This window comes from Macrobrachium nipponense, chromosome 12 (assembly GCF_015104395.2).
Source record: "Macrobrachium nipponense isolate FS-2020 chromosome 12, ASM1510439v2, whole genome shotgun sequence".
NCBI lineage: Eukaryota > Metazoa > Arthropoda > Malacostraca > Decapoda > Palaemonidae > Macrobrachium > Macrobrachium nipponense.
In genome coordinates, this window is record NC_087205.1 from 3,157,761 (window position 1) to 3,218,360 (window position 60,600).

A 60,600-nucleotide genomic window follows, 5' to 3' on the forward strand; every position below is an offset into this window, starting at 1 on the left:
TCAATTAATTTCAAGAAGGGCAAAGCAGATAACACGAGTACAAATAGTTAAAACAGCGATGAACTATGTGAATGATTAACATCTTCCTAATGTTACCAGTTCTGTATATTAATTCAAATATATGACCACACGAGAAACGAAACCTTCATATAGAAACATTTTAAAAAGATAGCTTAAATTTTTTGTATTTGCCTATGTAACAACAAGACTAAAGTGCTGTAACAGTCTCTGTAGTCTGTAATGGTCTACCACCATAATTTACTGAAGAGCTGTAATATCTAACAAATAGAAAACCATCCTAATAAAGAATAAATTTCCAAGTCACAGGATCATACCCATCACTACTGAGATCCTGTGACCAGCTAATAAAATGAGAAGTAAACAGTTATGCGTTTTGATTATCACGACATAGAAAAGAAGCACAATATCAAAGACCCCCTACAGCAATTTACCACCGAATAGGTACAAATTTGTGGAGCTAAGATGGTGTTAAATTGACTTTTCAGCAAATGACACCTACTTTATATTTTATCCTCTTTTTAAAATAAACATATATTTTACGGGTTTATCATAAGAACTGAAAATATTAATTCATAAACCATTTCGATTGTTAGCAAGCAGCTCAAATTATACAAGTATTTAACAGGTCTGTTTTTCTACTATCTGATTGACGTAGCGCTACCTCTTAGCTTTTGTCGATGACTGATGTTTTCCTCGACGTTTACCATGCTAAGAACTCGCAAGAAACATCTAGAATTTTCAGTTAAAATATGCAAGAATAGTGTCAAACACCCTTCAATTTCTGAATAAAATCCTAAAATGAAGCCGAGTACAAGCACACGAGAATTCTAACGACACGGAATTTTCCTCCAGCTTGGCACGTTTAAGAACGAGTCGGCTGTTAGTGACGTCAAAAGAACGCTTCCATATTTTCCAAAAATAATAAACGTTTTTGCAGTAAATCAATGCAATTTTTCTGAGTACTAAATTGTTTGTTTAATTATATTTTTAAGATAAAAATCTAGTACCTAATCCAAAATGCAATGAACGTGGATGATTTTAGAATGAGATATTTTCCACCTCGTCGTTAGCATTTATCCAGTTGAGTTGGTTCTTCTTACACGCGCTAGCAAGTAAACATGGACAAGCCAGTGAAATTAGCCCGTGTAAGTCAAATTTGTCGACAATTACCTCTTATTTTGCGCATATCATGGTGGAAAGTGTTGTTGTGGTTTACCTAGGGTGGTATAATGCATAAGTACTGCGCTGAAAGCCTTTTATTTATTTATTGTCGTGGACATAAAGTAGGTTTGTCAGTGATGGTGCCGAAACGTGTTCTTAACCTATTGTCTATCCTGAGCACCAATAGCTAGGTTTTTTTAACTTAAATTATTATTGTGAATTCTAATCATGTTTTTGTGTGTGTGAGTTTTTATCATAATGAATTTAAAGCCTGTTGAAAATCTGTAAGTTAAATGGCGTTAATGGAATAGCTTGGGTAGGTCTGTCTCGTAGCAATGGCCTGTGTTGAGGGACAGGTAGCATCCTAAACGAGTCAGAACCCTAATGTGTGGCGGTAGAATTTTACATTAAATCATTATACTTTATTGTGGACTTGAAAATGTTACCATTGTGACTATTGATAAATTACTTATGTTTCATTGTGTTTTGAACACGAGGAACCTGGTCCTTACCCTGTTGCATGACTTTTTTGAAAATTCTTTAAACTTGCCTAAATCCGACAGAACTAGTATTAGATAGGTATGAATGGGATTAGCTAGTGTCTTTGTAGTTTACTCATTTTGTGTCCCCCCCATGCAAAAAACCCACTTTCCCACAGTACCTAGGTAGTTTCCGGAATTGTAGGCTAGGCTACAAGGGTGGGGTTCACTATCTTTGAAGCTACTCAGGAGAGAGAGTAGAATGTCGGGAACAGGTTACTTACATGTAAACAAACCTAGGGTAAACGACCGAGTGGACTAGCTGCGGCCACCTTAACTGTGTTCGGACACACCTTCAGAAAAAGTACTTTTAACCAGTCGCGAGTCTCGTGTCTCGAGGTGTTGCTCCCATGTCCTATGGCTTGTGACTGGTGCCGATCTCTGGTGTCAGGGCGTGTTAAAGTACTTTGTCTGAAGGTGGGTCTGAACATGGTTAAGGTGGTACAGCTACTCCACTTGATTGTTTACCCTAATCTTCCTGGGTCCTGACATAACCACACCTTTCCTTCGAAACCTCACTGTGAGTGCCATAGCTGACCGAGAGGGAGAGAATCGCCATCCTTGGAACCCCCCCCAACCCCCCCCCCCCCCACAGTAACACTAAACATCGGAGACAATGGACTAGGCTTGCATTCAGAGATACTCCATCATTTTGCAATCTAACCACTTATTTGCTAACAAAACAAATATCGGAAACATTCAAAACATGTTAATTGTGAAAATTTTATCTCAAATAACAAAATGGTGAAGAATAGGCTACCCTGGTGGGACTGAAAAAAATGGTGAAAAACTGAAAAGCTGTGCTCTTTCCTTTCATGTTTCTTGTCCTGCTTAAAAGCATGTGAGAGAGATACCTATACTCTGTTTTTTTCCATCTGTCCATCCGCCTGTGGTTTTTTGTATGGTAACACTTCGTCTCGGGCTTTAGATAGTTACATTCAGCTCACATTCATAATTATAATATCATCCTATTTCGAATATTAACGGTGTAATTCGCATACAGTAAATTATTAAAACACTTTTCAGTTGCAAATAGTACACCCAGATATCCTTTTATTTACCTAAAACTTACACATTGCGTAACTAACTAAAGCCCGGGACGCAGTGTTACCATACAAAAACACCAAAGGCAGATGGACAGATGAAAAAAAACGGAGTATAGTATCTCACGAGGATGCATCTCATTAATCTAATCTGAAGTACCACCTAGGGCCAGTTCAGGGTATGGTTCTCTAGACATAGATAGTTTAGGTTAATGATAGTAGGATTAGTTTATGGTGGATCCTTGTGGAAATACCTGTTATTTATTTATTTTTTTATGCATTTATGTTCATTGCCAAGGGCTGGTACTAATATGGCACCCACTTTGCCTGTAAATTGGTAGGTATTGAACCCGGGGGGCATGGTGGTTCTCTGCATTTTCAGCAGCATTTTAACTTCCACCTGACCTAATGTATAAGAACATTGATTTTTCACTGGTGTTAATTCTCCCTTTATCAGTTTGCATTGTACTATAACTAGTTTATTCCCGATTTTTCACTGGTGTAATTTTTTCCCCTTCATCTGTTTATTCTCCACCCATTAATGCTGTAACCCTTTTCAACCTATCAGATGCTTTTGGAGTTTGGCATTCTAAGTAACAAATAGTTTATGTACAGTACCTGGCATGCATTAATCAAGAACTCCCACAACATATTGTCTATAATTTATAGTCTAAACAAGAATATTTTACTTTTATGTATTCAGTTTTGAGCAATTAACTGCAAAGTTCATGGTGGTTAAAAGGTAACCAAGTAAAAAATCAGCAAATGTTGTTGCAAATAAGTGATAAGAGAAGAGGTTGCCATACAACAAATAATTCAGATTAATTTAGCAAAAATATGGCACTAATTACAATTTCTTATCATGGCTCCTTGCAAAATTATGGAAAAAATGATGTACTCATTCAAACTTGGCATCATTAAAAGATTGAGCTGGACTTGGGATTTTAATAGTCACGTTATTGATTAATTTACAGACGTGCATCCCAGCATTTTTGGTTTATTGATATCACATTTTATGCCATTGTTTTTCTGTTGTCAATTTGATTGGTGAAGCATGATTTACTTGAAATGAAAAGTTTGTCTTATTTGCTGTTGCAGCTCAGTGTTAGATATGCCTATTAGTATATAGGTATTTTTTTTTATAGTTAGGTTTCTGTTGTCAGATTGTGGAAAAACATACTTTCAAGAAGGTTTCTGTTGTCAGATTGTGGAAAAACATACTTTCAAGAAGAATTAACATACTAATGCTTTAGATAAAGCCTCATTCATCACAAACATATAAGGGGACTTGAATTATTTTACTCTTACTCTAAATATCAAGATAGGTTATGTATTAAAGATAATTTCCTTGGAAGGGTGTTTTTCAAAGACCCAAACTGGTTTTTACTATTTCAGGTTTCTAAAGTAACAGATGTACTGTGTCCCACAGACTGTGAATGCCAGTGGTGTAGTATGTGCCGAATTTTTGGACTAGGAGTTTTTTCCAGGCCTAAATTATATATTTAAAATTTCAGGTCACCAAAGTACTTGGACGTACTGGTTCCCAGGGACAGTGTACCCAAGTACGCGTTGAGTTTTTGGACGAGTCTCAGCGTTCTATTATTCGTAATGTCAAGGGGCCTGTTCGTGAAGGAGACATCTTAACGCTCCTTGAATCTGAGAGAGAAGCCAGAAGATTAAGATGAATCATCACGCATGATCACTACATCCGTTATTTACAATTATCCATTGGTAATTATCCATCCATAAAGTACCTATTTTATTTTGTGAATGAAATATACTGTACTGTTTTTCTGCCTGAATCAATTTAGCACATGTGTAATAGTTTTATATAAGTTGTCTTCTATCCCTGATGTTTATTTCTTTAATTTAATTTTTGTATCAAAATATGATTATTTTTCTATCAAATTATGACTTGAGTTGATTGAGAGAGGATTGTTCTTGATTTTTATTTAATCCACTTATAATTGTGTATGGATTGGTCAATGTGAAGAAAAGTTTAACTTGCAGGATTGAGTTTTTGCCAATTTCAAACCTATTTAAAATGGTATTTGATGTGAACATTATATATGTTCATTATACAAATTTTTTTTTTTTCTCTTTCAGACATCTCAGCTGATCATGTTCCTGAATCTTTAATAAAAATGATTTAGGAAGTATGTTTCATTGTTGCCCCCTGTGCACTTTATTTTTGTAGCTAAGTTCATATGCTCAACTGTTGCATTAATATCCTCAGTTATTTTACACTAAAGAAATTTTGAATGATGTAGAATTGGGTTGCGTAGGTGTATTCCTACACAAAATATCTTTGGAGCCTTGAAAGCTTTTTTTTTTAAATTGTGTTTCTTCAATAGTAAGCTGTTGATTAGGTTACAGCATCATGGAAAAACATTGTTCATATAATTGAATGTGTATCTGGGCAATATTGTGGGCAAGTTGCACAAGGTTGTAATGATCATTGCACACTTAAATTTCAAATGTTAGGTCAGAAGTACAGTAATGGCTATGTATCCCTAGTCTTGTTATAAAGATAATGTGCAAAGTAGCAACCCGAATATAAACAAAGTTTTTTATGCGCATGATTATTGAACTTTATGCAAGATTCGAACACACTAATGGACAGTGTTAAATCAAAAGGAACCTGCACTATCAAGTATGTCTAATTGCCAAGCAAAACTAAAGGATGTTTGTTTTATGTGAAAATTATTTTGCCTGGGATTACAAAATATGCATGGAGCATAAACTCAACATCTGAAATGTAACATGGTATGAGAGCAAATGGAGAAGGACGGAAGTGAAGTGAAGCATCAGATCAGTTTTTCCGTTACCCTGGTTGGCACATTTGACTTAAGAAGTTCAGAGGCCAGTAAGTAAAAGAATTGCTCCAGGATTGAAGAAATACACTTACACTGTTGGTAAATACAAAGTAAACAAAGTCTAACCATACATTAAAAATGTCTCCTAAGTAGATGAGCAAAAGACTGGTACATAAGACATGTGCTGCCATATGCAACATACAAGGGCACTGACAAATGTTGAAGTTATGTAAATATAAAGATTCATCTCTAGAGTGACTAGAGGATTGTATTACAAATGAAGAAATAGTGAGATCTGTGCAGTTTAGGTTTAGACCACAGATCAATTGGGTAGAAAAGCATTTGAAGACATTATAAGAGGTGTAACCATAGAATGGTATGATCCATGGCCCAAGTACAGAGGGGAGGTTATACTACAGAGGAAAACAAAAGAATGGTCTCCCAAGAGTATGATTGTTCAGATATGAGGAACTACTGGTTAGGAAATCACTACATATGAATGTACCTGGTTGATGATCTGATTTGGAGTTCAAGCAGAAGAGCACCTGATGTAAGATTGGAGGGAGCTTCTTGAACTTTTCTTCTAAAGAGGGAAAAGCTTATATAACGTTATGATAATGGAAGGAGGATCAAGGGGAGAGGATAGAAAGTCAAATTAATAAAATGATGCAATTTTGGCACAATTTACATATAATTCAGGTAATAAAATATTTTAAATGTTGTTAATTGGCAAAACATCAGTATAGCGCCTCAGTGGCGTGGTTGGTATAGTATCAGCGTCCCATCTCGGTGGTTGCGGGTTCGATTCTCGTCCATTCCATTGAGGAGTCAGAGATGTGTATTTCTGGTGATAGAAGTTCACTCTCGACGTGGTTCGGAAGTCACGTAAAGCCGTTGGTCCCGTTGCTGAATAACCACTGGTTCCATGCAACGTAAAAGCACCATACAAACAAAACACCTTAATGTTTGGGACTTTTTTTTTTTTTTTTTTTTTTTAGATAAGTGAGCCATAAAAAAAAATAAATAAATAACACTCGTGCCTGGTATCACTTGAACACAGGAAAACCTTTGGTGGGGGATTTTAAAAAGATGCTAATTCAGCTTCTAGTAATTGAGCAAATCAAAATTATGCTATAGTCAAAAATAAAATTAATTATCAGTGATTTTGCATGCAATTATTACAATGGTATAAATTGTGACTGGAATATTGTTGTTTACTTGATATTCTTTCCTAGCTCAAAATTATTACAAACTTTTTTTTCTGTGGCTTTTTTTTGTTTGACTTTAATATGAATTATTTACCTGGATTTGTGCGGATAATCAGGACGAGCCGTAGGAATGATTGCAATACTGTACTATGTACCAGATGTTACAGCTGTGTCTGGTCAGATGTTCAAGACCATGATGTAAATGATACATGCATAAGGTTTACAATATTATGTTCAGAAGGAAAAGGGGAGAAATTCTGAAAGTGTATTGAGAATTATGACAAGTGTGAACACACAACAATTACTTTAATCTGCCTACCTGGTGAAAAATTTTGACTCAGAACTTGGCCAAAATGGGTTTTTTAATATTAAAACAATTTTAAAAATTGACATTTTGGAGAGCTAAAAAATGAAGGTGATCAAGCAAAATTTTCTTTGAGGCACTTCCAAAACTTGACATTCACTGTTAGTTGAAGTTTAGACATTCAGAAGTGTTTTTAACTGTTACTGCTGACCAAATTTTTTTGCATACACACTGGGTCATGTGTTGAAAAATAAGACTGATCTCACAGACTGAAATGGTTTGAACATGTGATGGGAAGAGATAAGGAACACTATTCAGGAAAGCAGTAATGTGTATATGGAAGTAGCAGAGCAAAGACTTGTAGGAAAGGATAGGAAATCATTGTACTTGGGACATGCAAGGATCTGGAGCTCAGGGTGGTCTGGGCAGAAAGTGTAAAAGAAAAAGTAGTGTGGAGAGACCTCATTTCACATCCAACCCATTACAGTGAATGCTAAAGAACACTATTCCATATAATTTGTCTTTCTCAGGCAATCTAGAACACCTATTTATTAATTCTGCAATGTTGAAGGCCATCCTCCTTACAATTGCCTGTAATGCATCTTTATTCAACCATTCCGAGATGTCATACTAAAGTTTTACTGCTGTATTCTGCAAACCTATTTTTGGTTCTATTGACCACTTTTTCGTGCCAGTATATTTGCTGGCACTTGGTTCTAATACTATACTACTACTCCCTTTTTACTTATTTTTCATTTGCATGCATTTTTACTGTCTCACTATCTTTCATTATCAAATCAGCTCCCAGAAGTCTATGGTGTGTTGATCATGTTTGCTTGGCTCATTAGTATGAATAATACATTCCACAATATCATCTGTGCTTGTCATACTGTGTTTCACCTTCTCCCCTTGCGTATGTCGTCACTTTCTGGCCTACTTGAACGCTGTGTTAACAACTTTCGTTTTAACTCTAGATTAATTCCAAGTGCTGCATCTCCATCTTGGTTTCTCCCTCCAAAATTACATTTTAGAAACCAGCACTTGACAATTTCTACAAGGCCATTTAGGTCCTCTGTCAACCTTCCTTCCGATTAAGACAATTCAGTCATTGTAGTATCTGCTAACTTTTCCCTTAATTCTTGCTTTCCTTCTGTCCTTCCCGATTGTGGCAAGTAATACAGAACCTATGAACATTTCCATCTCCATTTTTCTTCAATTTTTTATTCCAGCATCTCTGATTGCTGATCACAAAGTAGGGAAAATCTCTATTGTCATTAAAAAATTGTATTAAATCTTTCTGTAGTGTTGTGAGTACGGTAAGTGTACCTGTAGTTTAAAGAGCACCTCTTGAAATTGCTGCTCTTCCACCAAACTCATATATTTTTATCAAATTTCTGAGCTACCTCCTTTACATCTTACCACCTGTTCACAACAAAATTGCCAGTTTCTTCTAACTGGCATTCCCATTTCCCTACTTCTCCTCCAACATTTATTGTGCCCATTTGAACTAGAATTGCTTTATTTTTTATTTTCCCACATACAGTGGGCCATTTTGTCTTCACAAACATGTTAAATTGGTGGCTGTTATCTATTTTACAAGTTTTGTAAGCTCTTTATAACAAATTTAACCTACCATAATCGTTTAGGCTTGGAATAGGCTCTTAATTTGTTATATGTAATTAATTCATAGACCGATCCAGCCATTTGGTGTATGAGTGGAAAATGCAATATTTAGAGAAGGAAGACCAACACTAGTTGTCAGGCTAATCATAAACAGGTTCAAGTGGTTGTATCTCATCAGGTGGTTGATGCTTTGTCTTACCTATTACTTATGACAGGTTAACATCAAACATTTTTTTTATGTAATGCTGTACGTCCTAAAAGAAAAAAAAGATACACTGGTGCAAATTCCTTGGCATCTGCAATGAAATATACCACTTAATTTTCCAGCTATTTACTATAGTTACCTTAGGTTCACTACTGGTGGTTGACAGATTGACCTGACCTGTACAATGAATGGAGACGGTGATTCACAAACTTAGCAAAATGTTGAAAGACAAAGTGTACCCAACTCATTAAATATAGAATAAGTGACATTTATTGTTGAGTTTTCAAGAGCCACATAACAGAAAGAACATTTCTTTATTCTTTCATGTGGCCAATCAGTAATAAAACCTATTTATGCCAGTGTAAAATAAAGGTTTGTATTTTTTAAATATGAGGTTAAAATTTCATCAAATTTTGTTGTTTTGATATTTTGTCTTGAGTCACCTGTTAATGAAGTATGAAGTTCTAAAATCTTAGTAAACTTTAATAAATCTTTGTAAAATACATTATCCAAAAACAGTACAAAAATACAGAATCTTTAAGGAAGACTATACGCTATTAAAAGTGACATTTCAGTCGTGCATTTTCTGTCTGCAATCGCTCATTTTCTGTAAGAAGACCATGAGTGAGACTATGTAGATTGTGGAGCTGCTCCATCATTCCCTGAAAAACCATAAACATAACTTCATATTTTGTAGTCTTATTAACTATTATCAATATATTTTTAGTATAGCCAGAGCTCTTCTATATTGTTAATGCTGTACAGCATGCAATTACCAAACTGATCTAATTTTATTTAGATTGAAGTTTTACAAAGTGAGAATGTTCTTTAAATCGAAGTTTTACAAAGTGAGAATGGTCTAACTTCAACCAACAGCAAAAATATATCTTGGATAGGGATGCATTTTATTGTAATTTATACTGTAAGTTACACAAGCCTGCATAAACACATTCACATTGAAACCATATGTTTTGACTAATGTGGACCATTGGTACATGACATATGTCTGTCATATACAGGTGTAGCACTATGAAGTTTGTGGTATGTCAATGGCAGTTGTTCTGTAATAAAAAAAAAAAAAATCTTCAGTTCTGATTTTCAGTGCCCTGTAGAACACTGGAAATCAGATTTCACCCATGACTTTAATCTTTAAACCTATTCTCTTGCAAGTGCTCCAACAGATACACCCACCAAACTCGACACAGGTGGGAGCTATTGAGGACCAAAACCCAAAACACATGGGAGATCCCCCTTTCCATTAACATCCAACTGCTATCTACATACCTTAGTGCTGTCAGTGGACCTCATGTGGTGCACTTTAGGCACTACTTCAAGTTTTTTGCAGCATGCCTTCGGCCCATAACTGCAACCCCTTTTGTTCCTTTTACTGTACCTCCTTTAATATTCTCTTTCTTTCACCTTACTTTCCACCATATCCTAACAATTGATTCATAGTGCAACTGTGAGATTTTTCTCCTCTTATACCTTTCAAACTGTTACTGTCCATTTCTGTTTCAGCACTGAATGACCTCACTGGTCCCAGTGTTTGGCCTTTGGCCTAAAATCTATACATATTAAATTCAGTTCAATTCATACCGCCAGCATCATATTGCTATATCTGTATATGCCATACAAATACTGTAGACTTGTCTCTTACCAAAGATACACATTCATCAGTGATCGGGGCTGCAGAAGTTTTGTTAACCAAAATATATATGGTTTTGTCTTTAAATAGTGTTTTTATGGGCCTTTTTAACTTGCTATGTATATCTTTGACACAGATCATTGAGAAACTTCCAGTGTGTCAAATTTTCAAGAGAATGTGATTTTTTCAAAATGTAGTGACAACTTAGTGGACAACCCAATGGCTTTGTTTAGTACTATGTATAGGGTAAAAAGGGGGGAAAAATGGTTTGGGTGAGTAACAGTGGGGCTTATCATCACTAAGATAAGTGATGGAATTTTGCAAAGTTAGTCAGAATCCTAAATGTGTGCACTGTAAGCAGGAAATGCTTTGAACAAAGCATATTATTTTTTTTTTTTATAAATAACTTAAAAGATATATGTTACATACAGCATCTTTGATTGCTGATCAAAAAGTAGGGAAAATCTCTATTGTCATTAAAAAAATGTATTAAAATCTTTCTGATAATGTTGTGAGCATGGTAAGTGTACCTGTAGTTCGAAGTGCACCTCTGAAATTATACTACAATATGTTTTACACACTTCAAAATTCATATGCATAAAATATACATCTACAATGTACCTAATGTTCAAATTGAGAATGTATGGAAAGTTCCCAAAAATTGTCCTACATACTTGTATAAAACAAGATACGTACTAATAAGCAAAACAAACATTAATTGGACGCCAATATTTACCTTCAACTGTAAGTACTGTTTTGTAACCACAAACTGAAGGTGCATCATTCGCTGATTCATGTCATCCTCGAAGTCATCCAAAACCTCTGCCATACAACTACGGATCAGTTCTACTTGCATGTGAGACGCTGTGCTTCCTACTTTGGTACCTGAGCAGAGTATAATTGTGTATTTTAGAAATACAATGCACAAAACAATTTAAATTACTTAAATTCTTCAACTGAGGAGATACCTGTACTATATGCATATTTTTTGAATAGCTACATGGGAAGGATCATTACTTTAACAGCAACGAGGAAAAACTATGGACCCAAAACCCAATGATTGCTATGAAACTACTATACTATAGGGCTACTTTTATTGAACTTTGTTTAAAGCTTGTGAAAAACTATTTTTCCAGTATAATTTTTTTCATACAACTCCATTACTTATGACTTTGTTAAATGGTGGAAAGACCAAAAGGAAATAAAAAGAAAAATTGCAAGTATAAAGCAAAACAGCTGGAAGCCAGTTTTCATTAATACGTAATCTTTAAAATAATTCCTCATCTTGGGACCTTCATAGGGAATTGTTTGCAGGATTTGTTATTGAATGGCAACTGAAAATTGGACAAGGTAACCCTAAAGAAATTTGAACAACAAGAAGGAAAGAGATCACTGGGAATGGATGAACATTACCAGTTAGAAAATAATGCAACAAAGGGGCAAAAGGAGGCTGCAAATACCTTTTAGTATCATCTTTACTGTGTTCCAGTAACAATGGAATATGAGCAAGCGTATAGATGTTTAAGGAGCAAGATGAGGAAGTTAAGTTAGGTGAGACCAATGGCTTACCCGATGTGATAGAAAAAATGCTTAACATTCACTAATACATAAAAGGTGAATAATGTGTTTAAGGTTGACTGACTAAATACCCAAGAATCTCTTTTGATAAAAATTAAAACCTGATTACTACCTTCATAAATTTTTTGTGAAGCATCTGACAATTTGGTAACTTTGTCATCTAGGGATCCAGTTAGTTTAGAGTCCTCCAATTTGTTAGAAACAATTGAGTTAGTTTGATTCTTAGAATATTCTGCAGGGCTAGAATCAGACCGACGGCCAGGAGATTGTTCTGAAACTTCACTGACATATTTCATGAAGGATTTTCTTGCAGGTGAATTAATCTCCCATTTCTGATCATTAACTGGCTGCAATGGACAAAGGACTTTTTCTGAGGGTGTATCAGGATGGGCTGAACTTGAATTCCTTGTTTCTTTACTGGGAGTAACAACCACAACTGGCAGTTTATTTGGGTTCACATTTTCTTTGTGTTGACTGCTCTTTGGGGATGGAACCTCCTGATGGAACTCATCACAAAACTTGACAGATTTATTTGATAATCTTCTGTCTGAGGAATCTAAGTTAAGCTGTAATTCATCTTGAGACTGTTGGCAAGATAGCTCTGAAATGAAAATACAATAATGAACCAATTTCATTTGCTACATTGAGAAATCTGGTTGGTGAAAAACCAAAAACTATAAGTTATTGGTTTATAACAAATTCATTTTAATTCGTTCTCATAAAAAATTATAGGTATCAACAAAACTACAAGCCCTGCACCCAAACTAGTTATTTAAACACACCTGTTATTATTTGGGGAATGTCACTACCCTGTGTGGTGTTTCTTATTGGAGAAAACACATCTGAAAGAGAATGCTGTTTGTTAACACCATAAAAATGACACTATGAAAGAAGAAAATATCATAAGCATTAAAAATTTTTTTTTTTTTTTATGTAATTAGATCAATTGACAGTATGCCTGATTTCAAGTTTAAGATGATGACTTGGGTCCTGCCCAACATAATGACAATGGGTTCATGATACCTCCAGCTTAAGGCACTAAAGTCAGTGACTCAGATGACTCACTTGTCATAAATGTCAGCCCAAAAATACAAGTCAATTAAGTCAATTACAATTGAGTTCAAAAAGCTCAATTCTCTCAAAAGGGTATCAATACAGGAACCTTGAGGAATGGTTGTGTATTAGGTTCTTTTTCATTATAGATGGCATATAAAATAAAGAAATTGAGTAAATAAGATAAAATTGTACCATGTTATTTGTCTAAACCTGATAAAATTTCAAGAAGTCAACAAAGTACAGGCAGTCCCCGGGTTACGACGGTCTTGGCTTACGACGTTCCAAGGTTAAGGCGCTTTTCAATTATATTCATCAGAAATTATTTCCAGGGTTATGACGCCTACAACACTGATCTGGCAGATGAAATATGACACCAAAAATGCAAAATAATCAATATTTGAAGGTTTTTTGGATGAAAAATGCAATATGAATGCAGTTTACATAGTTTTCAATGCACCCAAAGCATTAAAAGTAAGGTTTTCTTAGGATTTTTGACGATGTTCTGGCTTACGACGATTTTTGGGCTACGACGCGTCTCAAGAATGGAACCCCCGTCGTAACCCGGGGACTGCCAACTTAAAATATGGTAACAGGACATACCATGGAAGTTAGAGCTGGCATCATCACTAGGAGCTGTCCTTACAGGGGAGAATATGTCTAGAAGGAAGGAAATTTTTTAGTTACATTAAATCTGAATACTGAAAAGAAAAATTAACTCTAAAATACAATGTACAAACCCCAGGTTTACATTATATCTTGTATTTTTACTGAAACTCGTTAAACAACATGTTGCCACTTTGTAGTGCTATCATTTATAATCTGGCAGCAATACCAGTGAGATATAGCAGTTAGCCCGCCAAATTCCAATAATTTTATTTCCACTCCAATTAATAACAAAGAAGAAGAGGACTTTTTTGAACAATAACTGCTAGTGAACAGTTACTTTATTTCCTTTAATATCTTCACTGCAAGAAACATCTTGACTTCCCCTAATCTTTATATTTCTCCTTTAGCATTATTTCCCATTTCTAACTCATGACCATGACAACTTACTGCTGGCCAATTCAACTATTGTACACAAAGAGTAAAGAAAGATATGGGTATTCTTACCTTCAATCAATGCAGCCTTGTCTTTAGAGGCAGAAGAAGGAGCATCTGACAAGTAACCTGGAGAAGATCTTACTGGAGAAAATGCCTGACTCATCACCGAATCAAATTTAGGCAACTCTTCACCTCGCCCATGGTTAGCCTGCTTATGAATATTTAGAATAAAACATCCATTGTAGAGTAACTTTACCAGGAATGAAATAAAATTTTTTTAAACAAACTTATCACAAAATCAGCAGCACTACACTAAAATTCATAGACAGCACCCAAGCATGGGGTTGAGGATATTTAATTTTATTGAGAAGTATATGTAGTAAAACTGTCTAACTTTCCTTGAATCTACTGTACTCCCTTCTTCCCACCAGTCATAAAAATAATTTTAACTTACTTTTCTTTTAAATTCCTTCCATAACACTGAGTAGTAAGAAAAAAAAACAACAAATCTAAAATTAAAACTGAAAATAATTGACAGTGCTGAAGGACATGGTAGTTCTGCAGCAATACTATACTCTCTGTGTGGTAACTTTACTAGTGTAAATGACAATTCTTCAGTACTTTCTCTCATATATTTTTTCATGTATTGGATTGGAACTTCAATATAGAATTTAGGCTAAAGGCCTGGCGCTTGGACCTATGAGGTCATTCAGCGCTGAAAGGGAAACTGCAAGTAAAGAAAGTTTTAAAGGTGTAACAATAGGAAAACCAAAACCTTGCAGTTTCACTATGAAACAACTGATAAAAAAAAGTAAAAGAAATGAAAGGGGATTCAGCTAGGGGCTGAGGGGGCACTGCAGAAAACCCTGAGTAGTAATGCCTACAATGCACCATGTGAGGTGTACTGACAGCACTAAACCCCCTTCAGGGTTTTATTAGTGTAACTAACAGTTCTGTAGTGTGTACCTGTACTTTATTTCTCTAAGTAATCCTAATATGGGATGTTTGTTTATCTCACTCTCTCTCCATAAGTTATGTATAGTTATTTCATATTAAATTTAATTGAAGTTAACAGCATACATCAAGTTTCATTAATAATTTAGTTTAAATAAGTAAATAATACACAGAAAACGTTCTCATTCCATTGTACATTACAAGTTTAAGTAAACTTCAGCAAGCAATTGTATGCATGTCTTGCAAGCAACTGTATGCATGTCTGTCAACCTTTTTCTTGGTTCTTCCTTGTGTTCTTTATCATTATGGTCTTTAAAACAATTATGGTCTTTAAAACATAGTTAATATCCCTTCATGAATTTCCATTAATACTATATTGTGCACCAGTAAATAGCCTCAAGGAATTGTTCTCAATTCATCTGTAGTACATCTGGGTTAGAATATTGAAGCAACCACATTGAATGTTTGAGTCTGTTTCTGCGCTCTCTCTCCCTCTCTCTTTCTCTTGTGTTATGCACTGTTATTTGCTTCTTATTGTACTATACTTCTAAGTCACTGAAAATTACAAATATCGGTGGTGGCATACCTTGAATCATTGTAACAGATGATCCTATTGCTAAGAGTTCTGCTGTGAAAACATAAGCACTGTTAAATAAGAAAAATTGGTGTGCTTCATTGGTTGATATGGCTGCAACTCCAAAACATAATGAAATTTTGTACTGATCTCTGTGTTTCATAGTACTGTATGAACATTTACATATGTTCTATAGCATGGTTTTAATGATGGTTCTAGGGTATATGTAAAGTTTTTAGTTAAATATAAAATGTTAAGTGTTTGCACCTCATAAATAACCCAAGGAGGAAATTCTATAAATTCTATATTTATATTTGCTGAGACATCAGCCTGCTGGCTCTAATTGGAAGATAATTTTTTATATGGTGAGTATTTATGAATGGTTTTTGGTAAAAGTTTTTGATAGGCCTAAAAGGTCTGGGATAATTTTACAGTGCAAAAGCAGGCTTTGTGGTGAACCAAATTACAGTATCTACTCATGAAATCTTAAACAACAAGAAAAATAGCAAAATTACCGTAAGCTTGAGACCAACTAGTTCTGCACTTATTCTAAGAATGAACAACAAATCACAATGCAAAAAATCTTACAGGTGACAATTGTTCTGCTGGCCTCACAGGTGAAAATATAGCTGACATAACTTCTTGAGATGGATTAGCCATTGGAAGAGGTGATACTTCTGGTTTTTCTTCTGATGAGACTTCAGCTGGTGGATTTGTTTCTTCAGGGCTAACCCTGTGGATTGTATAGGAAAAAGGCTCATTTTACCCAAAGGACCAAAAATGTAAAAGAAATCTCTTCAATTAAATATTTCCTTCAATGTCAAAGTAAAATTTTATATTTTTATGCTTCTAACACAAATAATTTAAGAGTAATAACTAGCAACATAAGTAAAACATTCTGAAATGACCCACCCCAACATCCAACTCTTCTTCAGTATTTATATAGTGTGAATAGTGCTTCTTACATGTAATAGATGATTTATAGAATAAGTTTGTTTCCACCTTGTAAAAGAATTTCCATTACAGAAAATTTCTCTATTGTTAAGGTACTTCAGATGGCCTGACAAAACTGAGCAATACCTCAAAAGAACAACTTTGTACCATATATTTTGGCGTATAAGTCGACCCCCCAATTTTGAGTAAATTTTTATGATTTTAACTAATATCGGGTATATTAGTCAACCTATAAAATGTGAGGCCATCCATACGCTCAAAATAAGCAGCAAGGTAAAACGTATCATATAAAATAACCTGAATGTTATTACGGTACATAAGTGAGGCCAACCATACGCTCAATATACTTACCATATGAAATACAGGTAATATTCTTGGTATATTAACAAATCTGTGTAATATATAAAAGATGAATACCAGCAAATATGATTAGAAATGACGAAACGAAAGATACGTTACTCGAGTGTAATGTAAACAAACAAAGCGCTAACTAATGCTGCATAACAGCCTATGTATGTATGTATGTACAAACTGCCACTCAAGTTAATGTTTTGATTGGGTTGTTAAAACAACGATGTGCCGGTATTTTATTATTATGTTGGAATATTCCTTGACCATTGGTCCTTCTATGGCATAAACAGGCTCATTTGAGGGAAAACACAAGCAGAAGAAAGAGCTATTTTCATACTTAACAAACCCATGGAGCCTCCGACAAAATGAAGAAAATTCGAATACAGTTTTAAACAGAAAGTAATTGAACTTGCCAAAGAAACAAACAATTGTGCCGCAGCAAGAACTTATGATTTGGCGGAGAAATTAGTTAGAGACTGGAGAAAAAATGAAGATAAGTTAAGAACAATATCAAAAGATAAATGTGCAATGAGAAGAGGAACCGTTCGTTGGCCTGAGTTAGAAGATCATGTTTCACAGTGGATAGTAGCACTAAGGCAGGATGGCTATACTATAGTCACACGAAATGCGATAAGATCTTATGCAATAAAATAGGCAAAATCCAACCAAGACAAAAGTAAGGATTTTAAACCAACGGTTGGTTGGTGTAGTCGTTTCATGAATAGACATAACCTTGTGATACGCCAAAAAACGAAAATTGCTCAAAAGCTGCCGAAAGACCTTACAGATGAGATTACCAATTTTCATAGATATATTATTGAAAAGAGGAAAAAATATCAATTTCCTCTATTATGTATCAGTAATATGGATGAAACTCCTTTAAATTTTGATATGATTGGTAGCAGAAAAAAGAGAGTGTAATAAAGTCATTCAAAAAATGCGGAATATCTAATGCAATGGATGGCACAGAGGAAGATCTCCTGTTTGAAAGTGACGACAATCCTGCAGTTGATTCACCAGATTCAAACTGGGATCCTTATGATGAAACCGTGAATGATAATTTGTTTAATGAATTGTTTAATTCAAGCGACGATGACTCAAGTCACTTTGAAGGATTTTAAATACATATTTACCATTAAAAGGGATTTTGACGAAGGAAAAATCTATTTCTGGGCAACGACCTGTGTCGCCCTGTGAAATGGTTCCTTTGATACTATTTCTGAAGAATAAATATTGCTATTCATCCTAGAGAAAAAAGAAACAATATAATGCCAAGATAAATGGCTCGCTCACTTCTTATAGAAGTGTCGGTATAGTAAGGAGCGAGTGGAATCACTCCCACCCAATCCGTTGGTCCCTTGCCATTTAGCTTCTTCCTTCGACAAAACCCCGAACTACGGAGGAGCCGTGCTACAGCTCCCGGTCTACTACTACCGTGAGCGCCTCCGACGCCTGAGACGTCATTCCTAAAGATAGCCTCCAAGCTTGGGGTAAGCTGGGTGAGGGATAAACTACCTTACAGGGTGGGGTTTCACAGGGCGACACAGGTCGTTGCCCAGAAATAGATTTTCCTTCGTCAAAATCCTTTTTCTGGGCTTGACCTGTGTCGGCCTGTGAAATAGTACCAGAGAATGCTAAACACCAAGCTTGAGGAACAGTACAGATAAATTAAGAAGGTAAAGTTAAACACTTGTAAGGTTAATAGTATAATAATCAACTAAAATTACAGTCTTACCCTGAGGGAAGTATAAGCCCTAAAACACGGGTTATAACTTAAAATTAGTTAGCCTAACAACAAACAATAACAATACAGGTTAGGCAAAGACAGGATATAAGTTGATATATACAAAAGAATGGAACTGATTCCAATTAGAATGATGAACAAAAGCAAACTCAAGTAACCCAATACATGGAGGCGACTAAACTAAGTAAGGGTGCAATGGGGCAGGTAGAAGGGAAGGCTACAGAAGTTATAGTAAAAATTAAGAATCAGGAGAAACTGTGTTTCCAGCTGCCACTGCTGGAATTTGAGGGGCTTCGAAGGGTAGGTAGTGCCGTTTGAAAACTATCGGAGATTTCCAGCTGTATACTTCTTAAGATCGTCAAAATTCATGTGTTTTGGAAATAATTAATAGATGTGGCCACCGCCCTAACATCGTCGTGGCCCGAGGAAAGGACTCTGGATTGGCCTGTTTAATGAAGTATAAAATTTGTTTGCCTGATCCCTTTTAGGGATAATGTACCACCTTCCTTCCTAATGAACAATGGGCCTGAAGATTTCAGAGTTGTTCTGCTTAGGTAGGCTCTTAATGAGTTGACAGGACAAAGGGAAATGTCTTGAGGTAGTGGTAGGATTTTTCCACAAGGACCATCTGTCCTGTGGGTCTTCATTTTTGGCTAGAAATGGCGATCTGGGGATAAGAGGACTTCCCCTGATGGGAGGAACTCAATGTGGCCTGGTTCCCTTGATAAAGCTGACAGTTCTGATATTCTAGCTCCGGAGGCTAAACTTAATAAGAATAGGGTTTTTCCTCAGGAGGGATATATAATTGCAAGAAGGTCATTGTTAATGTCCGCGAGGGCCACGTTTGAGGACATCATTTTAAAGAACCAAAGAGGGACTGAGTTTAGGTCTCGCTGATGCTCTTAATCTAGCACAAGCTTTTGGTATGGACATAAAGTACGAATCCGTAAGGTCTATGCTAAAAACCAAATTGGAAGATCTTTTTAAGAGCTGATTTGGTCGTAGTGATAGTGCTTGCTGCTAAGCCTTTCTCAAACAATGATCTGAAGAAAGTTATGGCTAGGTTCGTTGTCATGACTTGAGAATTTGACAACTTGAGAACTCTGCTAGTTTCTTGACAGATGAATCATATTGCCGGAGAGTAGATTCTCTTTTACTGATTCCAAGAATGAGATATTCTGGGGATCAATTTCTGCATCCTCATGGCTGCGAATTTCAGAAAATCCATAAAGTTAGGGTTTTCTGAATTCTGAGGAAGCGGACACAGTCTGAGTTTGCACTAACTGGGTTAGTTTGGGGTTGGGAATCCGTAGTGGTCGGAGTCTCAACTCTAGGAGTAGAGGGAACCAATTGCTCTTGGGCCAGTTGGGAGCTACTAGAGCTACTTGGCCTTTGAATGTCCTGAGTTTGTCTAAAACTTTCATGAGAAGGTTCACCGGAGGGAAGAGGTAAAATTCTTCCATTCGTTCCAATCGAGGATCATTGCATCCGTAGCGTATGCTAGAGGATCGAGGTTGGGTGCCACGTAACAAGGGAGTTTGTGGTTTGACTCCGTGGCGAAGAGGTCTACTTGGAGTCCGGGGGACTTGTAGACTGATCCAATTGAATGAAACTCCTGTCCAGTGTCCACTCCGATTCCAACGGAGCAGAGCGCGATAGAGCGTCTGCTACTACGTTCTTGACTCCTGCCAGGTGAGTGGCTGACAGGTGCCATTTGTTTTTGCTTGCCAGAGAAAAGATGGCTATCATGACATGGTTCAAGTGGCTTGACTTGGATCCGCCCCTGTTGATGCAGTGTACTACTACTGCACTGTCCAGAACTAATTTGAAATGTGAGTTCTTGGGCGGACGGAGCCGTTTCAGTGTGAGGAATACTGCCATGGCCTCCAGTACATTGATATGTAGCTGGCGGAATGTTAACGACCAAGTTCCTTGAACTTTTCGTACTGGGAGTATCCTGCCCCACCCTGTTAGTGAGGCGTCTGTGTGGATCACTAATGATGGAGGGGGAAACTGTAGAGGAATTGCTTTTGAAAGGTTCTTTCTCTCCGTCCAGGGACGGAGACGTTTCCGTAGATCGCTGGATAGAGGCTAGTTTGTCCCGTGATCTGCAATTCGCTCTTGAGCGCCATACTCTGTTTATATCTTTGAGTTTGGCTCTGAGCAGAACGTCTGTGACTGATGCAAACTGGAGTGAGCCCAGGATCCTCTCCTGGCACCTCCTGGATGTTTGTTGTCGTTTGAGAAATTGTTTTGTAGGCTCTTGCAATTTCTTTCCTTTTCAACGACGGAATTGATAGTGTGCGCGATTGTAAGTCCCACTGAAGGCCTAACCACTGGAATCGAGATCCGGTGTTAGTCTGACTTGGTTTTGTTTATTTGAAAACCTAAATGTTCCAGGAATTTGATCACTCTGACCGTTGCTTCTTTGCATTCTTTGGGGTTCTTTGCCCAAATAAGCCAATCGTCCAGATAAGCCACTAACATTATTCCCTGTTTCCTTAGCTCTTGCACTACTGCTTCCACCAATTTGGTGAAGCATCCTGGGGCTGCTGGGCTTGAATTGTGGCCCGAATGGCATTACCTGAAGGGAGTAGGATCTGTTGCCTAGTTTGAAGCCTAGGAATGGACGGAAGAGTCTGGCTATGGGAACATGATAGTAGGCATCTGTAAGATCTATAGAGGTTGTGACGGCCCCCCCACGGGGAAGTAAGGTCCGTACCTGCGAAAACGGTCAGCATCCTGAACTTGTCGCAATGATGAATAAGTTCAGATGGGACAAGTCTAAGATGATTCTTCGGTTTACCGAGTCTTTCTTTTGGCACGCTGAACAAGCGTCCTTGAAATTTTAAATTGTTGACTCTGAGACTACTCCTTTGAGAAGGAGGTCTTCGGTATACTCTACCAATTCTGTTGTTGGTGCTTGAATAGAATCTGTTGGTTGGAGGAGGGCCCTCTAGCCAACTCCAACCTAGTCCCTTTGTTACTATACTTTGAGCCCAAGGGCTGAACCCCACCACTGGCGGAAGAGGTACAGCCTCCCTCCTACCTTGGGACTCTCACTGCTGGTTTGCCGAGGGGCGGCCACCTCTTGCTCCTCGGAAACCTCTTCCTCTGTTAGCAGCCCTGCCGGATCCTCTGAATCGAGAGGCACCTCTTGCTCTGCTGCCTCTCGCAAACCTATTGAAAGCCTGAAAGTTCTGGCTTTCATAGTTGGAATTGTAGGCTGGCGAGACAGCAAAGGAAGTAGAGGGTTGAGATTGCTGGGACTGAGGGGTCAGAACAAGGTATTGTTGTTGACCCTTCGACGATGGTTGCCCTTGTGATGCTGGGACTGCCTGAACCAACGTTTGTTGAGAAGGCTGGAAGGGAGAGAACTTCCTTGGTTTCTTCTTGTTCCTTGGGTTAGGACCAGAAGATTCCTGCCTCCGCTTTGCTACCAGTCCCCACCTGACTTTGAGGCACTGGTTAACCTTAGAAGCCTCATGAAGGACTTCTGCTACTACTGGTGCTGGAAAGAGGTCCGTCCCCAAATTGAGGAAGCAATCAGTTTATTCGGTTCATGGCGGATAGTAGCTTCCGCCAGAATGTGCTTCCTACAATTTTCTCCTGGCTATGAGGAAGTCGTAAAGGTCACACTGCATGGTGTGCAGCAGACCTTTAGCCAAAAACTTTAAATAACGGCTCTTGTTGGTATACAAGAGCCGTCATCTCCGCCATAGTCATGGAGGAAAGGGATCTCGCGAGCCTAGTCCGGGCGTCGTACTCCATTCTGGATGAGAGAGTCCGACAACCTGGGGAGTCTCTCACTAAAGAGAGAGGTGGCACAGTCCGCCTTTAGTTTTCCTACTGAGAAGTAGGAAACTGCCCCCTCGAAGTACGTCTCGGAGCCTGGGACTAAGAGAGAGGTGGGTTCCGTCTCTCGTAGTTGAGGCAGGGGCTTGTCTTTCAGGGCGGCCTGAAAGGTTGCTTCCACTACCTTAAGGGTCAGTGGTAGCGGAGTCCCTTCCACCGGAGTAAAAATGGTGAAAGGACTCCTAAAGGCTGTGATGCGGGTGTTTTCACATCCCCATTCTTCCAGACTTCTCATTAGAGTCTGCTGTGCCTGTTCCCTCGGAAGGATCACTGTTTCCTTGGGAACCTTGTCCTTCTCTCATCATCGCTGCTTCCGTTAGTCGGACGTAGCCAATGAATGGTGGTTGAAGGTCTCTGGGGTGGAACTCGAAGTCCTCACGCCTTCGAGTTCCTATGCCTTCGAGTTCCTATGCCTTCGATTGTCAACATTCCGTTGACAAAGCGGGGCATAACCCTAAGCGATCCTCCAAGGGTGGCCGCCTTGAATTCCGGCAGTTGGCTGGAATCTGGCATTGGAAGAGGAGAAGGTGGCACAGATAGAGGGGAACCTGCCGCGATCGAGGTTTGGATCCCGGCGATGGCATTCTCCTGAGCGGCCAGCCGTTCCACCAGCGATTGGATCGACTGGCCGGGAAGACGTAACAGAATGGAGAGCTGGGAGAGCACCGAGCCGACCTTGTTGTCAACCAAGGCCCCCTACGATCACTCCCACCTGCTCCAGAATGTTAGCCGAAAAGGATTCGGGATCAAAAAGAGGACTTGAGCCCGATCCTTACGTGATCTATGTTTGGGGGACCTCGACGCAGAGGAAGAGGCCTCCCTTGACCTAACTGATCCAGGGTGGTGAGCCGGAGTTACAGTGTCTGTCAGGATGACCGATTTCTTGGGGAGAGACTTTTTAAGTTTCTCCTCGTCATCTTAGCCTTGGGGATCACTGAAGTAGCCTTAGGACGGACAGACCGCTGCTCTTCAGTGAAGCCCCGGAAAGAAGTGGAAGTAGAAGGATCAGTAGAAGGTGATGGAGAAAGGGAATTCAGGAAAGGGCCCTGAGAACCCACAGAAGCTGCCCCTACTACACCCTTATTACCTGTACCCATGGAGTCAATAGCCATGGGTTCGACGTCGAGGTTCATTGCCGCAACGTCTTCTGCAACGTCCTCTGGGAAATCCCCCTCCTGTAGGGAGATCATGACTTGAAGGTCGGCGAGCAAAGGGGCGGCCGCTATTGGGTCCACCACTGATCCTTTCTTGGCTCCTGGGAATACTAGGTCCGCCATATTCCTGGGTAAGAATGTAGGGCGGCCCTTCGAATTCCAGCCAAAACCCCCTACCCAAGCTTTGAGAGTCGACAAAGCTTTCTTCTTTCTTCTTCATCAGAACCCTGTAAAAAAGGGTCTAGAGTTAGGGAAAGGATAGGGGAGGAATGTTCTTGTTGTTGAGATTATATAATATGTGTCTCATATGTGAAAGGTATAATATAACAACAAGTATTCCAGGTGATGAATGAATGAAGCAAGTGCTAGAAACTTAACTACTAGTGAGGCATCTCCTACTAGCAAGTAGCAGGTTTGGCAAGCTTCATGATGCCAAACGATAAAATCCTCCACTTTCACTGCACATCCTGCATGAGAACGGCATACTATATGGCCGCACGGTCTTGGAGGATGGCATTGCACCCAATCTCCTGGCACAACTCTGTAAGTCAAAGGATACATGAGTACCAATGATCAAACCTTCCGGTGGTATTAATATGCAAACTATCCGTGGGTGCCCCGCCGGGTAGGACCGACGGATAGAGATCTACGTTATGAATATTACATAGAAAAGTTACGAGGGGGGAAGAAAGTCTCTGCCTCCGCCTAAGCTCACTTGTCATATGACTAAAAATAGACTCTGTAGGGCCCGCCAGAGTTCTCCGTATGGCCCGGAGTTAATTAATATTGAGTGAGCAATGTCAAACTTCTAACGAAGCAAGGGATAGTACGAGAGGCGGAAATAACCAGTGGTTCCCTCCCCCCCTCTCTATGTTCGGTAGCGGCGGATAGACACCTGCCGGACTGAACTGAGGGGGAAAGGGGGGTAGGGAGAACGTGGGGTAGGGGAGCCCTCCCCCTGAGTGGCCAGTTAAGGACGGAGAAGAAGGGGGGAGGAGGTCCCGAGCCCCCGAGGCACGTGACGCGTGAGAATACCAGTAGGGGAGGGGAGATCCCCACCAGTCCCGTGAGTCACCCTCTCTCATGCAGACTCGGACGCTAGCTGTGAGAAACGAGTCATCACCCATCGACGTGGATGGCAATGTATGGAGGGGGGGAATGGGGGGACGGGAGGGGGACCCCGTAACCGGGTGCTCACCGCGATCAACCGGTGGTCTTCCCAGCCAGGTGAAAGACACGAGGTGGGGAAGAAACCGTCGGAACAACATCAATATCACTGATATAAATAGGATTACTTATAATAATCAAACAAATAAAATTAAAGCGATATCTTAAAGCTAGACTAACACGGGGAACACGAAGCTAAGCAAACAGAAAATTAGGCTAATAGCCGTTCCGAAAAAAGGGGTATGTTAGCCTAATTTAACCTCTAGTTCAAGAAAACGGGGGGCAGGCTAATCACCAATCGACAATTGGGGTATGAAAGCCTAACTTAACGGTAAAATAAATGATAACAGGGAAGCTAATCGCCATACCGAAGCATGGTGTATGTTAGCCACCTAGTACCTATAATATTATAATGGTAATCAGGAACTAGAGAAAAGGCAAGAGAGAACATCAGAATAATTAAGATGATATGACTCTCAAATCGTGACTGATAAAACTCCTAACAATGTAAGGCGTAGCTAGACTAAGGTCCGAAACGTGCGGTCGGAGCGTGCCCCGTGGAGGCCTAACTAAAAAACTAACTGCATAAAGATATAGAGACTATGTATAAGTAACCATATCTAAAGTACTGAGAAAAAGGGAAATCCCTAACGGTATGGAAGACCGAAAGAGATAACCCGTACCGCCAAGCGGTCGAGGGGCATACCGGCCGATAAGGCTCCGAATATGTATAAAACACGAAGATCATCATAAAATGAGATCAGTAACCCCAAACAGTACTTAACTTAGAAGCAGAAGCTGAAGACATCTTGAAAATAAAAGATAATCCAAAAGATAATCCAAAATAGAGCGAAACACAGCACCGAAAAAATTAACGTCTGGTGTAACGCGTGGCTATCGAAAGGAATGACGTCTCAGGCGTCGGAGGCGCTCACGGTAGTAGTAGACCGGGAGCTGTAGCACGGCTCCTCCGTAGTTCGGGGTTTTGTCGAAGGAAGAAGCTAAATGGCAAGGGACCTCTGGTAGTGATTCCACTCGCTCCTTACTATACTGACACTTCTATAAGAAGTGAGCGAGCCATTTATCTTGGCATTATATTGTTTCTTTTTTCTCTAGGATGAATAGCAATATTTATTCTTCAGAAATAGTATCAAAGGAACCATTTCACAGGCCGACACAGGTCAAGCCCAGAAATACAATTTTTTATTTTTTATTTTATGTGATAAATAAAGATTTCATACCATAAATGTTTTTGAACAATACTCCGGTAAATACAAAACTGTCAGAGTGAACGCATCCTTCTCAATTACGGTACTACAAATGGCTACGCAATGTTTACACTTGCTGTGCGATTAGGGTTTCTTCACGTTACTTTGATTTTTTCATTTTATTTAAGGTAATGGATGTTCTAATGTATTATTATTGTCGTATTACAGTGTGAAATGTTTTTAATACTGGTATTTACATACATAGTTACCTCAACAAGGCTGTCATTATTATTAGCCAACAGTAAAGCCTGGATTCCTGTACCGATATGCCAAAATAGTAAAGATTCACTTTTTGTTACTGTTAGATAAGTCGACCCCTTATTTTGGCATGATTTTTTGGGGCTAAAGGGTCAGCTTATGCGCTGAAATATACAGTAAGTGATTTTGCGATACCACATCAAGTGGCAACAAATAAGTGAGGGTAGAGCTACCTAAATATCTGAAATTAATGGCCACCAAAAAAGATGTACTGTAGTTTGCAATAAAAGGATTACTAGTTTTAAATAATGGTTTGTACTATCATAGACTAATAAATTTTTAATGAAAGTAAAATTAGAAAACCACAACTGGTCCATGCCCACACTCATGGCCTCTGAATGCTCCTAGAAAACGTACTCTTTTGTCTGAAAAACAAGGATCAGTGGCAGCTTGGCACAGATTCTACTTGAAGAAGCCTCAGGTGCCTAAAAATCACCTGGATATTAGGATGAGATATCTGAGGTACTGGGAGGAGGAAGCTCACTGTGTGTTTGAAAAAACTAACTTAGATAAAATATCCAGCTTATTTCATAACAAATCCATCACTCATCTAGGCGGGAGGACTGAAATGGTGAATGGCCTGGAGCTGTGAATCAAATATGAATAATCCAGGAAACTCTGGCAACTCCAGGGGTCGTCATAAGAATAGAGGAGCCCCTTTAGGCTGTGAAATAAAGTTCTATTATTTTCATAATGAGTCAGTCTCTTCAGAAAACAAGGACACTTAGCTAGTGAACACATAAGACTAAGTCTTCGTGGTGCCATATATCAATGGCTGGGAGATGAGAGAATTGGGATGATGATTCCTGTAGCCTACTACAAAGGTAAAACATGGCCATCTGCTACTATTGGCACTAATGAATATTAATCCAGATTTTAAGCATTGTATCCTGAGTGTAAGGTGGTCAGAGGCAAAACAAAACAAAGCCCCATCCCCATGGGTTTTGGTTTTTTACTTATATCACTGTTTTAACCCTTCCTCCAACTGATTCAACCTTGTTTCACTTCAAAACATTGACAGCGAGTAAAAAAAAATCCCAACAGATAAATACCTCACATGGAAAAGACTGACCTATATGTGTGTATAAATCTAGGAAGCAGAATCAAGTAAAATAACACCTCCCTTAGTTTGGGTGGTGGTGGTGAAAGTTCTGGGAAGGTATTATGGAGCTATCCAATAGCTCATCAATACTTCTGTGATTGAAGAAACAAATCCACAGTTATGCTTGGGTACAAATATAGTATCTAAAAATAAATTTATATGGAGAGCTTTGGGGAATCTGTTCAATTCCCTTTTCAATCTGAAAGGGGGGGGAATCGAACCAAATCCTGCAAGGTCCCTCTATAGATTATTTTTAAATATATTTGTACCAATAGTCCATAACTATGGATTTGTTTCTCCATTTCAAGACTCCTACTACTATGAGTAATTTTGAATACCTGTGACAGTTGCCAGTGAGTGCGCATCATCTTTAGACCATGCTTAAACTCTCACCTTCCTTTGTCCTTTCCCCTGTTATCCCTCTACCTTCTAGAAAATGTGCTAAAATGACAATATTTACAGTTTTGACGTATCTTATGAATAAATCCTTTATCTAGTAATGTAAGGAATGAGGAGTATTCTCTGATGTACATTTTTCTAAGGTCTTGGCTTTTACGGCTGAAAAAAAGATGGATGTAAATGCTGACTACCAAAAAGCCTTTAGTTATAACCAAGATTAATACAAATAAACATTGATTAACTGTTGAATATCAGTGTACGAAGGTAACTTACACTCACCAATTTTCTCCTTAAAATCATTCACACAAAAATTATTTCCCTTTCAGTGTGAATAATAACATACAACACTCTTTACTGCTTAGTGTCAACCTTAATATCTCAAAACTTCTACTGATTGTTCTTTATGATGTTCTGGGGTACATGTACAACTAAGAGATAAATATTTGTACATATCTTATGCACAGTGCAAGGAAGAGGTGGTTCTAATTTTGGGAGAAATTATACATTTGTTGGCTCAAGCAGTATACGTATTGACTTAACTGGAAAAGGCAGTGAGTAATCATGATATTGTTATGATACAATAAAGTTTTATGCATACTTACCTGGCAGGTATATATAATTAAATTCCCACCCTCCTCCCCTCAGGAGACAGGGTTCAGAGAAAATCTGAGGAAAACGGGAATGGTTCCGAGCACCAGCGCCACAGGAACGGGGTGGCCATTACCTGAACTACCAGTGTACTAGCGGTTGCCGCGAGTTTTGAAATTCTGCCAGTGCGACAAGAGGATAAGCTATATATATACCTGCCAGGTAAGTATGCATAAAACTTTATTGTATCATAACAATATCATTTTTATGCATGACACTTACCTGGCAGGTATATATATAGCTGATGGACACATTTGGAGGTGGGTCATAGACAGCAACATCGTCATAATTTAAAAATTAACTAATTTTTAAAATTAATATTAGGTTCCTTACCTGCTAAGGTAGCTGACTTCGTAGGTCCTGCCTCTTAGCCTGCTAAACCTTAGTAGCTCTCAACTAGGATGTGACCTGTTTGTTGAGAAAGCTAATAACAAGGGTCTGACAACTGGACATGACCAATTTGCTGACAGAGAACCCTAGCCCTCATTTACCACGGGCATTCATGCTAGGAAAGTTAATCACCTGAACCACACACAAACACTATAACAAAACACTACACCAAAAAAAAAAAAAATTAGCAGGTAATAACCTTCTCAGACAACCATAAAAACACTATAACCTAATTAAAATAATAGCCTAGCATGTTAGTAGGTTATGGGGTGGAAACTCCTTTGCCCAGTACTGTACCTGAGGATACGTACGGGCCTAACGTTTGACAATTATCAAAAGTTGTCTTCACGTCTCTTAGGTAATGCGAGGCAAATACCGAATTTGTCCTCCAAAACGTAGAATCTATAATGTCCTTGAGGGCTAAATTTTTTCTGAATGCCAAGGACGTAGCTACCGCTCTCACCTCATGAGCTTTAACTTTAAGCAATCCGAAGCATTCTTCCTGGCAAAGCAAATGCGCTTCCTTAATGACTTCTCTTAAGAAAAAAGCCATAGCATTCTTAGACATAGGTCTAGTAGGATCTTTGACAGAACACCAGAGAGAACCTGAAGTCCCTCTAATGCTTCTTGTTCTTTCTACGTAATAACGTTAAAGCTCTTACTGGGCAAAGAACCCTTTCCTGTTCTTGACCTACTAGATCAGCCAGTCCTGCAATCTCAAATGACCTTGGCCACGGATGCGAAGGATTCTCATGCTTGGCTAAGAATTCCTCTTGAAACGAACAAACTGCTTTGTTGTGCTTCCATCCTACTTGTTTGTTAATAGCTTGCAGCTCGCTAATCCTTTTAGCTGTAGCTAAGGCTACCAAGAAAATAGTTTTCTTCGTTAGCTCTCCCAAAGAAGCACTGTCCATAGGTTCAAACCTATCCGTTTCTAAGAATTTGAGAACGACATCCAAATTCCAAGAAGGAGCTCTGCAAAGTCGTTCCTTCTTCGTATTAAAAGATCTGAGAAGATCTCTAAGATCTGCGTCATTGGACAGATCTAAACCTCTGTGCCTAAACACTGCAGACAACATACATTTATAACCTTTAATGGTTTGATTTGCCAAACCCACTTCCTTCTTCAGATACAGAAGGAAATCTGCAATTTGGGTCACAGAGGTACTGGATGAAGAAATCTTCCGATTCTTACACCATTTGCGGAAGTTCTCCCACTTCGACTGGTACACTTTGATAGTTGAAGGTCTTTGTGCTCTCGCAACTGCCTTCGCTGCTTCTCTAGAAAACCCCCTCGCTCTGACAAGTCTTTCGATAGTCTGAACGCAGTCAGACCCAGAGCGAGGGTGTTCTTGTGAACCTGTCGAAGTGGGGTTGTTTGAGAAGATCTACTCTCGTGGGTAGACTTCTCGGAGAATCCACTGTCCATTCCAGTACCTCTGTGAACCACGTTTGGGCCGGCCAGTATGGAGCTATTAGAGTCAGCCTTGTTCCTTGACTTTCTCTGAATTTCTTCATTACCCTTCCTAAAATCTTGAACGGGGAAATGCGTACGCGTCTAGCCCCGTTCCAATCTAGTAGGAAGGCATCTACTGCGACTGCAAGAGGGTCCGGGACTGGAGAACAGTAGTTCGGTAACCTCTTCGTCGTTGCGGTAGCGAAAAGATCCACCACTGGCCTGCCCCAAAGCTTCCACAGCCTCTGGCATACTTGATGATGCAATATCCACTCCGTGGAAAGCACTTGTCCCTCCCTGCTCAACAGGTCCGCTCTGACGTTCTTCTCCCCTTGAATGAACCTGGTGAGCAGAGTGACGTTTTCTCTCTCTGACCACAGAAGAATCTCCTTCGCTAAGTTGCAAAGAGAAAACGAATGGGTCCCTCCTTGTTTTCGTATGTATGCCAGAGCTGTGGTATTGTCCGCGTTGATCTGCACCACTTTGCCGCTGATCCACGGTCTGAACGCTTTCAGAGCCAAGAAGATCGCCATCAGTTCCTTCCTGTTTATGTGCCAAGCTTTCTCTTCTTTGTTCCAAAGGCCTGACTCCTCTCGAGGGCCCAGTGTCGCTCCCCAACCTGCGTCTGACGCGTCGGAAAATAATATCAGGTCTGGGTTCCTCTGCTGGAGTGACGTACCCTCTGCTAACCTTCCCGGGGCTAGCCACCACTTTAGTTCCTCCTTTATCTTCAAAGGAATTGGAAACAGGAAGGAATCTGGTTGCGATCTTCTTGGCCAGACTTTGTTCAGAAAGAACTGTAAGGGCCTCATGTGAAGTCTCCCTAGGGAAATGAACCGTTCTAACGAAGAGAGTGTCCCCAGCAGGCTCATCCACTCTCTCGCCGAGCATTGGTCTTTCGATAGGAATTCTTGCACTTTCCGAAGGCACATGGTCTGCCTTTCGGGTGACGGAAAAGCCCAAAAAGTCACTGAGGATATCAGAATCCCCAAATAAACTAGCTCCTGTGTGGGGCTCAGATGTGACTTTTTCAGGTTCACCATCAGACCTAGCTGCTTTGTTAAATCCAATGTGAGGTCCGTGTCCTCCAGACATTGCTGCTTTGATTGTGCTCTTATGAGCCAATCGTCCAAGTAGAGAGAGACTCTGACTCCTAACAAATGAAGCCACTTCGCCACGTTCGTCATCATCCTTGTAAAGATTTGAGGGGCCGTGCAAAGCCCGAAGCAAAGGGCTCTGAATTGATATATCTTGTCCTGGATCACGAATCTCAAATATTTCCTGGACCTTGGATGAATAGGAATATGGAAATATGCATCCTGAAGGTCCAGTACTGAATCGTTCGTCTCCATTGTAAACTTGGTCTTTTCTACGAACAAGTTTAGCTGACTTACGTCCAGTACTGGCCTCCAACCTCCTGATGACTTCGGTACCAGAAAAAGACGGTTGTAAAAACCTGGGGATTCGTGATCCAGAACAGGTTCTATGGCTCCCTTCTCTAACATACTGACAACTTGATGCCAAATAGCCTCTCTCTTCTCTAAATCGATGTAATGAGCCCCTAGGGCTCTCGGAGCTGTAGCGAGAGGTGGTTTCTTTAGGAAGGGGATCTTGTAGCCTTCCTTCGCTACCCTTACAGACCAAGGATCCGCTCCTTTGTTTTGCCAGACTTCCCAGAAGTCTAAAAGTCTGGCCCCTACACACGTCTGGAGGACTTCTAAATCATTGTTTGGTTGAGGTTTTGTTTTGCGAACCTCTTTTGGCTGGAACTCTCCCTCTAAAGGCTGGTCGGGAAAAAAAAAGTCCTACCCCCGAAAGGGCTGCTGTGCTGTCCTTGTTTCCTTCGGTGTTTTCTTCACTACCTTAGCGGGTAAATACTTCCTTACTGAAGACGTCAGCAGATCCTGCGTAGCCTTCTGAGTAAGGGAAAGTGCGATATCCTTAATGATATCCTGTGGAAAAAGTTGTCCTGACAGTGGGGAGAACATCAACTCCGACTTTTGCGCGTTCGAGACTCCTTTCGCAGCGAACGAGCACAAAAGATACCTCTTCTTTAGAATGCCTGCTGTAAACAGTGAAGCAAGTTCATTAGCTCCATCCCTTAAGGCTTTATCCATACAGGACATGATACTTCTAGGCAAATCCGAGTCTGAAGAATCTCCCATCTCTGCAGTCCGAGCCAATGCACCCAACGACCAATCAAGAAAATTAAAAACTTCAAAAGTCCGATATATACCCTTGAGTAAATGGTCGAACTCTGAAGAAGTCCACCACACTTTGGCTGCGTGTAAGGCATGCCTACGGGAGCTGTCCACTATATTAGAAAAGTCTCCCTGGGAGGAGGCAGGAACTCCCAGGCCAAGACTTTCCCCCGTAGCGTACCAAACACCAGACTTCGAAGCCAATTTGGCCGGTGGGAAAGCAAAAGAAGTCTTCCCCGACTCTCTCTTCTCCTTCAACCACTCATTAACACGTTGAAGGGCTTTCTTCGCTGAAATCGACAAGGTCATTTTCAAAAAAGAAGATTTTTTGGGTGCTTTCGTCTTCGAAAATTGAGATAGAGGAGATGGCGGGGCTGAAGGTTGAAAATCTCCTTCAAACAATAAAAGGAGGCACTCGGTTAGCTTCTTGTAGTCCGAGGAAGGAGCTTCCACATTCTTGTCCTCTTCCGAAAACTCAACGAAGTCTTCCTCCTGAGAAGAAATATCTTGAAACCCAAGATCCTGATGACTCTCCATAGCGGGATCCTTATCCACAGTTTGCCTGGAGAGCGAATGTGGAACTGCCTCCTTGTAAAACCCCTCTCTTCCTTGTCGAAAGATGTTACCACATGCTGCCGCTGCGTCCTGCTTCCCCCCCTCCGTAACGTTTGCGTCCACCATGCGTCCATCACTCTTCCTCTTGCGTCCTGCGTCCTGCAGTGTCGGAGATACGTCCTTCCTATAGGATGCACTGCGTCCTGGGTTACGAGAAGATCCCGCCTGAGAACGAGGAGGCAACTGTACGTCCTGCGTCCTCTTGGAAGACTTAACCGGGAGAGACGAGTCCTTACGTCTAGCCGAAGGTTGTTCGGGCTTTTCCCATGATTTAACAATCACTGCTAATTTCTCCTGCATGTCTCGCAGAACTTCCTTAGTCTCCGCTTCCTTACGAGACTCCTGAGGCGGAGGAGAACGAGGACGCACTGGGCTAAAACGGAGAGGCGAGCGATCCTGACGTCTACGTAGCGGAGTTTCTCTAATAGGGGAAACACCGCTCACCGCACGGTTAGTCACCTTTAAAGGACGCGAAATCCTCTTCCTCTTGATAGGGATTGCTTCTTCATCCTCCGATGAAAAAATCTCAGGGCTACTCCAACCTTCTTGTTCAAAAACCCTTTCATCCTGTGATGAGGTCGGCACGTATGACCTCTTGAGAGGACGCGATACTTCCACAAAACGCCTACTCCTTCCTGAAGTCGAACTATCTGACGAATAAACGCACTTCCCAGTATTGCCTTTCCTATGGCGTACTGCTGCAGCCTGGGACGCCACATGACTGCCTGAAGGGACACCTGATCGAGAGTAAACCCCTCTCGCCTCCCTTCGACTGTCGACATGCCTTCTCCCTTGGGTCTGGGAGCTTGACAGAGGTCTAGGTCTAGGAGCACGAGAGGGACGATCAGACGCCCCCTCCACAACACTGTCATTAAACACTTCCACTTTGTCCGTTAACCGTTTAATCTGATCTCCCATGGACGCAAGGGCAGCGAACACTTTCACAATTTGTGGATCAGTAGTATCCTCAGATACAGCAACGGGCACAGGAGAAACCTGAGGGGAAGGTGCTACATCTACATGGGAATGAGCTGGAGAAGACACAGGCAAAGATTCATTCATAGGTTTACTCGAAGAACCAGATCTCTCACTTCTAGAAACTGACCTTCTCACCCGATCTTTTTCTAGTCTCTCTTCATACTTAACAAGAGCCTTCCACTCTTTCTCATTCAGGCACTCACATTCATTGCACCTATTATCCCACGTACATACAAACTCTCGACACTTCTTACATACAGTATGGGGATCTACCGATGATTTCGGCAGTCTCACTTTACACCCTTCTTTCACACAAACTCTAAACATACTCCCTGAATCAGACATACTAATGCAAGATCAATTGCGATTGCCAAGCTAACTTCGTGAATACGATACCAATATCCAAAAAGTCAGTCAACGAGCAGGAAATTCTATCAGAGAACCAACAACGATGTTGCCGGTTCGGCTGGCAGAGAAAATCTGAGGAAAACGGGAATGGTTCCGAGCACCAGCGCCACGGGAACGGGGTGGCCATTACCTGAACTACCAGTGTACTAGCGGTTGCCGCGAGTTTTGAAATTCTGCCAGTGCGACAAGAGGATAAGCTATATATATACCTGCCAGGTAAGTGTCATGCATAAAAATTTATATTTATATCTTTCATTCAAAAGTTTTTCTGTTGGTGAATTACTTGTATTTTTACTGCACTAGCATTGTAATATTAAGTCATGATGAGGAGTCTGAGGTGGTTCACCACTTTCACATTGTAGATAAGTTTGATAAACATGATATTGTTAAGATACAATAAAGTTTTATACATACTTACCTGGCAGATATATACTTAGCTATAGACTCCGTCGTCCCGACAGAATTCAAAACTCGCGGCACACGCTACCGGTAGGTCAGGTGATCTACCATTCCCGCCGCTGGGTGGCGGAATCCCAACCATTCCCGTTTTCTGAGCCAGATTTTCTCTTACACCTGTCTCCTGAGGGGAGGCTGGGTGGGCCCTTAATCGTATATATCTGCCAGGTAAGTATGTATAAAACCTTTATTGTATCTTAACAATATCATTTTTATACATGCGACTTACCAGGCAGATATATACTTAGCTGATTGACACCCTTGGTGGAGGGCGAGAGACAGCTATATATATAAACAAAATTCTAATAACGGGAAACAACAATTGTTGTAGGATATCAATCCTTGGTTCTTACCTGTTTGGGCTGAAGACTTCATGATTACTGTCATTTAGTCTGCCTGCCTCAAGAGCTTCAGTGAGGTAAACCACCTATGACCGAACAGCCCTTCTGGATCATGTCAATGGGGGCTAGCCCGCTTACGCGACAGAACCTGCATGGATCGTACCAATGGGGCTTACCCGCTTACATGGCAGAGCCTGACCTGTATCTTATCAATGGGGGCTAGCCCTCTTACATGACAGAGCTTTAGGCTTTACATAATGCACAACGAGGAGACCAAAAGTTAATCCCGACCACCTGACCTTCCTAACCATGTTAAATCTAAGAACTGAAAAGGGTTCTTCCTATACCCTCTTTCAGTCAACCATTAAAACCAAACACCATAATGTTAAAATTACATAACCTAACTAATTAGGATTAACCTCAGCTCCTCCTCCCAGCACTAAATCCGCGGACACATATGCTCCCAGTGAAAAGCACTTCTCATAAGTAACTCTCACATCCTTTAGATAGTGAGAGGCGAACACTGAGTTACACTTCCAATACGTGGATTCAATTAGATTTTGAAGGGACCACGTTTTATGAAAAGCCATTGAGGTTGCTATGGCCCTCACTTCGTGTGCTTTTACCCTGAGGAGTTTAAATTGTTCTTCACCACATTTAAGATGCGCTTCCTTAATAACGTCTTTAATGAAAACGTAAGGGCGTTTTTTGATATTGGTCTTGTAGGATCCTTGACCGAACACCAAAGACTTTCCTGCGTACCTCCCAAGAGACTTTCTTTGTAAATAAAATTTTAGCGCTCTTACTGGACAAAGGGTCTTCTCCTTTTCTTCCCCCGTAAGAGAAGAGAGTGCCTTCACTTCGAAGCTTCTAGGCCACGGTTTTGATGGGTTTTCGTTCTTGGCTAAGAAGAGAGGCTTAAAAGAGCAAATTGCAGCCTCCTTCTTAAACCCCACTCTGCCCTCTAACGCTTGAAGTTCACTCACCCTTTTTGCCGTGGCTAAGGCGAACAGGAATAGAGATTTCCTCGTCAAATCCCTAAAAGAAGAATTATTGGAAGGTACGAATCTTTCAGACATCAAATAATGCAGCACTATATCCAAGTTCCAACTGGGATTTTTATTATTCTGACTTTTTGAGGTCTCGAAAGACCTAATAAGGTCATGTAGATCCTTATTGTCCGACACCTCCAGACCCCTATGCCTAAACACCGAGGCCAGCATACTTCTATACCCCTTGATCGTAGATACCGCTAGGCCACACTTTCTTCTAAGGTAAAGAAGAAAATTTGCAATGTCGGTTATAGAGGTACTGGAAGAGGATAGCTCATGCGTCCTGCACCATCTTCTAAACAACTTCCCACTTCGACTGGTACACCCGTAATGTGGATGGTCTCCTGGCTCTTGCGATTGCTTTTGAAGCTTCGCGAGAAAACCCCCTCGCTCTAACGAGTCCTTCGATAGTCTGAAGGCAGTCAGACTTAGAGCGGGGAGGTTTTTGTGATACCTGTCGAAGTGGGGTTGTTTGAGAAGATCGCTCATTAGTGGAGCGATCTGGGAAGATCCACTATCCACTCCAGCAACTCTGTCACCAATCTATAGGGCTGGCCAAAAGGGAGCGATCAAAGTTAATTTCGTTCCCTCTGAGGAGGCAAACTTTCTTATTACTTCCCCTACCAGTTTGAAGGGGGAAAAGCGTACCCGTCTATTCCCTTCCAATCCATGAGGAGACCGTCTATCGCTATGCTCTTGGATCCGCGATGGGGGAGCAATAATTCTCCAACCTCTTGTTCCAGTTGGTTGCGAACAAGTCTACGTCGGCCTTCCCCATAACCCCCATAACTGATCGCACACTTGAGGGTGGAGAGTCCATTCGGTGGGGAGCACTTGGTCTCTTCTGCTTAGCAGATCCGCTCGAAACCATTTCTCTCTCCCTGAATAAATCTCGTTAGAAGAGAGATCTGCTTCTCTTGCGCCCAAAGCAACAACTCCCTCGCTGTCTCGTAAAGGGAGAATGAATGAGTTCCCCCTTGCTTCCTGATATAGCTAGGGCTGTCGTGTTGTCTGAATTGACCTGAATGATCGATCCTAATATCTGTTCTTGAAAGTGCAAGAGAGCTAGGTGAATGGCTTTCAGTTCCCTTTTGTTTATGTGCCAGGACACCTGAGCTCCTTCCCAGGTTCCCGACACTTCTTGCGAATCCAACGTTGCTCCCCACCCTACGTCCGATGCGTCTGCAAACAACGCACGGAGAGGGCTCTTTATGTGCAAGATATTCCTTGACCGAGTTTCTTCGGGTCTAACCACCACCGAAGATCTTGTTTGACCTTGTCCGTTATCCTGAATGACTCTTCGAGGTCCTGGGAACTTTGAATCCCAGTTCTCCTTCAGATAATACTGAAGGGGTCTTAGGTGCAGTCTCCCTAGGGAAACGAACTGCTCCAACGAGGAAATGGTTCCCAGCAAACTCATCCACTCCCTCGCGGAACAATGTTCTTTCCCTAGAAATCCTGACACCTTTGTAAGGCAGCGCTCTATTCTCTCTGTTGACGGAGACGCTAGAAAACCCCGAGAATCCATCCGAATCCCCAGATAAACTATGTTCTGCTGGGGATCCAGCTGGGACTTCTCGAGGTTGACTAGGAGTCCCAATGACTGCGTCATCTTTAATGTTACCGAAAGGTCCTCCAGACACTGTTGCTTCGACTTTGCTCGTATTAGCCAGTCGTCCAAATACATCGAGATTCTGATCCCCTCTAAATGTAGCCAATGCGCCACATTCCTTAGGATACCCGTGAAGACTTGCGGGGCCGTCGAAAGTCCGAAGCAAAGCGCTCGAAATTGAAACACTCTTCCCTGTGACATGAATCTTAGGTATTTCCTTGATGCCGGATGAATTGGCACATGGAAATATGCATCTTGAAGGTCCAGGGATACCATCCAGTCCCCTGGACGAAGAGCAGAAAGTACAGAGGAAGAGGTCTCCATCGAGAACTTCTTCTTGATCACAAAGATGTTCAGCGCACTTACGTCCAAACCGGCCTCACCCGCCCGAGGCTTTTGGTCACCAGGAATAGACGGTTGTAGAAACCTGGTGAATGGAGATCTTGAACAGGTTCTATTGCCCTTTTCTGCAACATAAGTTCTACTGCTTGCGGAGAGCTTGACTCTTGACAGGATCGTTGTATCTCGCTGTTAACTCCCTTGGAGTTCTTGTTAAGGGAGGATATTCCCTGAAGGGGATGAGGTATCCTCTCTCGAGGATCGAGAGGGTCCAGCTGTCCGCCCCCTCTCTCGCCAGACTCTGGCAAAGTTCGACAGTCTGGCGCCTACCGCTATCTGGAGGACTTCTTCATTTTGCTTCCCTTCCCTGCAGGTCTCCTGGAAGGTCTTCCTCTGGTATCCGGTCTTCTACCTCTAAAAGGGGTTCTTGAGGAGGAAGAGGCTCCTCGAAAGGGCTGCTGAAGAGGTGCTTTATCCTTCTTTGAAAAAGGAACCGCAGGCTTGAACCTCTTTGCTGACTGTGTCCAGTAAATCCTGTGGTGGCTTTTCCAGCTAATGATTTTGCTACATCCCTCACCGTGTCCTGTGGGAAAAGGTGGTTCGAAAGTGGCGAATATAGCAAGGCCGACCTCTGTAGAGGAGATACTGACTTGGACAGGAAAGACCCATACACTGCTCTCTTTTTCAAAACTCCCGATCCAAAAAGAGCAGCCACTTCCACCGAACCGTCCATCACCGCTCTGTCCAGACACGATAACACACTCGATAATTCTTCCTAGTGACAAATTCGGGATCTTGGGCTCTCTTCGCAAAGGCTCCCAAAGCCCAGTCCATAAAATTGAATACTTCGAGCGTCCTAAAGAGTCCCTTTAGTAGATGGTCCAGTTCACACATCCCCCAAGTAGCTTTTGCTGATAGTAGAGCGCGCCTCCTTGAAGAATCTACTAAGGAAGCGTAATCTGCGTCTGCCGATGAAGGCCAGTCCTAAGCCCATAGGTTCCTGGGTATCAGTACCATCTTCCAGGTTTACCCGTCAACTTTGAAGGCGGGCATGAAAAAACAGTCTTGCCCGCCCTCTCTTTTATTCTTAAGCCATTCTCCAAATCCTTTGAACGCTTTTTTCATACTAAGGGCTGGACGCATTTTTACAAATGAGGATGCTTTTGGAGACTTCGTGCTCGATAGCAAAGATCCTGGAGAGGGCGGATCCGCTGGTTGAAGCTTATCTCCGAACTCCTGCAACAACAACAAGGACAATCTCTTATAATCAGAGACTACTACATCCACAGGTAATTCTTCATCCGAGACTTCTTCTAAGTCTCCGGCTGTCGGGGATCCTTTCGGAGAAGAGCGGTTCTTAGTTGTCAAGGGACTTCTGTCAAACGAAGAAGAACGTCGTCCGTGTGACAAATCCTTGCTACTACAAGGCGCAATAGAGTTCTTAAACGCACGAGATCTTCTCTCAGGCACCTGTTTCCTACCAGGTGAAGGGCTCCTACTCTCCGAAGAACTCATAAAGTGCGAAGGGGGTCTTACTCTGACCTAAGCTCGTACAAGGAGCCTGGCGCCTACTCGACTCCTGACGCCTGCTCGACTCCTGGCGTCTGTTAGACTCCTGGCGCCTACCCGACTCCTGACGCCTGCTCGACTCCTGAAGCCTGCTTGATTCCTGGCGCCTGCTTGACTCCTGGCGCTTGTCGTGACTCCTTGTAGGCTCTTGACGCCTCTCACAAGACTCCTGGCGTCTGTTAGGCTCTATACGCCTGTGATATTCTTGGCGCCTACTAGGCTCTGTCAACTCTATGTTTCTAACAAGCTCCTGCTTCTTAGGCTCTTGACGCCTATCCTGATCCTCAGAAGAGGAGTCCGACTCCTGACTTCTCCTAAGAGACGTAGCTGACCGCTTGCTCTGCGAGCGGCTACCGCTGGGAACTTTCTTCCTGTTATAGATAGGAGAGGATCGTTTAAAGGGAGAACGAGAGTGTCTCTCCGGTGACGAGCGCCTGCTAGAGTGAGAAACTTCTCTCCTACCAGGAGAAGAAAATTTTGATCTCTTCACTGGAAGGGAGGAGTCTTTCCTTCGAGACGAATCCTTATGTAGAGCGCCTACCAAGGAGGATATTTGCTCCTGTAGATTAAGCAGGAAAAGCTTTGTCGGAATCTTGAGGCGCTGGAGACGGTCTTCTCGCCCTCTTACTAGTCGAAGGAAAATCCTCTGGAAATCGCTCTGGGCTTGAATCAAAAGCGTCTCCTTTCGGCGCTACCCACGATCTCTTCAGAGGACGAGACTTCGAAGCAGAGCTCCATCCACGCCTGGACGAGGAGGAGTCCGACGCAGAAAAACACTCTTCCAGGATGCCTTTTCTACGGCTATCCAAGGCAGCCTGGGTCGTTACGTTCAGGGTCTGCCGAAGGGACGGCCTGATCGTTGGGGATGCTCCACATCCTCCCTGCGGCTTTGACATTCCTCCTCCCTGGTCCTGGGAGTTGGAAGCGGTCTAGGCCTAGGAGCAATGCGGAGCCGATCAGACGCCCCCTCACTGCACTGGGGTCACTGTATTCACTGACACTCTTACCTTGTGTTTCCATAGCTTTAAGCTGCTCCTGAAGCTCCCTGATCGAGGATCTCATTTTTTCCATTTCTGAAAATGAATCCTTAGATTCAACACAGGGAGAAGGGGCTGAGGTTATGGGAGAAACATCATCTAGTTTGTTAATTTCTGATTCAGGCTCAAAAGAACAAGATCTGACTCGTAGCTTCTAGCTGACGCTTTCCTACTCTATCCTTCTCTCTTTTCTTAATATAAGAAGCTAAATCCTTCCATCCTTGCTCCGAAAGCCCTTCACATTCAGCACAAGTTCTATCAAACGCACATTCAGACCCTCTACATTTACTACAAAGCGTATGAGGATCTACCTCTGCTTTAAACAACCTAGTTCTGCATTCTTCCCTTGCACAAACCCTAAACTTAGGTGTTACTTTAACTTCAGCCATCTTAATAGAAAAAACCAAATCCAAGTCCTAATCCAGTCCAAAATAAGCGTATGCCAATCCCGAGAATAAACAAGAGTACTTCACCAAATGAGTCCAACCAATTCTCGGCAAATGAGCAGAATTCCAATCAGGAGAGACCAAACAACAGTTGTTGCCGGCCTCAGCGACAGAGAAAATCTGGCTCAGAAAACGGGAATGGTTGGGATTCCGCCACCCAGCGGCGGGAATGGTAGATCACCTGACCTACCGGTAGCGTGTGCCGCGAGTTTTGAATTCTGTCGGGACGACGGAGTCTATAGCTAAGTATATATCTGCCTGGTAAGTCGCATGTATAAAAACTTAAAACTCCAGTGCATATTTCGAGTCCCTCATTATGAACTGAAACAAGATTTTTAAAAGCTGTATCTGAGGCTGAACTTTAGACTAGTCTAGACAACGGCTGCTTTATACAGCAATATCAAGCTTGGTCTGCCAGCTGCATAATTTGTGTGAGATAACTTCTTTATCAAATTTAATGCAATTTTGCCTTTGACTTTTACACAGACAATAAGTTGTTTCTAATTTTAAGTAAATCTTGAAATTTTCTCTGCACACCATTCAGACAAGAGGTGAGAAGGTTTATTGATGGGTACCAGAGGATCCAAGCAGTACATAGCCTATGCTACTAATGATCACCTGTCTGTCTGAAAAGAATCCAGTGTCTGGAAGAGACCCGAATATGACAAATGGGGGGATATATAAGTATGAATGTGTACTCTTGACAGTGCAAACATATCTGATTGCTGAATAAAAAGTTTGACTTACTTCGTAGAAGCATCAGACTTGGATGATATCTCTGTGGCAGAAGGTACTCTTTTCTTTGGTTTTGTATTTGCTGCTTTTGGGTCACAAGATGCTCCCTCGGACTAAAAAAGAAAAAGAAAAAGAAAAAGATAAAGAAAAATATAACAATTAACTGCTTGTGGGGAGAAGATGCTTGTCACTATTTAAAATTGTTATTACTAACATTATTACTAATAAATTTTCAAAACTTTATAGAAAACTGATCATACTAATCCTGAACCTGAGTACTATAATATCAACAAGACTAGCTCCTTAGCAAACTTGCCTTTGAGGACAAAGATGACACCTTATGAATAAATTTCTTTAAAAATCACTTTATCAAAGACAACAACATACAGAGGCTCTATTTCTAAGATTCCATGAAAATATTTTACAAGCAAAATACCAAGTGAAGGCACAATCACAATCATAAAGAAATTATATCAAATGTCAAAGTAAGGAAAGCCTGCATAATCTAAAACCCTGCACAGGTCCTAATTGCCAATTGATTTACTTTCCCATGAGATGTTATTAAAATAGTTTTGAAAACATGATATCACTTGTGTATTTCATTACTAGTTTATGCAAACAATAGACACTCACAAAATGCTTAGCTGCAGGACAAAGAATGACACTTGTAACTGCTTTATTGTGTGCCTGAAGCGTCACAAGAGGCTTTCGAATCACACGGAGATCGTGAATGAAAACTTCCCCAGTCATTGCACCTAAAGCTATGTGCTGACAGCCAGGCAGTAGGGTAGCACTAGTCAAGGGAACTGAACTTTTGTGTGTCAAAATTTGTCTGTAAAAAATACCATAATATTAAAAAAAAAAAAAATTAACTTAAGATCTTAATGACAATCTCAAGACAGTTCAATAAATTTCTTTTTTACAGTCATTCCAGCAAAACATAATAATACAGCATCCAACAATAAATGAAATTTGTCAAACATAAAATAATATGCAAACAGAAAAGCTTCTAACCAGAATATGTAATGTCGTAAATAAAAAGATGTGATAACGGTAAAAAAAGCTGATGTTTAAAACTAAAATGGCTCAAGAGAAAAGAGAGAATCCGTATTGCACGGATTCTGGTCCTCTAAATTTGCTTATCAACATTTACAAGTGGAAATCTCTCATAGCTCTCAAAAGTTTCTCAGATCAAATATAAAAATCATGAGGAAACAGACACCTTGAAATAGGTACATAGGAAAAAAAAGTTCTTTTCACAGTAAAGTAAAACAAAAGGGTAATCTTGCTTTTATATAGCTACAATATCTGTAGAAATTTACAAAAAAGACAATCATACAAACTACACTTTACTAAATATCATCAGACAGCCTCAAATGGACTCTTGGAGATTTAACAAAATAAAGACATTAACCATCACACTCTGGGCTAATACATATACACTAATAAGCGAATCGAAACAGGAAAATGATAGTCAGAAATCCAAGCGCTTTCGTCTTTACTAGGACATTGTCAAGGAGCTAATGAAATACAATTGGAGAGAAAGGTCTCAGGTACACAACAAGATCACGAATACCAGATGGTTAATTGTCAAAAGGGTAAAAATTAAAAGAGATAATCCAGGATTATTGGATATCACACGGTCACAAACCTAAACAGATTTGACCCTAACCTTATATGTATGGTTTAGTCAAGACATAAAATCAATAACCCTATCAGACCAATCATTAGTTCAGTGGGCTCAGTTACGTAAAATTTATCTAAATGGCTTGTAAAAATTCTTACTCCTTTGGTAGGAAACATTTCTAACACGAATGTTAAAAACAATGTTGATTTTATAAACAAATTGAATAGTTTAAATTTGGATTTTGATTTTAATATGGTTAGTTTTGATGTTGTCTCTTTATTTACAAAAGTGCCTGTAGATGACTTACTTGAATATTTGGAGGATGAATTAGAACGTCATGACATTCCCTTAAGTGTAGCAAACCTCATTAGTTTCATAAGGTTATGTATCAAAGATAGTAAATTTTGTTTTAATGGGGAATTTTTTGTACAAAAGTTTGGCATGGCCATGGGTAATCCCTTATCTCCTGTCCTTAGCAATATTTACATGGAATTTTTTGAGACAAAACTCATACCAAGAATTTTGCCCCCAAAAGTTATTTGGTTTAGATATGTGGATGATATCTTCTGTATTTGGCCAGTTCACGAAAATCTCCAGGAATTCCTTAATATTCTCAATAATTTAGTCCCTTCTATAAAATTTACTGTAGAGGAAGAAAGAAATTGTAATTTGAATTTTCTTGATGTAACTGTCCATAGAAATGATAGAAATTTCACCTTTTCAGTCTTTCGAAAATCAACTAACATTGCCTCGTTTGTTCATTACTACTCCAATCAACATCAAAATGTTAAATTCTCTGTTTTTTCTGGGATGTTCTTAAGGGCTTTATGTGTCTGTAGCCCGCAGTTTATTGACACTGAAATTAAAACTATTGATGATATTGCATTGAAACTTAAATACCCAAGGACTTTTGTAGATGTGGGATGGAAAAGAGCTAGAAAAACATTTTATTCAACTAATGACAAACTTGAATTTAGTAAGCATAACATTCTAAAATTTCCCTATGATGAAAGGTTTTTAGATATTCGTAGAATTTTAAAGCTTTTTAACATAAATGTTGTTTTCAGTAATATTAATGTCAAGAGTTTAGTAATCAAAAATTCTCCTAAAGATCTTCCAGGCTGCATATATGAAATTCCTTGCAAAAAGTGTGATAAAGTCTATTACAGACAGACCGGTAAATCTCTTTCACAACGTCTCAAACAGCATCAATATTCTGTGAGAACTGGGCAAATATCAAATGCATTATTCGTACATATGAGAGATTTAGACCATCCTATTAACTGGAGTCAAGCAAGAGCCTTAATCCCATGTAATGACACAGTTAAAAGGAATATCATTGAATCTTGTTTCATCAAGTCAAATAATAGAAATGTTCTAAATTTAAGTCTTGGTTTATCTAAACTTGATGCTTTCATAATAAAAAAAGTTTTAGATAAAAATAAGCAACAAAATTAAAATATTCAGTTTTTACATGTTTTGGACTATAGTGATACTTTGTAATTTCGGTTAGGGTCAAATCTGTTTAAGTCTGTGACCGTGTGATATCCGATAATCCTGGATTATCTCTTTTAATTTTTACCCTTTTGACAATTAACCATCTGGTATTCTTGATCTTGTTGTGTACCTGAGACCTTTCTCTCCAATTGTATTTCATTAGCTCCTTGACAATGTCTTAGTAAAGACGAAAGCGCTTGGATTTCTGACTATCATTTTCCTGTGGGATTTGCTTATTTATGAAGTCATGTGCATCTACTGTGATTTTTTAAGCATATACACTAATGAATAAACCCATGACTGGGCTAAATTTAAGGATGGCCAATTTAAAAGCAAAACTTTAAAAAAACTCATCAATGGAAAGAGGAAGATATGTATAGGCTCATGGTATAAGAAAAAAATTATACAAAAATTTCTGTACCTTCCACAGGAAGTTGAAGGTGAATATTTCCCACCCCTTACAGATAATTGATAATTCTTATATCATAAAAAAATATAATGGTATGTACCAATGACCACTAAGTGATCTTCCATAATTAAAGATGTTGAGGGTCTGAAATAATATTCACAGTAACCTCAAAGGTGGATGCCTAGTTAAGTAGTTTGTTCTGTCTTCAACACTGCAACTACTGATAGTACCCAAAAAGCAATGAACTTAAACTGAAAAGATGAAACAGTTTCAACTAATAAATGCATGTTCTTACTTCTTCGTCTGAATGCTGTAGCACACAAACTTCTTGTCATAGCCTACAGAAGTCATCAAGAGTTCATTTATAGGTGAGAAGGACACAGATGACACAGGTGCTGCATGGGCATTAGCAAAGGTATGTAGCAGCTTGTTGGCGTTGGCATCAAAGAGGGCAACAGAGCCCCCTTCAGAAGAACACCCAACTAAAGATTTCTTCACCATACTATACACAACTTCTGTCACAGGCTTCAAACAGGATAGTATAACAGATTAACAAAAACATCACAATTTTCATGTCTTTATCACTACTCAACTCAATCTGATCTTTTAATCTTATTACTGCACTATACTCTGGCTACAAAAGGTTGAGACTTTCCTACAATTAGCAGCGTTGACACGTCTCCTATCTTGCCAAAGGAGGTATTTAATCCTAATCCAAAAAGGTACATTTTCAGGATTAACCCATGGCCACCGATTAACCTCCTTGAGGCCAAGGTTAATCTGGAGAATGGACATATACGAGCGTACTGTCCAGCTATTTGCTTTTATTCACTGTGCTTCGCTTTTAAAGTAATCTATGCCATGTGTATGTATGCTTACGTTTAACGTATTTACTTATATATATGTACACATATATAAACACACATGCAAAATTTAATTGGGGTTTACATAATATCTATATATATATATATATTATATATAAATTAATATATTCTATATAATATATATAATATCTATATATATATATTATATATAATTAATATATTATAATAATATATAATATTATATAATATAATGTATTTATATATGTGTGTATATATAGCCCTAATTAAATTTTGCACCAAGCAACTCGGAAATATAATGTTTTGATCTCCGAGTTTTGCTTTTGTACCGACGAATGGAGGGAGGTGACAGACAATCGAGACAATCCTCTTATTACTGTGACCACGGTGTGACCCGTGGTCACTTCCCTTAATCATCCATGCACGAGGAAATGGCAGCGCCGCTCAAAAATTTTGCCAAATCTACCAAAATGCCACCCTTTTTCCTAAAAAGTTTGAACGAGTTTAAGAAAATATGGCAGCAGTGCTAATCACCCTCGAGTCTCAACCTTTTGTAGCCAGAGTATAGTTATGTTTTAGCAACTAGTGCAGTGAGGAGCAACACATTGCTATCCTAAAACAATTCACTATGAATTTTACTAATCTATTAGTTTTGTCTATTGATTTTAAGTATCTTTTTTTCTAACAAATGATCTCTTCTTTTTGTATTCCTTATTATCTTCCATAACTTCTTGCAAATGACACTCTCTTTGGAAGCTAGAATTTCAAGTCAATGATGTAAGAAATTACTACATCTATTCTGTTCCTACATATACAATACTACTGTTATACTTATTCCATTGTCTGTTTATTTATTTAATAGGTGTCAGAGCTAGTACTGAAAAAAGGGGTAAACTATGTACTATGTATAGATATCTTGAAGGTAAGCGTGTCAATGAACCCTCAGATATTTCAGAGTGATTACATAATCTTAAAATTTTGTTCATACTTTGTTATTAAATCACTTGAATCTCTACACAAAAAAGAAAAAAAAAATGTATTTTTTTTTTTAGTTGTTCACACTTAGTTGTTTACTCTTCCATTATGAATAGCTACAGTGCTCATGGTTGCTACAGTATGCAAGGATAACTAAAAACTAATGCTATAAAAAAAAGCCATGTTTACTGAAATACTGTACAGAAAAAAAAAATGCAGACTACTTGTATACAAGGAAAAAAGTGAGGGAGAGTATCATTGTCCTAATTAGCATGGATTACAATCCAAATGAAAGATAGTTAAAAGTAATTTGATTAAAATCATTTAAGAATCTTCTGTCCTCAGAATAATTTCAGAGATCAGCTACATATATTTTCATTGTATTTATACAAGAGTAAAACAGGACAGTAAATGTACCATAAGTACTTTACCTTGTCAAAAATCTTGTAAGGTCCTCCAACATTGTTATTCATTGTTGAGAGTAGGTAGATGCTCCCCTTGGAGGATGCGACAATATGGGAGTCATTGTGGCTGAATGCAAGGCACGAAATGGGAGAGCTGGAGACCTAAGGCAGACAAGATACATGTGCATTAGTTACAGAAATTAAAGGAAAAATTGACATCATAAAAAAAACTACCTGAATGATGGTCACCTACATTGTAATCCTTAATATGTTAGCTCCTCAACTTAACAGATGGTTTGAGGGTCTGGCCTTTCAGATAAGTAACAAGACCCTAGTATAGCATAGACTGCACTTCAATATTTTCTACATATCTTACTGCTAACAGCAACTGTACTTTATGCTTAACATTCAATTTAAACGATATATATAAAAATGTATTAAATCTAAAATGGTACCATACAAAAAAAATACTTATATACAAGGTAATATAGTAGCTGATAAATACAGTTCACTAGGTTTAGGTGCATTATATGGATTAACTTTCTCAAGACACACGATATACCATTGCTATTCTGAAAGCATGTTGCAAAAAAAAATTTAATACAACTGACAAAATTTATACTTAACTAGAATTAAGGTTAAAAACTTACTGTATAAGCTTTCTTCTCAGATTTTGTTTTAAGATTCCACAAAGCCACAGTACCATCCTTGCTTCCAACACCAAGATAATGTGATGAACGGCAAGGAAATTTTATATATGAAGGTGAATCCTGCAATAAATGAGAAACAATGTAAATGTAAAAATACTAACTACATTTCACATATGTTTATACTACTTGCACAAAAATTGCAGTGGGCTCCCCATGGGATGCCTCACTCTCTCATTAACCACCACAAACAAGTCAGCTTGCTATTCTGACAAAGTTTTGATCTAGAAACGTATACGTCTTCCCCATCATTGGGTACACAACAAATTTCAGTACTCACCACTACTCTAACAACACCGATGTTAGCTGTTGATTTTGAATTAACGGCATACAAAGTGATTTCAGCAGCACTTTCCCCAAGGGATGCTATACACTGCCCATTCTGTGCCCATGTTAATCCATCGACACGTCCTGTAAAAGATCACAAACGATTATCCATTAATTCTATAAGAAAAACTGTCAATAGGAACCTACTTCATTTATTTTCATAGTTTAATGCTTCTTTTTGGAACACATCAATTTCAATAAAACAAAACTCAATATCTATTTTGTAACTAAGAAATGAGCAAATTAAATCATAATTCCAATAGAATTAAACTGGGATCTGTCAGCACTTCTGCACAGTACATCACAAAAATGCATAAGTTGAAAGGTATTTACACAAACAAATTTTGTTACAGTGCATAAATCCAAGGGTATCTTTGTGATATACTACTTAGCTTACAGAAGCAAACAGGAGAAAATGGTTCAGCAATACCATAAAATAATGAAAAGTACAAGCGACTAAAAAAACAGAAGAACTACACAATGGCTTTACCACTGTACAGAAATAACCATTTAAGCATGAGCCCCTACTTTCCTTTTTGCATGTCATACGAACTACTAAACACTGGAGTTTTAGTCAATTGCACAACATTCTGCACAGTAAGATTTAAGCAAGCATACCTGAGGGAATTTCTTGAAGAAGGGTATACTTCTTAGCATCCCACAGCTTAATGGAGCACCCTGATGTTGCAAACATGGTCCACTGAAGAATAATTTACCTTAAAAAACATGTAGATAAATACATATTAATTCTAAAGAATTAAAGCTATGCTGTGTTATATCATGGAAAAAGTACATCAAAAATACTATCAAGAAAGAAGTACTATACGTAGTTGCTACTGGTCATCCCGCAACTTTTAACTCCTTGAACTCAAAGCAGTGAGACAGCCAGGTACAGAGAAAACAAACAAGAGAGTTGGAAAAAAATTACCGTGGCACCTCAACTTAACATTCACTTTGGGAAGTCTGGCTTTCTGGTAAGTAGATACTCAAGTTCATTAGTAACAAAGACTATATGTTATATCTTACACTTGAATATTTTATAGATATCTTATAGCTACCCACAATTCCACATATGTAGTTTCTAACCTAAACCAACCTGTTATTTACACTTAACATTCAATTTAAGAGATTTAAAAAAATGTATGAAATCTAAAATGATAGTAAAAAAAAAAAAATCAATAATAATAAGTAGCTCCAGGACTCTACAGAAGAGTGTGCTCCTAGAAGCAGTGCACATAGTTAGAAAAGTGATAGACTCCTAAGGAGGCACGAAACAACCTGGAACCCCACACTATAAGTACCACTTTTGTGCAAACCCAGCCTTCAAAACTTCATCTAAGTCATCTAGCCCATCTTACTAGGAGAGTCCCTTACCCTCCCACCTAAAACTAACTTGGTATATAACATACCACAGTACTTATTTTGAATGGGTCAATCTAGAGACAAATACCTTTTTCAGCTGCTAACAACCATACATTAAGTACACTCTCAAGCTGTAGAGAGAGAGAGAGAAAAAAAAAATCATGAAAGAGTACAATTAGCTATATGTTCCTTCAGTCATATCTTTGTCTTGTTAACAGCCATTCAGTTGTTGACAAAGAGTCCTAACCCGGAAGACACCAAAGATGAGAGAATGCTCACTGATGAGAGTTTTAAGTTTATAAAATTACCATCATCATAACAATTTATAAATCTCTTGAAATTTGAAAACTATTTTTTGTTTTATTCATTAATATTCTAATTTATAAATGGTATAATGTATTGCCATTAGCACAAATTGAGATCCATCATTAAATAACTGATGTGTATGTTGGACGCATGCATCTATAATAAACAGCCTAAACTAATTTTTCAGGACTTCAGCTACACAGTGACTGTCATTCAGCAATGTAATATAAATGGAATTATAGAGATCTTAAACAGCTCTTATTTAAGTGCTGAGTGTAAACAAATGGTAAACTAAAGCTGCCATAGCCTATAGCCTAGCAGGCTTGAGAGGATAAAGTTGGGAGAAACACCTTGGCTAAATGAATTTTTTTTTCTTTTACAAATAATTTTCGAAGCCCATTAAACACAATGCAGGATATATGAAGAAGGAAAACCACATTTAGGCTATAGAGCTACTAGCATATGCAAATACTGTTCAAATGAGCACTGGGATGGACGTGGTCCCGATTGTAGACCCGAATTGCACACACAACCATCACACGCCATATTGAATTTAAAAACTGCCTTGAACACATTTTTTACGAAGACTTCACAGGCTTATTTTACTTCATATGGCGGTTTCAAATCTCATTATGTTAACGAAACTTCAATCTTTTGAATGGTATGCTTAAATATTCAATAGGTAGTAGGTATTACTAGATACCTACTACTATTTCATCAATTAAATATTGAGTGAAAAAGTGGTCTTTTTTTATGATCAATGTTCCTACAGAGGTGTTTTACCCTATTGTTCATGAGTTTGGTGAGAAATTATCTTAGGCTACGCTAGCTCTACCTAATGACCTGTAGGCTTGCTTACACACTCAAATCTTTTTCAAATAAAATGTTATCCACTCATTGGAAGCCAACTTATACGAACGCTCTAGGTCCAAATAGTTTACCCTAAACTAGCCTAATTGGACTAGGCTATAGACTAAGTAGGGTACGCTAATTACTATCATGCCAATGGGGAGGTACTACCCTAGTACCTACTAGCCTACTAGGTAGGTAGATTCCTACCTAGGTAGCCTAGTAGCCCTACAACATTTAGCCTACCTTAGCGCCTTACGAATACTACAACTTGGTAAAACTAATTATAATTAAGAATTCTGTCTGAGTTTAGTTAGCTAACTCAAAGCTAGGTTGAGCTAAGATTGCCCGATTACGCTCGCCTTCCCTATGTCTATACCTAAGCAAGGATAAATAGGCTAATTCATATTCAACAAATAGTAAGTTACAAACGTTAGTATACATAATTACCTCTCTATGGCTGTTCTCTAAAGATATAAACTTAACTAGTCACTGCACTTAACAAAATAAAACTAAATATTCGAAAAAGGAGACCAAAGGCGCGCCTTAGTTTTAACAGCTGATTTGAAACCCCGTCAACTTTGTAATGTAGGGGCCGTTTAATACAAAGCTAATTATTCTGTCGGGTCTCAGGGAGAAGTATTGGTAAAGGTGTTTAGTTTGTATAGGCGAAATTGATTCTTGACTGTACATCATAATATTCTAATTCTTTAACAAATCAGGATATATTAATTATGCTCATAAAAACTCATTACATCTAATGTACTATGTAGACATCGGCTGCCCATTTTTCGCGCTTTGATTTGAGGTGCGGAGAATTTCAGGTTAATGGTTATTCTTTTAGTTTCATCCAGTAGTTAGTGATGTAAAGTAAAGGAATTTCTAATTTCTTGTAATGTAAGAAAAGCTTAGTCTTTCTCAGCCTTGTCCAGGTATCGTAAAAAGTTTCGAACGAAACGCACCCAGACTTCATTAATTTATTGGTATTTGTCAGAAACAGGTAACTGGCCACGAATCTTGTGTTGTGTTGCCACCTGTTGTAATGATGTTACACTGTCAAACTAATCTACTACCACATACAATAAGTATCTAGACCCACTTATCCACAAAAGCTTAATAACATTATAAGCAAGCAGTATGATTTGAATCGAGATACTCTGTACAATCATGCTCAAACTAATTACATATTCAGTCTTCTTATTACAGGCTTGGTATCATAATATCACTAAATGTACGTAAACAATAGAAATTTTCCCTCAATTGTTAGTAGCGACTAAATGAATGCGTTAAGAATCCTGGAAATGTTGTTCTGAATACGATATCTTCTATTTTACCGCCTGTAAAATACATATGCTAACAATCAGTACCTCATTTGCTTTGATATTTTTGGTTTGTGCCAAACCTCATTTTCAAAAGTTTACCAATGTGTCCGGACAAATTTCGCTCTCCATCCACTGCAAAACTCAAGTTTCAATTCCTCTGTAATTGCTGCACTTTTTTTTATTTATCTAAGATGTAACTTTACTTTTAACGAGTTTGCTGAGCATTTTATTTTTATTTGCATTCATGAATAGCTCGGAACCTATCAACTCCTCTGAATTATCTATACACATCTGCAATGCTAAGGTTCCTTAAATCCATTTCAGTGTATTATGTAGAGATAATGAGACAAGGCACGCACTGAGATAAACACGGAAGGGAAGTGATGGGGTTAATTAGAAAATTAGACACGCTCATCACGAAACTATGTTGAATGGAAAATCAGTTGAGCGGCAGTTCAGCGTAATTCGCAACTTCGGCCATTTCGTAGGATCTGTTATGACGAATAAGGTCATGAAGCAAACCATCATTTAGCGCTAATCGTCAATATTTTGAAGAATATGACTATCCTATAAATTAAAATTTTTTTTCATCCTCACTTGCTGCAGGCCATGCAGGCCAACAAAATGGAACTCGGAGTGGTTGAGTCTCTATATACCTTAAGAGACAAACGCTCCTTTTGTAATAATGAAAGGTCTGTTGAACTGCTGTGTTTTTAGTATTGGTATTTCTATATCTTAAGACTTTGCTGAGCGTTTGGGTTATTATAGCTTGCGATATGTAATTCTATTTTACTTTATTACTTCATGATTTTAAATGTACCATATATTCCATTAAATAGACTGTCCGATGACGGAGTGTAAATCTCCGAAACCAGTCGCAACGAATAAAGATGCTCTTCATTCAAACCCTTTTTCACACACGCACACACACACACATACACACACAAACACACACACACACACACACACACACACACACACACACACACACATATATATATATATTATATATATAATAATTATATATATAATATATATATATATATCTATATATATATATATATATATATATATTATATAATATATATATATGGCCGCTGGCCACTTACCATCACCGTTCAGCAATATTATCCAACGTATTTAGTATTTAGTTTTATCTTTACAATTTTCATTTCCTTCTTGTGGGCCTTTGAATAAAAAATGTTCCGACGATTTTATACTATATTTTGCTTTCCAGTCCTTTTATTTATTTATTTATTTATTTTTTGTTCCAGGCCTTAGCTTCATTGTCACTGTAATGTCTTACAATAAAAAAACCTCTTATTTGCTTTTGCTCCATATAAACAAATAAAAAAATATTTACACAATACAGAAACTCCAGTCCAAGCAGGAAGCGTTTGCAGTGATAAAATATTAGAATTTATGTTTAATTGCAATTATTAAAGCATATAACACAGCAATATCTGAATATATATTTTATAACTAATACTATTTTTAATTAAAAAAGGATAAAAATTTGAAAAAGTTACTTTGAGCCAAACAGATGACAGATTAAACCGAACATAATCCAACTGAACAACACTTCGGCACTGTTATCATGTTGAAATAAGTTTACAAATTGTCAGATTGAAGTGAGTTTTCTTGACTTTTATTGGTGTGGATATTTCTTAGGTGAGAATGTAATCTTTTGTGGTTTCGCCGTTGATTTTCACCTGACGCGAAGGTGTGGTTGGAGGGGATATTTAAATGTCGCCCCGGTATTTCAGATCCTTACGTTATGTTTGTTAATCGTATCTCGGGTTTCTGTCAAGAAGTGCGCAGCCATCCTTTGATCGCTTTTGGGTGAACTTAAGTATTTAGTAAATTCAATGTCTATGTCCAGACGAATTATTATTAACCATTTTCATGCTTTTATGAGCCAAGAGATCCCGTGTATCTGGTTGTCAGTACTGCCACCGGTTCCGTGGAAGGTGAAAGTTAGGTTAATGTAGCCTAGGCTAGGTTAGGTTGTAATAGACTACCTATACTAGACTTGCGCTAATCCAATATTTTAGGTAATATACCAGACTTGCGGTAATCCAATACTTGAAGGGTCCAAATTTTCTGCATCAGGGTAAAATACCGAATGGCTGGCCTCTGCCGTAGCGAGACCACCTTCCTGAAAAAGTATTTTAACACGTCTTGTAACCCAGGATAGACATTAAGTAGTCCCGAACCAGCGTCAATTAAGTAGTCCCGAACCAGCGTTAGTCAAAGCAACACCTTGAGACCTCTACTTTCCTCCTGAAGTAAGTTTTTTCTCCTGATTCACAAATTAGGTAAGGCCATAATTTCCGATTTTGGGAAGGTGGTCGCGCTATGGTAGAGGCCGGCCATTTGGTATTTTACCCTATGTAAAGTCAAGATCAGCACATTTACATTAATAAAAAATTTATCGAATTACGGAAAACTGTGAAGTGAGCTGTTTAGCATATTTGCGTACAGAAGCATAGATTGTAAAAAAAAAAAAAAAAAAAAAAACTTTAATTCTAGGTGGCAATATGAAAGCTACTAAGGATTGGGGCGTCTAATGTATTAGTACTAGACCCTGGTGGTTAATTACAGTCAATCCCCAAAAACAATGGTAAAATCTTAATAAGCAACCCAAATACTACAATAGGAAACTGTAATTTCCAAAGAAACACCCGACGCAGAGTTGTTACCTAGATCTACCAAGAAAACAAAGGGTTTAGGGTAAATGACTCAACAGCAACATAGCAGCCACTGATCCGGGAATACGACCAACTTCCCAAAAAAGTACTTGAATTTGCTGCCATGAGCTTTCACCATTTAATTATGTTTTGCTATATTTTCTTTTTCATAGTTAAAATCTGAATTAGAGGTGTCATTACTTTAACTTAAATGACTATCGTATTGAAGAGTTGTAATGTTTTCTGTTAAAATAGATTACTTGTAGGCCTTTTGATATTTTCATTACTTTTACTATTAACTTAATGCTTGACTATGGTTGACATTGAATTTCATGCATTAGGAGTACGAGTAAATTTGTTTTCCCTGATTACAATCTTTGATTGTTTTTAACCGGTTACCAGCTAGCGCTTGGAAATATCCAATCCTATTGTTAAGACCGAAGGTTTGTTAGCTATGAAAAATACAAATTGATAAACAAATGGCATGATTTTATGATTTAACAAAGACTTTTCCTGTTATGTTTTGAGGGCTTAATTTCTCACTGTCATAATATTTCTGAACTGCAGTGGGAGTTCTTCCATTGGTTCTGTTGCTTATCCTCAAACTGCCAGATGCCATGAGACATTGTAGCACTTGTTTATCAGTGATTCAAGGATTTTATGCTATTTTATGTGCAATTTTGATGTTACATTTCTCTCAAGTGTTGTCATAAAAAAATATAATAATTTGTTCATGAAACTTACCTGTCAGATATATATATAGCTGTATTTTTCCAGAATCCGACAGAAATTTAAACACTTACGACACGCGAGTGGAGTCAGGTGGTTAGTACCCATTCCCTCCGCTGGGGAGGCGGGTATCAGGAATCATTCCCATTTTCTATTCATAATTTTTTCTGTCGCCGGTGCTGGAAACACCTGTTTGCAGCACTCCGTCCAGATTTTGGAAACTTACTAGCTACTTGAGTATCCCTTTTGGTTTTTCTTGGTATCTGAATTGGATCGGTGGCTTGGCACACGTTGACTTTGGTTTGATTTGAATTTGGTATTGATTTTTCTTTGATCAAGATGTCAGGGTCTAGTTCTGCTAGCGCTAGATTTTGTTCCATGTCTGAATGTAGAGGTAGGCTACTGAAAGCTTCAGTAGACCCACATTCTGTTTGTAAAGTTTGCAGGGGGAATGAATGTACGTTTGAAAGTCGTAAGGAGTGTGAAAGACTAACAGAGTCGGAATGGAAGGCGTATGAAACCTATCTTAAGAAACTTGAGCGAGATAGGTTAAGGAGGTCTTCCTCCAGGAGTGTTTCAGGTAGGCAAGATTTAAATTATTCTCCTGCTAACCCTCCTTCTGTAGTATATGCTCCTACCCCTGTAGTGTTGCCTCCGGCCCCTGAAGACAGTGTCGGTAGAAGGTAATACATTATCGCTAATTCTTGAATCGATTCGTAACTTAGAATCAAAAGTGTTAGCTCTGGAGAGCAAAAAGTGAAGAGAAGTGCAGTGAAAGTGCCCCATTGTGTAGTGGAGGGTGCGTCAGATCGGCCTCATTCCGCCTCTAGACCTAGACCTCTGCTTGACTCCCAGATTACGGGGAGAGAGCATGTCGAAAGTCGAAGGAGGGTTACGAGGAACCCCCCACCGATCTGGCGTGCCTTCGGCAGCTTCTGAACGAACATACCCAAGACTGCCAAGGAGCGTGCGCGTGCACGTCTTCTCAAGGAGTGCTTTTCTTCTTCTGAAGCTTCCTCCCCGCGCAAGGGGTGGAGCTCTCAATACCGCATCACGGTCCGCTGAAAAGGACGGCTCGCGTTCGGGACGCTTCACGTCCAAGTTTTTTTTGTTCTCCGGAACTTTGCTCGTCGCCTGATAGTGCGTTTGCTGCTCTCCTCCGCAGAAGGAAGCGTAAGGATTATTCGGAGGCGGAATCTTCCCTAGATGTTTCTTTCGAGCGCCGCAGTCGCTCCAAGGTACGTGAAGCGGCGGTTCCTGGGAGTAGCAAGAAGGCGTCCCCTCGCCACTCTCCTGCTCACAGGATCAGCCCCTCCCCAGAAAAGGAGGCTTCACCTACAAGCAAGATTCTCCAGTCTCTTCAGCAGCAACTTCGAGATGTTTTTCCTTCGAGAGAGACTGTTCCACGTCGCCGTAAGAAGGATGACAATCTTCCTGTGAAGAGGTCGAGGCGTTCTCCCTCTCCCTCTCCTCGCTCGTCTCTCTCTCCGTTTGAGTCTCCCTCTAGAGTTCGTTCTGCTCCCCCAGCAACTTTCTAGAGGAGGCGAGAAATTAGTTTCTCGCTCTCGTGAAGCGGTTGTTTGCCGCTGCTACAAAACTTGTGGATAAGAAGCGAGTTTCTTTAGATGCCGAACGCGCTTCTGTGAAAGTCAAACGCGCTTTAGTGGACGCCGAACGTGACTCGGTGCAAAGTTTCGCGAGCGCCAGTGGACGCTCAGAGAGTTTTAGTGGACGCTCGGCGTGCACCAGTGGACGCTCGGCGCGCATCAGTAGACGCGGTCGGCGCGCACCAGTGGACGCTCAGCGCGACACAGTGGACGCCAGGTGTACACCTGCGGCGTTTGAGCGCGCTTCTGTCGGCGCCAGTAGATTGGCTTCGGACGCAAACGCGCGCCTACGACGTCAGTTTTCCACTTCCGCAAGCACAAGCGGAGGCGGCGGAACTCTTCCTGTTCGCCGTTCTTTCTCTTTTGAGAAAGCTCAGGACTCTTCTTTACTTCCTCCGACTTCTCCAGTGTCTGAAGAGGAAGTTAGTGACGCTTTCGTCGAGTGGACGAAGAACAGCAGTTGGCTCCAGTTTCGACGGACTACAAGGTTTTGACTCGTTTACTTCAGTCAGTCTTTGCAGACACTTTCCAACCTGAAGCTCCACGTACTCCTCCCTCTCAGTTTTCGTCTTCAAAGCTGCTAAGATCTCGGGCTTTGTGAGAATGAAGAAGTCGCTTTCTACGAAGCAAGCTTTTAGAAAGGTCCATGATTGGATGGAAAAGAGGAAAGCTTCGGGCAAGACCTCTTTCGCTTTACCACCTTCAAGACTCGGTGGCAAAGCTGGTATGTGGTATGAGACGGGAGAAAACGTCGGAGTCAAGCTTCCAGCCTCAGCTCAAGGAGACTTTGGTAGCATTGTAGATGCCACCAGAAGATCTTTTTTGTCTTCCTCGAAGGTCTCGTGGACACATAGCGAGTTAGACTTTCACCTTAAAGGCCTCTTCAGGACACTAGAGGTCTTTAATTTTCTTGACTGGTGCCTGGGAGTATTGGATGCCAGGTCCAGGAGTTTCTGATTCCATCAGTCTGGGGGAGCTGTCCAGTGTATTGTCTTGCATGGACAAGGCCGTCAGGGATGGTTCTGAGGAATTGGCCGCTCATTTCAGCACGGGACTGCTTAAGAAAAGAGCACTTTTTTGCAATTTTACTGCAAAGCGGTCTCACCAGCGCAAAAAGCGGATCTTCTTTTCGCTCCTTTCTCAGCAACCATCTCTTCCCCCAGTCTATGGTAAAGGACATAGCTGCTAGTCTCCAGGAGAAAGCAACTCAAGACCTTCTGGCACAGTCTTCTAGGAAGCCTGCTACTTCTTCGTCTTCTGGGTCCTCTGCTTTGAAGAAGTCGAAGCCCTTTCGATCCGCTTCTTCCTCGAAGCAGCCCCTCGAGGAAGAGGCTCTTTCAGAGGCAAGACTCCCGCTCCTTCCAAGGAGCAAGAAGTGAGAGGGAAGTCCTTCAGACACCGGTAGGAGCCAGGCTTCTACATTTCGCGAAAGCTTGGGAAGAGAGAGGTGCCGACGCTTGGTCTCTGGACACGTCAAGAAGGGGTACAGAATTCCTTTCCTGATGTTACCCCCGCTGTCTTCGACACCAAAGGATTTGTCTCCGTCGTATCAGGGAGAAAAGAAAACAGAAAGTGCTTCACGATCTACTAGATCAAATGATCGAGAAGCAGGCAGTGGAACAGGTCTTCGACGGAGTTCTCCGGGGTTTTACAACCGTCTGTTCCTAGTGCCGAAGCAGTCAGGGGGGTGGCGCCCCGTTCTGGATGTCAGCAGTCTAAATCGCTTCGTTACCAAGCAGAAGTTCAAGATGGAGACACCTCAATCCGTGCTTGCAGCTTTAAGACCGGGGGATTGGATGGGTCTGTTAGACCTCAGGACGCATACTTTCACGTCCCCATCCATCCCCGATCAAGGAAATACCTGCGGTTTGTCTGAAAGGGAAAGATTTTCCAATTCAGGGCACTCTGCTTCGGTCTCAGCACGGCGCCGATGGTGTTCACCGTTCTTATGAAGAACGTTGCGAGTGCCTCCATCTTGCGGAAAATAAGGATCTCTCTCTACCTAGACGACTGGCTTATTCGAGCCTCATCGCAAGACAGGTGTCTGAAGGACCTTCACACGACTCTGTCGTTAGCGAAGTCCCTGGGACTTCTGGTGAATCTCGAGAAGTCGCATTCTGACTCCTTCTCAATCCTTAGTCTATCTGGGGATTCAGATGGACTCAGTGGCTTTTCGGGCTTTTCCGTCCCAGGGGCGACAACTTCAATGCCATGGACAAAGTGTCGGCCTTTCTAGGGAAGGAAAACATGCTCGGTGAGGGAATGGATGAGTCTGCTGGGGGACCATTTCCTCACTGGAGAAGTTTGTTTCTCTGGGAAGGTTGCACCTCCGACCACTTCAGTTCTTCCTCTCAAGCAATTGGTCACGCAAACAGGATCTAGAAGAGGTCTTGTTTTTGACGGAAGAGTGAAAAAGCACCTCAAATGGTGGTTGGATCCAAAGAAGCTTGCGGAAGGACTTTTCGCTCAAGCTTCGGAACCCCGACTAGTGTTGTTCTCCGACGCGTCCTCCACGGGTTGGGGAGCAACACTGGGAGGGAGAGAAGTGTCAGCACCTGGAGAGGGGAACAGGTGTCCTGGCACATCAACCTAAAAGAACTCTCAGCGGTTTACCTCGCTCTAAGGTTCTTCGAGGAGGAAGTCT

The 60,600-nt window shown here is 40.0% G+C and overlaps 1 protein-coding gene across 5 annotated transcripts; it reads right to left on the reverse strand.

Moving 5' to 3' along the window:
* Positions 1–9,382: 9,382 nt before the first annotated feature.
* Positions 9,383–52,194, reverse strand: LOC135224293 (protein NEDD1-like). 5 transcript variants are annotated; one of them, XM_064263143.1, is made up of 16 exons: positions 52,059–52,194; positions 50,542–50,584; positions 49,710–49,807; positions 49,045–49,175; positions 48,708–48,827; positions 48,085–48,219; positions 46,132–46,361; positions 42,937–43,135; positions 42,316–42,416; positions 16,357–16,501; positions 14,310–14,451; positions 13,800–13,856; positions 12,926–12,985; positions 12,256–12,744; positions 11,302–11,450; positions 9,383–9,582 (listed from the first exon to the last, which is right to left on the reverse strand). In XM_064263143.1, the coding sequence occupies exons 3-16, from the start codon at positions 49,783–49,785 to the stop codon at positions 9,478–9,480; spliced, it is 2,139 nt and encodes a 712-aa protein (XP_064119213.1). In that variant the 5' UTR covers positions 49,786–49,807; positions 50,542–50,584; positions 52,059–52,194; the 3' UTR covers positions 9,383–9,477. The 5 variants fall into 5 exon arrangements, with proteins under 5 accessions (XP_064119213.1, XP_064119214.1, XP_064119216.1 ...); XM_064263144.1 differs by lacking the exon at positions 50,542–50,584 and having other exon boundaries at positions 49,710–49,791; XM_064263146.1 differs by lacking the exon at positions 50,542–50,584 and having other exon boundaries at positions 14,310–14,448.
* Positions 52,195–60,600: the final 8,406 nt, after the last annotated feature.

Coding starts and splice junctions, on each gene's coding strand:
- LOC135224293 (XM_064263144.1), bottom strand. CDS start 49,785: ATGTTTGCAACATCAGGGTGCTCCATTAAGCTGTGGGATGCTAAGAAG. Junction 48,828..49,044: donor TCGGTGTTGTTAGAGTAGTG/GTGAGTACTGAA, acceptor CATTTATTGCAG/GATTCACCTTCATATATAAA. Junction 13,857..14,309: donor CAAGGCTGCATTGATTGAAG/GTAAGAATACCC, acceptor CCTTCCTTCTAG/ACATATTCTCCCCTGTAAGG.